The 71,872-nt window shown below is 44.2% G+C and overlaps 1 protein-coding gene across 3 annotated transcripts; it reads left to right on the forward strand.

The window, feature by feature from the left end:
* Positions 1-1,418: 1,418 nt before the first annotated feature.
* On the forward strand, positions 1,419-59,124 carry TBC1D22B (TBC1 domain family member 22B). Of its 3 annotated transcripts, XM_061632470.1 has the most exons (14): positions 1,419-1,722; positions 7,298-7,354; positions 8,499-8,571; positions 10,040-10,341; positions 12,232-12,411; positions 13,135-13,205; positions 13,881-14,009; positions 14,814-14,879; positions 23,168-23,282; positions 53,666-53,772; positions 55,276-55,351; positions 55,834-55,961; positions 56,205-56,300; positions 57,110-59,124. In XM_061632470.1, exons 2-14 carry the CDS (start codon positions 7,312-7,314, stop codon positions 57,236-57,238), a joined length of 1,515 nt encoding a protein of 504 aa, XP_061488454.1. In that variant the 5' UTR covers positions 1,419-1,722; positions 7,298-7,311; the 3' UTR covers positions 57,239-59,124. The 3 variants fall into 3 exon arrangements, with proteins under 3 accessions (XP_061488454.1, XP_061488455.1, XP_061488456.1); XM_061632471.1 differs by lacking the exon at positions 8,499-8,571 and having other exon boundaries at positions 1,420-1,722; XM_061632472.1 differs by lacking the exons at positions 1,419-1,722; positions 7,298-7,354; positions 8,499-8,571 and adding an exon at positions 9,174-9,298.
* Positions 59,125-71,872: the final 12,748 nt, after the last annotated feature.

Consider the following 71,872-nt stretch of genomic DNA (forward strand, 5'->3'; position numbering starts at 1 on the left):
GAATTATAGTCAGGGGTTGGGAATGTACATGGTGTAGATGCTCATTTTATTGTTTTTTTTTAATTTAAAATATATCTTTTATTTCCTTTTTTAAAACAAAATGTGCTTACTCCCAAGTGTTTAGCATCAGGGCAGCAGAAGCAAGCTCCCATTTTATTTTTGCAGTCATGATACTACTATGATGAGAGTTTAAAATGCAAAACTTCATGTGCTCAGAGTAATTTTTTTTTAAAAAAAAATCAGGGTTAAAAAACTGTTTAATGCTCTAACATATCAGCAACATAGAAACAGTTGTAGTGAGGGAGAAGAGAAATGTGAATTGTGTGTTTCACAACTGAAGTAACACACATGATCATCTAAAGGGAATCCCCTATAAGACCATTATACCCAGGATCTAAAATTACCTAGTTGCAGCGCTACTTCTGCGCAAACAGTAAGAGCTAACAACACATCCAACAAAAATGAGTTAGCCTACATTACAGAAGGACCTGACATAAAAGAGGGAAGTGATTTATTAGTGATCCCGCAGTGAAAATAGGGTCAGTAATATCACACAGGCTGTACAGTATTGGGATATATAAGCAGGGACAAGCCGGAGACATTCTAATTCTTTATCTGAGCAGTTAGAACAGCTTCGCCTCTTCTTATGAAACAAAGGCAGTGGCAACACCAGGAAAATATATAGAAAGAGGGGGGGGGATAGAAGGGACAAAATGCGTTTGGGAGGAGGAACTTTATTTTTCAGGCTACATGTCTGACATTAATTTTTAAAAACTGTTGGAGGAGCTATTGAGGGGAGTTTAGCCCCTCCCCCATCACCCTGGTTTACCAAGTAAAGGAAAAACATCGTAGCTAACTGTAAAACTTTCTGATCAGGTATCTGTCACTATTCAGCCTCATAAAGCTATAGGCAACAAATAGGTGCCTCGTCTCACACCCTTATCGCCTGCGCATCCATCAACCTCTTGATAGAATTTAGGCAGCCTCCGCCTCGGCGGCTGGAGACTCTGACCAACTCTACGAAGGCGGCCACCTGAGCAATGACAATGCCCGATGCCTTTGTATGTTCCAAAGCAGCCGTTTGAGTTTGTTGTTAAGCTAAACCTCAAACCTATGGGCGGAGTAAAATTCAAATCTGCTTGTATTTAAAAGCGGCCATTCAAATAAATAACCGGCAGTTTATTTATTTTTCCTGAGACAGGCGGCAACCTTAAAGTGACCCCTCCCAATGAGCGATTTAGTTTTTACCACCGGCTTTCTCCAAGTGTACAGCCAGTTTTGACAGTTAAACCGCCTCCCACTTCCACAAACTGCACGTGGTCTTCCCTATCTTCCCCGCCCTTCCCCTTTTCCGCCTCAGCATCTCTGGGTTAAATCATCCCGCCTCTCACGTTCTGCGCGGCTCCTGATTCCTCACTTTATTTCTTTTTGTGCTCACGTTTCTTTAGGAACCTGATTCTGGATTGGCCAGAGTGGGAAGCTCTCGATCAGGTAACCAATGGCTGGACTCTGCCAGCCCGAATCCAAGATGGCGGTGCTGAGGGCTGGCAAAGGGGTCCCTGGAAGGAGGAGGTGAAGCGGCCTCGGCCGGAGGCTTTGGGCCCCACCGCTCCGGCTCGTTCCCTCGCTCCCTGAGCCGGCGGGGTGTTTGGCCTCTGCCCCAGCCATGGCTGCTGAAAGCAGCAAGCAGTTTTGGAAGCGGAGCGCGAAGCTGCCGGGCAGGTGAGTGACTGAATGAGGATTGGTCTGTCTCTGGTATTGATGCCGACTAATCAGTCATTCCACACCAAGGCAGGCGCCGATTAGCGGTTCCGGTTTTAGCGGGTGATTCTCGCCGCCATTCCTTTTTGAGAGATGCGCGTGAGGGTGCATGCCTCTCTTTCTGCAGCCGATTAGCAGCCCCCATCTAGAGGGAGGAGGACAAGAGGAGCAGGACTGAAGTGGGATCTCCTGGTGCCTGTGAGGTGACGCTCGGGATTGGGGTCATGGCACGATCCCTCTCCGCTGCTACGGCTGCTGGCTCCGTTTGTCAGCAGCACCTGCAGTCTGAAGGACATTACTAGCCGGATCGGCGAGATGGGCCCTTCGCCTGGCAGGCGGTCATGGGGCAAGTACTTGCTGGGCTTCCACCTTCCTTAGCCTGCCCTGGGGGACTACTGCAATCATCGGTGCCCCCGTCATCTCCTCTCCTGGGCCATTTGTCGTAGGAGCCAGCCAAGGTTGCTCAGTGGACAGGTGCACTGGGTTGCTACTTTGCCCAGGAGCAGAACTCACTTCTTCATTAGCATAACTTAATAGGTGTACGTCTGTTATCTTACTTAGGGTAGTGCTTATTGGCACTGAACACTCCAATAAGAGTTAAATCGAAAGCCAGATCGCCAAGAGAATAAGCCATGCTTTGAAAAACAAACACCAACTAATTAGGCCTATTGTAAAAACAGCAGCTGATAACCTTTTCCTTGTTATAAGCAGAAAGTTCTCTGAAGAACTTCGGGACACAAGGCTGGCTTTGTAAACATGAAAACAGAAGCCTTCAATTCCCTGAGCCTTTTTTTTTAAGGAAGCAACGTCAGATTTCTTGGCACTCCCCACCCCAAGCTGAAGTGGGAGCTTGCTGTGCTTAAATCATAAGGTTCCCTCTTATCTGTTTGCTTTTAGAATGGTAAGGGGGGTGGGGGCATGATTTGGCCCAAATTGGGGAAAGTCAGAGGTAGGAGGTTGTGGATTTTATAAAAGCCCCCTCTTTGTTTCTTTCATAATTCAGCCATGGGATATGTGTATCCTTTTATAAAGGATAAAACTATCAGTGGAGAATAAGGCTATCAATGATGGCTATATATTGCCATCAGCATTGGAGGCAATATACCTCCTATTCCAGTTGCTTGGGAACACAAGTTCAAGAGTACATCTCGCCTTGTGCTCCCCGTCAACATCTGATTGACCACCCTGAATAGAATGCAGGACTAGATAGGAGTTTGGTCTGATCCAGTTCTTATGTACATACTATAAATTGAATTTATTTCATTTGTTAGTCGCCTAATACCAAGCAGTCTCTAGGCAACTTAAAACAGATTTTTAAAAATTACAGAAATTTAAAACAAGAATCGTAGATAAAAACTCATACAGTCAATAAAATCTAAAGCTCTTCAAAAGCCAAAGGCAGACATACCTAATAGCCAATAAAAAAAGTTTCTCTCCTCCCACCCCCAAAATAATTGTATTATTTGGGAACGCTATTGGCAAAAGTCTGTGGCTGTTGTTGGACAGGGTCCGCATGGGATGAACTACTTTCAACATAGGAGTGATGTTTCTTACTCCACCCATGTGCAGGACCATACTCTTATACTTTTAATTATATGGGAATTACTTTCCTCCCTAATATATGCTTGAAATATATATACTTGAACTCTGATAAGATTCCCCTCCTCGCTCATTAAGAATGTACTTGAGAGTGTGAGGAAACTCTACACAATTATTTGACCACCCTAAAGGAGGTTGAGAGAGAACTGTTCCCTGTTAATGTAATCAGCAGTATGTGCCCCTGAAGAAAGTGAGAGAAGCCCCAAAACATGGAGTGAAGGGGTTGGGATAAAGGCTGTATAATTCGTTTGGATGTTGCATTAGAGGTCAGGCTTTCAGGATCTAAATTTTTTTACTAGGAGACTGAGATCCACCAAAGAGAACTAAGTGCAAAAAGCATACACTTAGAATTGAAGAACTCTGAACTGAAGAGTTTGTTTGGAGTATCAAACTGAGCTGAGCTTGCATTCCTTCCACACAAAAACCCATGCCTGGTTACCCCCGCACCCCCGCTTTCTTCATTTCTGCAGTATAATGCAGGGATCATTTTGTTGTTGCCATTGTTAAACAATTGGAAGTCAGAAATCCTAGCTGATCTACTTCAGCTCACCCACAGATCTACTGGCAGATCCCAGTTTATCTTCTGCTCACCCCTGCAGTATATTGTACTCATACTCTCTAACCTCATATTGACCCTGCAGTCTCAATACAGTTCACCACTGTGAGGCCTCTGGAATGCTTAGCTGGCTTTGAATCCTGCCAGGCTGGTTAGTTCTCTGTTTCCACCTCTAATGCCCTGTAGCTCTCCTCCTGTCATACTTCACCAACTTGTGCTGGGATAGTTTGGATGTGTGGGAAAACTGCAGCTAAATGTAATATAATGTATTCTCAAGAATACAGTACATTATTTTTTTTTTCTTCTCAAGGACAAATGTTGCCTCTACAAGTGCGCTAGCACCTCACTGTCTTAGATTTCTTATCTCATTGCCACATCCTGCTTGCATGTATGTTTCTGCCTTTCTCTAAAGCATGATGTTGCTTCCATCTATAGCAAATTTAAACAGTAAAGTTGACTAAACCAGGTAAACTGGTTTTGGGAAAACAAATGATCCAACTTGAACTGCAGCCTAACCAATGAACTTAAACTTGATTCACTTATGTGTAAGTTGCCTGCCAGTCAGTAAGTTGCTGTGATATCACAAGTCAATGGAAAGGGAGTGAGGTGTGTGCATGCACTTTTGTCTTTAAATAGCCTGTAATGTATGTCTTTTCCACTTGCTGTTTCTGTGGTCTGGAGCGCATGTAGCTTCAAGGTAATCAGAATGAGGGCCAATTCCTATAGCCCCCCCCTACACATAGCTTCCCTCCAACTCACATTGTGCTGTACATGTTGTCAATGAATTATCTGAATTTACTGTTATTACAGTTTTCCATTTGTACATTTCTGCTTAGCCTGTGCTAGGAAAGTTGTGATGTGTTCACTCCGTGTGCAGTGTAATCCATGCTGAGAAGAAAAAGCATATAGCTTGCATGTAGTCCTGTGAATTGAACTCTATTAAGTCTGCAAAGAATGATGCAGGAGATATTTTGGCTGGAGTCAGAGGGCACTGGAAACGTCAAAGAGCTGCTTATCGAAATAGGAAATCTTTGTCATGTGTGTTCTCTGCACTTGCCAAGAAAGGAATTAGGAGGATGGATTGTCAACTTTGTTGTTGCTTTTCTGTGTAGTGGGTAACTTGGCTCACTTGTTGCAGCTAATTGGAATTGTTCCTTGAAATGCTTAGGCGGCTTTGTCATAAAGCATTGTTTTGTTCCTGTAAGGTGTTTTAACATATTTTGAAGTGTAGGATGTTGAATGCAGGATGCTGTCCTAGTTCAAAGAGCTAGGCTAATTAATTTCCATGACTAGTTGGGCTCTGTGATTCTGTGTGCGTGTTGATATAGTTTACATGATGTCACATTTATAAGGTTGATAGATATGCTAGTTAAATGGCACATCAGTGTATGCAACTAGTCATTGACAGAATCGGAAAACAAGGACTTCCAATCGTCATGGAACCCATGCCATTGGATCAAAGCCTTTTTCTGTCAAGATTGTGTGTTGATCGTGGTGCACCGATCTCCCCACATAAAACAAATTCACGCACAGGCGTTCTCCATAACAAAAGTCACATGGTGATTGGCAAATGGCGACGGGGGCAGGACTGTGAAATCCAGAAGCCCTTAGTCATGGTCTGGTACATCGGTGGTGGATACAGATTCAGATGGATCCATTGTTAAAGACTATATTTTGGAAGACAATCTTACTCGGTCATGAGTGATCGCCAAGAAGAAGTGGTTAGAGTGTCAGACTGGGACCTGGGAGACCAGGGCTCAAGTCCCTGCTCGGCCATGATGCTCGCTGGGTGATCATGGGCCAGTCACTGTCTCTCTCGGTCTAATCTACCTCACAGGGTTGTTGTGAGGATCAAATGGAGAGGGGGAGAAATGTTTGTAGAACGCCTTGAGCTCCTTGGAGGAAAGGTGAGATATAAATGTAATAAATTTAAAAAAATCAAATTGGCTGAATTGCAGAACTTGGTAGGTTTAGATATATTTTTAGAGTTATCTTTGGTTTTCTATACAGTGTTAAGCTACTAAAAATGGACTAAAGCAGGGATGGGGAATCTATAGTCCTCCAGCTATTGCTGGACTACAATGTGCATTATCTCTAATTGTTGCCATGGTGGGTGGGGCTGATGGGAACTGGAGTCCAACAACTGCTCTGTTCTCCACCCCTGAACTAAAGGGTGAGAGAAGAAAGAGCAGCACAGAGAGGAAAAGTTGTTTGCTGAAAGTTATATTGTATGACAGTGACAGCGTTTAATTAGAGCTAATGATGAATACAGATAAAATACAGGAAGTAATCCATCTGGATTACTGAATAGTTTGACTTGTGAAAGAAAATTAGCTACTCTACTGAAAACCATATTGATGATTCCAAAGAACTTTCCGAAGCAGATGCAAGAAATGTTAACATTTTTTCCTGATGGTTTTTCTCCACAGAATGGATGACTGGATTTTCTAAATGTTTAGGAAGCCCGTTTTGATCCCACTGGAAGAACAGCAGGGGTGTATAAAACAACCACCACTTTCTTACCAAAATGCATACATTAATTGGAGATACTACATATTCTAACCCTAAAATTCCCAGTGTTGGTGTTGTGGCTAGGGTTGGAAAAGCTGACTGCACTTAACCGCTGGGCTATTTCCAGCTAGTGTGGCAAAGTGGTTAGAGTGTTGGACTATGACCTCGGAGACCAGGGTCAAATCCCCACTCAGCCATGAAGTCCACTGGGTAACCTTGGGCTAATCACTGTGTCTTAGCCTAACCTACCTCACAGGGGTGTTGTGACAATAAAATGGAGAGGGGGAGAAACATATATGCCACCTTGAGCTCTTTGGAGAAAAGGCAAGATGTATGTGCAATAAAACTAATAATTCCTTCTTTGCACTTGCACCAGTGGCACATTAATGTTGCTGTAGTGGCACTAAGGGAAGTATCTCTTCTCCTCTTAGCTCGGTGTGATTTTGAATACTTGGAGTTATTGAAGTTGTTTGTGTGTGGCCCTTGATACATTCACTGCTGAGGCTAGAGTAAAAGGTAAAGGTGTCCCTGTGCTTATAGTGCGAGTCGTTTCCGACTCTTAGGGTGACGTCTTGCGACGTTTACTAGGCAGACTGTATATATGGGGTGGGATTGCCAGTTCCTTCCCTGGCCTTTCTTTACCCCCCAGCATATGGCGGGTACTCATTTTACCAACCACGGATGGATGGAAGGCTGAGTGGACCTCGACCCCTTTTACTGGAGATTCAACTTACTCCTTCCGTTGGAATCGAACTCTGGCCGTGAGCAGAGCTTCAGCTGCCTTACCGCCGCTTACCACTCTGCGCCACGGAGGGTCATTAGGCTAGAGTAGTTTCTCCTAAATCACCGAGTTTCTTGTTTCCCCTGCAGCATTCAACCTGTCTATGGAGCTCAACATCCTCCACTGGATCCCCGGCTTACTAAAAAGTAAGTAGTCTCCCATCTCTTCTTCAGAAGACAGACTTTTAGCATTCATCAGCACAGTGTGGCCCTTTTGCCTTGAGGGGAAGGCTTATTTGTCTGTCCATTTAGTTTGCTGTCTTTTATGGATTAACAGCCTCTAAGGCCTCAGTTTAAATTGGTGATCACAAAACCTATTGCAAAAAGAGAAGAGCTTACAGAGGGGGGAGCAGCATCAAAAAGTAAACCGGAAGGGAAATTGATTGGCTTAAATATACTGCCCCAAGTGTTTGGCTCAAACATAGCCTTTGGGCTCAAGAATTACAAACTATTTGATGTCCTGTTTGAACTAGGAGGAAGCATTTTTTATAACAGGAGAACTTGTGATCATTGCCCCAGTGGAGGATGTTTTGTTTAAATGTATTGGATGCTACTTGAACCAATTAATTCTCCACCAGGCACCAGTTTGAGGTTTACCTGTCTTTTTGCTTCTTTCACAAACCCAATCCCCCCAACTATTGGCCACTGAGTGGTGGTGGGCATATAATGACCCGCTGGCTTCACTATTAAGTCACTATAGGAAGGCATTCCCATCACAATTGTTGCCATTATATCGCAAGAGATATCCCTTACTCTCTAGAGGGGATTTCTCCAGGGAAACAAAGGAGGGCAAAAACTTGAATGCTATTATCCAGGCTATTTAGAACCATCATGGTTTATGTGTTGCTTGTTTTATATATAAGCAATGTAGCAGTCTAAAGGTTATCAATCTGATGTGTGCCTTTCCCCTGTGCTGAACATAAAATAAGAGTCGATCTCGTCATGTTTCCGTGGAGGTTATAAATACATTATTTCATAAATATGCAACTAATACTGCTTCAATTTGGTAGTATTTTTCAACTGTTGATTATCGCTATCTTATTTTTCTTTAAATCAGTGCCACTCTAGCCCAGTGAATGGGACTATTATCGGTTGGATGATAGAGGATGTATATAAAAATATAAGAGAACTTGGGAAATATTTGTCCACTATAGATTCTTCTTAGTCACTGTCAATTAAGATGGAGGGACATCTTGGGAATTGGGACCACTTCTATAACCATCTTCACTAAAACTTTTGGGAATTTGCTAGATTGATAGAGTCTGTATTTGATCTTGAATTTCTCTTTTAGGGAGTGCCACACCCACCCATTTCAGGAGGTGGAGGAGGGGTCTTTGCAATCTGCCAGTGAAGCCCTGTTCCAGGTGCTATCTCTTTCAGACATTAGATTGTTGTTAACTAGGAGTAGAGCTTATTCTGTTGTGGCCCCTGGATTCTGGAATACCCTCCCCTGTGAAGCCAGAGTGCCAGTTCTTGCCTCTGTTTGGAGAATGACTACTTACCAAACTCTTGGAAGCTGTTTTTTTTTAAGTGCTGCTGTTGCTGTTTTGTTGCTGTCCATTAGATTTCTATAGTTGTGATTTTCAAAATAATAATGTCTTTTAGATTGGTTGATTTTAGTGATCAGCTAGGTAGGTTGGTGGTATTGCACCTGAATTCATTCAAATCTCTTATGCAAATACCTTTAGTGCTGCTGATTTACTACTACTTCCCAACTTGACTAAAATCCTGTTCTCCAGATATGTTATGTTTTTAAAGCTGTAAAACTTTCATAAAGTATCTCTGTAGTATGAAGATCTCAGTGACCATTCTACCTTTGAACGCATGGCTTATAATCATCAATCTTGTTTAGATACCTGTTTGGACATATGGACTGCCTATATTAATCTATATGTTTACTTTTGGATTAATAGAATATTTTTATTGTCAGTTAGCTGATGACGTTTTTCTTTTTTCTTTTTGTTATATTTGCAAATAAAATTCGTAAGAGTGGGTTGTATCAATGCTAGTCCTACTCAGAGTAGACCCATTGAAGTTAATGAACATGACTACTCGGGTGCAAGTGACCCCCTTCAGTGAAGACAGATGCAAGTAATTGCATTAGTTTTTCTGTATTGTGTTTGTCTGGCTTGCCTCTTGAATGTGCTATCCTTGATCAGGCTTTCTGAGGTGGCACTGAGACATTTCCATTCTTGTTCTGAGTGCCACTCTTGGTCTCTTTAACCTTGTTGGAGTTCATGTGCTTTCTGTGTTTCTTCTTGGGACATGAACTTTCTCTTGGGTTCTGTGGCACAGGACCTTTTGACTCACTAAGTTGAGGATAAAGCAAATGCAGCTTATGGGAGAAGAGTGGAGCCTGATTACACCTATATTTTATATACATATTGACCTGATCACAAAGTAGTATGTTCTTGTAGTTACTTTCAAGTTGCATGCCTTTATTTTACCGTTTTTCAGGATTCCAGACATGCTCATTGAAGCTGAATCCAGTCTCCTCCTTCTTTGTTTTGCTTGCCACTCAATACTCTTGGCTGGCAGTTTTTCTTTTGGCAGGAATGTTTATCCTCACTGCCCCATGTGTCAAGACTACAAAGCTCTGGTTCAGACTTTGAACTTTGTACTTGACATAGAGTGCATAGAGGGACTTTTTCATTCCTTCTCCTTGCCATGACCAGCGGAGAAAGGAATGTATCATGGGATGGAGAAGTGGCTGCAGGGGCTTGGCCCAGAGGGGAAATGACATCAAATAAAGCAAATTATACTGTGGGCAGGGGAAGGCTAGATGCAGAGTTTGACTACACTGCAGTCACACCAGTTTCCTTTATTTTGTAGCTTCATCAAGGAACGTTCCAAGATCAATGCACTGCCCATGAAGAATAAGAAGGCCAGCAGTTTTCATGAGTTTGCCCGTGACACCAGTGATGCCTGGGACATTGGGGATGATGAAGATGAGGACTTCTCATCTTTCCAGACTTTGAACTCTAAGGTGGCCAAGGCCACAGCAGCACAGGTGCTGGAGAACCACAGCAGGCTGCGTGTGAAACCTGAGTGGCCCCAGGCAGCTCTGAGTGAAGCACCAACCAATTGTAAGGTCATCAAGTCCAATAGTGAGGCCCAGCTGTCCAGAGCACCTGGTAAGAACCCTATTGCTCTCTACATCCCTGGTTTTTTACAGTAGATGATATTGTCAAAGCTGGGTGAGTTCAACAGGTCTGCACAGGTGTCACATTTGGAGTCAAGTGCAGAATCGAACTTCCTGAGAATATTGGATTCTAGCTGAGGAATGCAGATCCCCCCCCATGACTACAAAAATAGATTTGAATATGTGTGGTTGATTCCTGTTGAAACCTCGAAAGCTGGCAAAGGCTTGAGTTAAGTGTGTTATGTAGCTCCCTGTTTTGCCTTGTTTTAGCAGGAGTAGAATAAATTATTGTAGATAATATGCAAATTCTATGGATCTGCATAGCTCTCATCCATGGTCAATGTTGACTGTAGGATGCTGGACTTGATAAATCCTTGGTCTGATCCAGGGGGATCCTCCTTTAGCTAGTGGTACTTTGCTTTCCTTAGCAAATACTATAAGTTACCTTGGTGTACTTTACAACAAACGTACATTTGCATAGTATGCACAGACCTGATATGCTTCCATGGGATAATAGCTTAGTGTCCTATCAAATCAATCTCCTTATTGGTCACAGTCCTTGCATTATCCTTTTGGGGGGCGGTGATTGGGGCAAGCTTTCTGTGAATAAGTTAATAACAAACCAGTCTGAAAGGGGGACTTTGGGTCAAACTGGAGGCTTGGGGGGGGGAAATCTCTAGAGCTTTGATTTGGAGCTTTTGAGCAGACATACAAGGCACACTCAAAATAATTTAGGTGATCCAGACTAGTCTTTTTTTTTTTTTCTTTGATGGGTCTAGTGGAGTAAGGGAAATATATTCTGCTGTTTGCCTCTGAGAAATGAGCCTCCCTGTCACAGAACCACCACCAGGTGGCATCAGAGCCCATGTCACACCTCCATTTCTCTGCTGGAACCTGGCTGGCTACTTGGCATAGGGGTATAAAAGGGATTTGGGGGATTTGGGATTGTAAAGTGCCTTTAAGGTTTTCTGCTTCCCCCTATATGTGTTGAGGTTGCTGTTCAGCATGCTAGAGAAGGAAGGGAAACATGAAAATTGGAGCAACAGGACTGAAGAGATGGTGGAAGGAGAAATGTGAGAACCTGGCCATGGTCATTGCTGGAGAACAGGCCAGATGATCTTGACCTCAATCAGTAATTGTTCAGCAAAAGTGGTTTGAGAGCCATCCATGTAAATCACTGAGTGATGTCTGCTCATGATAATATGACATTTCCTTTTCACCACCATGTTTATTAGCATGGTACAAATGATCGAGGCTCTTCTGAGTCACTATTTTCCTGTGCTGCTTCCAGTTGTAGTGAATGTCCTAACATTACATTAATTCTACACGGGGATTCCCTGTGTTCTGTACAATGTGCAAGTGAAGCAGAGTACAGGCGGGCCCCGCTTATACGGCAGGTTCCGTTCTGGACTGCCGCCGTAAAGTGGAACCCATTGAGTATAATGGGGCGCATCGCGTGAAAATGACGCAGAAGCGCAAAATTGGCTTTAAAACGGGGAATTTCCCCTAATTCAAAGCCGCCGCATTAGCGGAACGCCGGAAAGCGAAGCGCTGGTAAGCAGGGCCCTACTGTAGTTCAATATCTTGTCCAGCAGGAGAGCATGAGTTGCGCTGCTCTTTGAAGTTGTAGTTGTACATTTTAATATTGGCACGGCAGGAAAAAGTTCAACAGGGGAAACGTCTGCCCTCATTCCGTGATGGGAGAGAAAATTCACAGGTGTGGAGCCTTTCCCTGCTATGCATGTGTTTAAAGGTGTGGAGACCTTCCTGGAACCAACAGTGTTGGGTGCATGAAGAAGATAGTGGATTCTGGAAGCTCCAGAGAGTGCTTGCTGATGCCCAGTATGCTCATGGCCTGATGGACCTTTTTAAACTATTTTAGAGGATGCCTGTGTGCGCAACCCTCTCCACAAACAACAATCCCTTCCACTCCGACCCATCATTCCGCTTGTTGCTCGCATCTCTGACCAAAATGCTTCAGGGGCTCCTCCCATGACGGTGCGTGAGAAAACTCGCTTGGAAAAATTCCGGCAGCTTCTGTCTAGCCACAACACAGATCTAGGTGAGTCCGGGCAACAATCTCCTGAGGTTCTTCTAGTTTTAGGGGTACCACCAGAAGGGAGAGGAGTTTGCTCCCCATTTGGTACCTTTCTCTTGTTTAGAAATAGTTCTGTGTTGAAACCAAAGTGGAGGAATAGGATGAATGTGGCACCCATGTCATGACAGCTAGTAATGCTGTAAGCGCTGTCTAAGTTGGGAAGCCATCATGGTGCCTTCCAGATGTTGTGGAGTACAACTCCCATCAGCTGCAGACAGTGTGGCCAGTGGTCAAGGATTATGGGAGGTATTGTCCACAACTTCAGGAGGGGCCCCCATTGGTTACCCCTGGCCTAAATCATGGAGCAGTACAGCTTTGTATTGATTTAAAATATTTCTAAAAATGCCTTTCCTGGTGCTGCTTATATTATGTATTAAGAACATTTGGTTGCAATCCTACACCCCTTTATCTGCGTGTTAAGCCTCATTATAATAAATAGGACTGACTTCTGAGTAGACCAATGTAGAATTGCATTGTAAGTTACATAAATGTCTGATAAAAATACAATTAAAAACAGAAAACAGAATCATAGCCACCACTGCCATAGAAATCTGTGTATCCAGCAAAAAAAAACCCCTTTTTGTGGGCCTGGAATCTGCCAAGCAGATAGGAGTTGCTTTTCTCCCTCGTGCAGAAATGCCAGCCCAGACACCATGTGTGAATAAACTAACTGCTGTCCGTTTGCAGATGAATTGAGGAAATGCAGCTGGCCTGGGGTCCCCAGAGAGGTCCGGCCTGTGACGTGGCGACTTCTATCAGTGAGTGCCGCTTCCTCCAAACTGGGGCAACTTGTGCACATTTTCAGTCTTTAGAATTCATACAAAAGGCATAGTAGGACTCTAGGGAAACATGTCAGTTATTCAAGGCCCTGGCTGAATTCTGCAGGTTGTCTTCGGTTTAGTTGCCTGGGATTCTTAACTGGAGGGTAACGTGTCACTCCCATAATACAGGAGAACACATTTTAGAACTAGGCATAAAAACAACTGAGATTTATTTCTAAATAAACTGCTTGTACATTGTTCTAGTTATGCCTGGAAAAAGCAAGCTTAGATTCCAGAAAGCCGCCTCTGCAGAAAGTGAGGGAGGGATGTCTGGCTTCACAAAAAAATTTCTAGGCGATCTCTGCATGATTGTTGAAAGTAAGGTTGCTGGATTCAGAGCAAGACAGCTAAGAGTGCAAGGAAGACTTTTGGCAGGTGCTGCTTCTTCCTCCACTTGGAAGTGGCACTTGGATGGAAGGAAGTGCTTTGCTCAGCTTTTACTTTTTGTGCATTTCTTAGGAGACTCCAGCTTTTCTTTTACTAAATCCTGCAGTCCTGATTAGAACACTTCTCCTGCAAACTACTTTCAAGGGTGTGTGTAGAAAGAACAGATAGGTATTTTGAGCACAGCAGAGGAAAAGACTCTTGCTTTGACAGGCTTTTCTTCTACAGGGTTATCTCCCTGCCAACATGGAGCGGAGGAAGCTGACTTTGCAACGCAAACGAGAGGAGTATTTTGGTTTCATTGAGCAGTATTATGACTCCAGAAATGAGGAGCACCATCAGGATACATACCGGCAGGTACCCAGTCCCCTACTTCCTGCTGTCTGCTTTTTTCTGTCATGTAGCATCCCAGACTACTTTGGGGTTCCACGGCATGTGGCTGAGACACTCCCCTAATAGTGTCCCTCTGTGCTTTTAGCTGTAGCTCTGTCGCTTATTGTGGCAGATCCATCCTGCACAGAACAGGTGATGCCGTGCAGAATGCCTGAATGGAGTTTGCTGCCAGAAGTGAGCAGATGTTAACTGTTGACCTGACGAGAGATCCTAGAGGAAAATACTTTGAAAATTTCCTGAAATATTTGAACTTGCCCCAAAACTCTTCTGCTCTCAAAGTTTACTCCCATTCCAGATGCTCTCCCTCGTGTTCTTAACATAAGTGGTGTTGAAAGAATTATGGCTGATAGGCTACAGTGCTCCTTTATTACTGCAGGAGAAGCAAAACAGCTTGTTGGGGTTTATTTTATTATTACATTTATATCCCACCTTTTCTCCAAGGAGCTCAAGGTGGCCTACAAACATGGTTCTTTCTTCCCTAATTTTATTTTCACAACAACCCTGTGAAGTAGGTTAGGCTGAGAAATGTGACTGGCCCAAGGTCACCTAGTGAGCTTCATGGGCGAGCGGGAATTTAAACCTTGGTCTGCCAGATGCCAGTCTGACATTCTAACTGCTCCACCATACTGGCTGTCCAATATCGTTTCATCATCTCTAGTCATAGTCTTACTTTGGCTTGGGCCATAGAAATATTCTAGTGGTGCAGTTGGGCAGATGAGGTTGGCAGCCCTTAACGTTCTCTGATTTTTTTAAAAAATTCTCTTTCAGATCCATATAGACATTCCACGGACGAACCCCCTCATCCCTCTGTTCCAGCAGCCGCTAGTACAGGAGGTAAAAAGGGCCTTTTTTTAGCTTTTCTGCAGTGCAACTTACCAGCCTGTGTTGATGGCCAAGGGTGGCTTCCTGAGAATTTTTTTCGTCTATCTAGCATTTTCTCCCAGGGTCATCTGCTTTCTACTATATGCAAGGACTGTTCTGATAGAAAAGAGAGTCAGTTGATTTCAATCTGGGCAGTGGAATTACTTCCTTTTCATCCCCAAAACACAGTTGCCACCCAGTTCTTAATTGGGCATCTTGTGCAATTTCTGTGCTCAAACTAAACTCTCAGATGAAATGCAAGTTTTATTTTGCAGGAGCACACTCAGTTTGCATGCTGGATTCTCAGTACCCTTGTGGAGGCAAGATACAGACTATCAGGAAAGGACAGAACTAGATGTTAGAGATGATGTGTGGCTGATGCTGGAGGAAACAGCCCTGAATCTCATTCTCCCTCTCTTTGGTAATATCCAGTAATATAAAATGTGTGACTTAACATCGTCACATTCTTTTTCCTTATCCCTCTACACTTCACTGGCTGCTGGTTGCAGGGTGTAGAAACTCATAACATGGTGACATTTCATAAATCATGAATTACTTAGATGGTACAGGGAACAGAGGAGGAAGAAACGTAGGGCTGCTGTTTTCATCTACAGGCATGCACTTTCCATAATGTGTAATTCTGAGTTTCATTGTTGTTATACGCCTTCAAGTTGATTTTGACTTATGGCGACCCTATGAATCAGCGACCTCCAGTAGCATCTGTTATAAACCACCCTGTTCAGATCTTCTAAGTTCAGGTCTGTGTCTTCGTTTATGGAATCAATCCATCTCTTATTTGATCTTCATAAGTATCCACAATTTGAATTGGTGGCTCCTAGGAATTGAGACTACTGACTTGTTGGGCCAAGTGCCCTTATCTACACATGGCAAGAGAGCATCTCAGTCTAAAAGGCTAAAATACTATCAGTGGATGGTATTCAAACTAAATAATAGCATGAGTGCAATGGGACTTTCCCCCCTCACCTGGTACCATCTCCAAATCTTCTGTGGAACAAATTTAGGTGGTGCACGGGGGGAGGAGAGGGGGGGAACATTCCATTGCAGAAGGAGAAATCCTTGCGCTGATGGAACCAGGGATGTGGAGTCGGTACACCAGACCTTCAACTCCGACTCCTCTATTTTTCTACTGTCCGACTCTGACTCCTTCATAAATGGCAAATGTATATTAACTAGTAATAACACATCTACTGTAGTAAAATGGTAGCACAAGGCATTTCATCACCACCACGTGAATCCAGAGCTTGGAAAAGTTACTTTTTTGAACTAAACTCCCACGAGCCCAATCCCTGGTGCTGATGGGAGTTGTAGTTTAAAAAAGTAACTTTTCCAAGCTCTGGATTCACGTGGTGGTGATGAAATGCCTTGTGCTACCATTTTACTACAGTAGATGTGTTATTACTAGTTAATATACATTTGCCATTTATGAAGGAGTCGGAGTCGGTACATTGAAACCGACTCCGACTCCACCCAAAATTGCTTCCGACTCTGACTCCACGACTCCGACTCCACAGCCCTGGATGGAACCAGCAACTTAGCACTATGTCAAATTGCAACCCAGTGTGTCTGTAGCAGGGTTGTACATAAGGTTTCACAGCAACAATGTGACTCGCCTAAGACCAAACATCTTGTTAGTGGCAGAGCAAGGCATGAGCTAGAGCTTCTGGCTGAACCAGACAGAATTGCAGAAATTAACAACAAAAATGACTTTTGCAGTATAGCTCAAGATCCTTTGATTAACCTAATCCTACTGAATATTTACTGATATTTGAAGACTATGCCATTTTAGTCAAGTCTGAGTGGACTTAATCTATTCCAAACCCCTTGAGAAGAGTGGGAGGCAGGGTTTGCTAAGAGAACATAAGAACATAAGAAGAGCCTGCTGGATCAGGCCAGTGGCCCATCTAGTCCAGCATCCTGTTCTCACAGTGGCCAACCAGGTGCCTGGGGGAAGCCCGCAAGCAGGACCCGAGTGCAAGAACACTCTCCCCTCCTGAGGCTTCCGGCAACTGGTTTTCAGAAGCATGCTGCCTCTGACTAGGGTGGCACAGCACAGCCATCATGGCTAGTAGCCATTGATAGCCCTGTCCTCCATGAATTTGTCTAATCTTCTTTTAAAGCCGTCCAAGCTGGTGGCCATTACTGCATCTTGTGGGAGCAAATTCCATAGTTTAACTATGCGCTGAGTAAAGAAGTACTTCCTTTTGTCTGTCCTGAATCTTCCAACATTCAGCTTCTTTGAATGTCCACGAGTTCTAGTATTATGAGAGAGGGAGAACTTTTCTCTATCCACTTTCTTAATGCCATGCATAATTTTATACACTTCTATCATGTCTCCTCTGACCCGCCTTTTCTCTAAACTAAAAAGCCCCAAATGCTGCAACCTTTCCTCGTAAGGGAGTCGCTCCATCCCCTTGATCATTCTGGTTGCCCTCTTCTGAACCTTTTCCAACTCTATAATATCCTTTTTGAGATGAGGGGACCAGAACTGTACACAGTATTCCAAATGCGGCCGCACCATAGATTTATACAATGGCATTATGATATCGGCTGTTTTATTTTCAATACCTTTCCTAATTATCGCTAGCATGGAATTTGCCTTTTTCACAGCTGCCGCACACTGGGTCGACATTTTCATTGTGCTGTCCACTACAACCCCGAGGTCTCTCTCCTGGTCGGTCACCGCCAGTTCAGACCCCATGAGCGTATATGTGAAATTCAGATTTTTTGCTCCAATATGCATAATTCTACACTTGTTTATATTGAATTGCATTTGCCATTTTTCCGCCCATTCACTCAGTTTGGAGAGGTCTTTTTGGAGCTCTTCGCAATCCCTTTTTGTTTTAACAACCCTGAACAATTTAGTGTCATCAGCAAACTTGGCCACTTCACTGCTCACTCCTAATTCTAGGTCATTAATGAACAAGTTGAAAAGTACAGGTCCCAATACCGATCCTTGAGGGATCGAGCCAGCAGTTGACTGAATATTGGAGTTTATGAAACCTAATGCAGGGACTGTAAAACAACAGGCCTTGCTACCAGATCAATTTGATTCACATCTTCTGGTTACTGGAGCACAGAAGCACACAGTGAGTTTGATTTTTTTTTTTAAAAACCAGCCCTAACAAAGTCCTGTGTTGGTGTTGAAATTAAATTAGTAAGTCCATGACTGTTCTGAGCCCCTTATCATTGTTACTATAATATGGCTTGTTTGCTGGAGTATGACCCTCTTCTCCTTGAAGCAGACAATGGCTCACAGATTGTGGGTTAAAGCATTGTTCAGCCTAAAACCTAAACCACTTCATTGTTAATGTAGGTGGTAGTGCTGCAAAGCAAACTGTCTTGTTCAGAGTATGATTAACGAGCGCTATCTATTGTAATTGTGCTGAACACCACTGCTGACTAGTCTGCTAGACTGTAAAATGAATCTGTGCAGGCACCTGAAAGGAAAGTTTGTTAAGGAATTTATGCCCAGGTTAATGGGGATGGTGCCTATCCTTATAATAGGCTAGTACGTTTCCTGCAATTAGCACTAAATACCCTCTGGATCTTTTTTTTGAAAAGGGAAAGGCTTCAAATCTGACATTTTGCTTGCCTGCAAATTTTGCCCATTGTGGATGGAAATGTAATGAGATCCTGCCAACAGCCCACTAGTGTGCTGAAGGCAAGACTACTCATCTTTTGTGGGTGGACATGTAGAAGTTGTATGAAACCTAAGCAGTAGCTTAGATTCTTAAGGGTTTCAGCTTCTTACATGAAAAGCAGCATGTTCCTAGCCCTCTTGGTTGTGGACGTAATGTTTCAAAAACTTGCAAGCCACCACAGGTCTAACCCCTCTCCCCCCCCCCAGTATTCAGGGTGAATGGCTTGTATGTTTACTAGTTTCCCATTGCCAGTTCCTCGTTGTAGCCTCTTATGTTCTGTTGCCCATTGAACACTTGGTGGCCCTTAGACATACATCTCCTCCTCCTATTACACCTCTTTGCGTTCAGGTAGCGGGTTCTGAATAAAACATACAAAAAGAACATCTTCAGGTTGATACTGGCAAGGCTGGCCTTTCCTGTGAAAGCACAGGGTCAAGGGTTCTTGCTTTCTCCCTTTATCTGTATCTACTCAGAGTCCTTATATATTGAACGTTAGTTCACCTAAGTTACAGGTTTCAGCAGCAGTCATCAAAAAGTAGGCAGATTAGTAGGTAGAGACCCCACCCAAGGATTCTTGGGTCTTGTGAGGTACCAGAAATTTTCTAATTGGGAATCAGATTTCATACAGCAGAATATTCTTCTAATATGTGCTGTTTATTCATTTCTTGCATACTGCAACTACTCAAATGCATTCTAAATGGCCTTAGCCATAATAGCAGAAACAGAAAATAAGAGGACAAATCAGCAAGAAAGAGGTTGCTGTATATATTCATTTAACATCAAAGTATAAGACATTGAAGGTACAAACTTAATTAGGTTACCATAGATGAAAGGACTGAGTTAAACTCAGAGCCTTGTTACAGAGCCAAAGTTACAAGTATATGGAAATACATGTCAAAGTACATCTCATCTATCAGATGACATAGATGGAATCATTATTCCTGCAGACCTTCGACCCACCTTTAGCCAGATATGGGTGCTGAACCCAAAGTGGCTTGCTTTTTTTAATCAATTTTCTTACCAGAGAGGGGACATTTTCCCATGGCCTTATCAGTTGCCATCTCTGTGCCATCGCTCCGTGCTATCTGCTATAGACAGCAAGTGTGACCAGCTAACTCTTTTGTCAACAACTACTTATCTTAACCAGTCAACTTAACCAGGTATGCTCTCCTAGTGGTTCTGATGGCAATGTCCCTTTCAGACCTCCCAATAAGCGGAATGCCTTAAGTGGTGTTGGCATCTGCTAAAATGATATCAATGTTTATGATTCTCTCTAGGTATTAGGCTGTCTTCCCAGACATCTTATCTCCCTGCATTCTGTCACTAAACTTCCATAGAGACTTACTGCTTTACTGCTGGAAGGGGTGGGCAGAGAAACCCTTTTACAAAGACCTTTTGCAATCTAGCAATATGCATACTATAAAATAGACTATAAGCAATTACAGCAATAATAAGCACATTTTAAGGCTATATAGGGCTGGGCCTATTACAAGGTATGGTGTAATTTCTCTTGCAAGCGTTTTTGCAACTTTGTTGTGATTTGTTCTCTTTCTGATAATGTGTTTTCTTTGAAGAACTTGGACTTGTGTTTCTTGGCATGTGTGGCAGCTGAAGACTAAATATTTTAAATAAATGGCTAGACCTCACCTTTCTACAATTGCTCAAGGAGGCTCATGTCACATCTGAAACCAGGGGTCTGCAAATGTACTTGCTGCTGGCAAGTGCATTTTTAATTTATGCTGACTTTCAGAGAGAGGCTCAGAAAGCAGTGAGACACATTTCTGTTGTCTGGATCTCTCAGTGGTTCAGTGCAAAGTCTGGGAGAGCCTTTGCACTTCTTCAGGCTTCTGAAAAGCGTGGCAATTTTTTTCCTGACCTTGCACCCAGGTGTGTAAAACAGCAAAGTGTCTCACTGCTTTCCAGGCCTCTCTGAGGCTGGGGGAGAGCTCTCTGTTCTTCTCTGAGGCTTGGCAAGATGGGGACAATCCCACTCCAGAAGTGCAGCTGTTGTGGGCGTCGGGCTCTGAGCGTCTCCTAAGTTTATCGTGATATTGCAGAAGATCCCATCCCTTCCCATTTGGGAGAGATGAAGAGCTGTTGGAGAGCACAAAGTTTTGACTGGCCACAAAGGCCAGGCAAAATAAGCTTTCTACTTCTTAAAATGGAAACGGATCAATGCAATAAAGCTAAACTAACTCCCAAACACCAAAACAGCAGCAAGACCAGGAACTAGAGTACAGTCTCCTCTTCCTCTTGTTAAAGGCCTTTGGGAACAAACAGGCTGTACAGATCCTGTAAAAACTGGGAGAGAAGAACAACTGCAACCCCTTTGGACGATGTTCCACAGAGTCTTGGTGGCCACTGAGCAAGCGCTGCGCCTTATCTTGGTCTCTCGAATGGCAGGTACTCAGGTACACATCCTGTTTCTGTCTTGCCATCCTCATGTGAATTGCCATGGAGCCGCAGCATGTGGTTGTAGTGGCAGGGCCATTTCACATGAGGAGATCTTGAGTATATGAAAGAGGACCAAATAGGGAATGTTAAGTGGATTTTGTCATCGCAGAAGATGAGGGACCTTTGACATGATTTCACTAGGTTTAATGGCTTTGCAGAGTTACCTTGAGGAGAACAAGGCTGTGATTTTGGTAAGACTGTCTACCATGCTAGAGGAGTGGGGTAGTGTGTTGAACTAGTATCACCGGGCTATTGCCAGGTCAGACTAAGTAAGCTTCCCAACAGCACAAGGATTACTGGTAGTGCAACAGGACTTGCCCCCTCCTTTGGCCCTCCAGGTCTGTTCTAGGGGTTCTCCCAAGCCTCCGGAGCAGATCTGGAGTAGGTAAGAGGTGCGGGGTGGGAAGTCCAATTGTGCCAGCAGTTATTTTTGCACTGATGGGATGTGTTAGTTGAATACCACCCATTTTCTGCAACAGATTGGTTTGAATGATAGAAAAATGTGGTATGTTACATTTAGCAAACTCCAGGGGTGGCAGGGAGCCAACATGTTCTGACAAAGCATATTTAGCAAGCTAATCCATCTAAAAGCTTTGAAGTCTGGCACCTGAAAGCTGCTCCAGTTGCTGAGCTATGACTAAAACTGCAGTTTGAAACTGTTTCTCCATGTCACTTTTCCTTATACAAACTGGGATGAACCTGTTACAGGCCCTTACAGCTGGAGCAAAGTGTCCTGAATAGCCCATAATTTGAGTAACAGCTTGCTTGTTCCTGTTGCCTCTTTGTTCCCTGCAAGCCAGACCTCCAATGCGAGAGAGATCTTGAGGAGAATCAAATGAATGACAGCTGGCAAAGAAGCCGTGTGGCCCTCTGCCAGGCCAGTAGCAAGAACCTTTGATGGGGAGGGCTGAGGTATACCCGAGGGGGCTGTTGAGAGTTGGCATGACGTAGCAAGCACCTGAAGAAAGGTAGCTTACAATGGTTAATCTATTCAAGAATCTGAATATCTTTTGAGGCAGAGGGTGAGTGCTCGTCAATCATCCTGGTTCCCCTGCTCTCACTGGCCATAACACTGGAGTAGTTTTTATTATGTATGTTCACCATAATGAGATCCTAAGGGATGAGGGGTGCTTTATATATATAAATGAGGGAGCTTGCTCCCTTCTTGGAGGAACTCGGATGAATTGCTGCCTGTATGTTTTTCCTTCTCTTTAAAACAGGTGGGGACTTTCTTTCTTGTTAGGGCACTGAAAGTTGAAATCGCAGGGAGAGGGACAAGACGTTCCTTTCCTCCCAGTGGCTACTGTTCTTCTGGGAGAAAGGGAAGTGACACAACCTCTGGCTGACCATCTGCTACTATCTAGACATAGTGAAACTGAAGTTAGACATACCCCAAACTGCATTTCATTTCCCTTTCCGCTTTCACCCTGCCCCCCCCCCCGTATCGAAGCGGGGAAGGATCGAAGCTCAGTGGGAGAGCCTCTGCTTTGCATGCAGAAGGTCCTGGGTTCACACACACACCCCACATCACCAGATAGGGCTAGGAGAGATTCTCTGTCTGAAACCCAGGAGAGCTGCTGCCAGTCAGTTCAAACAATACTGAGCTAGACAGACCAATGATTTGATTCGGTATAAGGCAGTTTCCTGTGTCCCTGTGCCTTTCCATTGTCTACACCCGGCATCTTATGCTGGAACATGTATATCGGGGATGGCAAACCCCTCAATCCAAGTATCTGATTGGGCCTCCTCCCCTGACAATTTTTTCTGCCCCTCAAGATCTCACCAATTTGGCTGGCAGCAGCAAAGGCAAAAAGGAAGAATAAATTAGATAGTCCTGGAGTGTGCCCTGTGTGCGTGCATGATGTGCGTGTAGGATGGCCATGCCCACCACTGGTATGTGGGCCCTGGAGGGTTGTCCAAGGGTACATGTAGCCCTTAGGCCAAATACTGGTGAACTACTTTGATTCCATGCTGATTCTCTCTGTGGTGCTAAGAGCCCCAAACCTGGTTGCGTCTTTAGCCTCTGTGCATTTCTAACTCTTTATCATGCACTTTTCCCCCCCTGTGCTTGTCAGTGCCTTTCCACTTCTCTCTTTCCCTAGGCATGGCTAACTCAGGCACTTGGCTTTCATTCTTCCTCTCTAGATCTTTGAACGAATCCTGTTTATTTGGGCCATCCGACACCCAGCCAGCGGCTACGTGCAAGGGATTAATGACCTGGTCACTCCATTTTTTGTCGTGTTCCTCTCTGAATATGTTGGTAAGCAATGCTTGATGGCTGCAACGTGCTATGAACCCTTGCTTTTGAATTCTCAAATTGTCATATCAGAAATGCTTTGCTGTTGGCTGTTGTAAAAGCTAGAAGTGCATATTAATCCATTTTTCACTTCTGTCCTGGACTGGCTTTTCTCAGTAGCATTCTGTGCTTAATGGTGAAAGCAGGTATGGTTTTGAATGCATATTTAACTGTGATTGCTAGCCAGGCAAAACAGGCCATTAGTGTCTAAAACACCACAAAGAGTAATAGCTAGGGTGTGTCACATATTTAATTTCTTTGCCACCATCTTTCAATCAGATTGCATTATGCAAATTGAATTGCATATATTTCTTTGATCCAAGGCAAGCTGTTCTCATCTGTAATTTTTAGAAAGGTGTCAAAATGACACCATAGCTAAGATTATTTTTCACACATATCCTGGACAATTTAATATTGTGGCAAGTACAGATACTATCTATTTTGTCCTTATGACAGCCTTATATGGTAGACCAGTTACCATGATCTTGCTGGGGAGCAGAATGTGTTTTTGTTTGTTCTTTAAAGCAGTGTATCTCCATTGTTTTGGAGTGGGGCCTTCCTATACACCTAATCAATCTTTCAAGACCCATTGGTGAACCAACGCCATCCATGTTTTGAACCCTGCTTTCCTACTCTGCCACAAAAGACCCCAAGAACATCACATTGGTAGCTAACATTGAACAAGTTTATATTTTTCTTTTTAAATGTTAAAGATGTATGCAGTAGATATTTGAATAGAATTTAAGCATTTCAACCCCACTCCCCCTCTTTCACTCATATAATATGTGTTTGGGTCCTGTTGGTGATTGAATTGTTTTGCGGGACCCTTATTTTGTTTACAGTTGTCTCCTACAATTTAAGCATGACAAGAAGGGAAGAAGTGAGTAAGCCTGCCTCTTAATATACCTTGGGAGCAGTTTATTTAGGGTTGTCCCTGCCCCATACATGCCTAATTAGCCAGTCTGAGAAACGTCCAATTTTACAAGTGCTATGCAATGTTTGTTCCACATTTGAAAGGACTGTCTTTTAGCATCTGTCCTTTGGAATGCCATGCCTGTTGACATTAGGCAAGCGCCCTTGCTATATTGTCTGAGACACCTGCTGAAATCTTTTTTTAATTTCAGCAAGCCTACCCAGACAATTAATTTACTTACTAAAATTGCTGATTTTATCTGTATTAATTATAATTATTTTATGTATATTTTTAAAAGTTTTGTGGATTTTAGCTGTATTTTATGTACAATTATATTAAGTACACCACTTAGAAAACCTTTTCATTAAGCAGTTCATAAATCTTTCTCAACAAAATAAAAAACTTAAAAAAGGCTGTACAACAGCAACGATGGTGAGGGGGAAAAATAGAAGTTCCACTTTGTGTGACCCACCTAAAACACATGAGGGCCTACTTGTGAGTTGGGTCCCACAGTCTGAGAAGTACTTCTTTAAAGGCTTGTGGTGGGATTGGGTTGTACATCTATAGCAGCCTTTCCCAACCAGTGTGCTCCAGATGTTGTTGGACCACAATTCCCATCTTTCCTGACCATTGGCAATGCTGGCTGAGGCTGATGGGAGTTGTGGTCCAACAACATCCGGAGGCACACTGGTTGGGAAAGGCTGATCTATAGGAACAGGCTGGGTAAGAAATACTGAGGCAACTAAACCAAGCTGTACCAATACTCCTGCCACTTTTTGAGTTTGTCTATGCATGTTGCTCCCTGTTTTTTGGCTCGTGTGGTTACTTCTTGACCTGCCTCTCTTGATAGCCATCATGAACAACCTTTTACTGCACAATAAAGATTAGCCTTTTATAACCTGGAACCCCAATTTCTGCAACTTCACAGTGAGAGCAATAAATAATGTGTTTTGCATGTACTGTGCAAGTTACCTGAGCACAAATGAAACCAGATCAGGCACACACTCCAGTGAATGCTGGTAGAGATGATTATATGAGAAACATGCCTTGAATGTACTATAGGTTAAATACTCCACCCTAGGTGTCATCAGAGCAAGTTCATCAGAACATTGAATGGAACTTGATGATTGGTAAGTAAGGACAGGGGAGTTGGTAACTAGGGTGAAAGCAAGTTCTGTGTTTATTGGTACAGCTGACCATACAGCCAACCATGTTGGCTGTTAATCCTGGAAATGTGGACACTCAGAACTGCTTCAGGTTTTCATTATGTTCTTTTTTTCATGCTTGTATCAATATAAACACATATGAGAATGTTCTGTGGATGGGTGAGTCTGCTGCATATTATGAATCTCAGTATAATTCTGAATACCAGTTGCCAGAGATGATATTTTCCTCATGTCCTCCTTGCGGGCTTCACAGACGCATCCACTGTAAGAAACAGGAGGTTGGACTATATAGGGCTTTGATCTGGTCTTGTGTCAGAGAATGGAGAAAGCCTCCCTAGGATTTCAGTCAAAAGGACTTGTGAAGATGATGATCCATTTGGATTTGATTTACTCTACAACCTTAATATTTCACCCTTCAATATAAATAAATATTTTCAGGGTGACTTACAAGGTGAAAACAACGAAGTCGTCATCATCAATACAATGAACAGAAATAAAACAGCAGATAAATTAGAAGCATTAAAATGTCACATCAGAGCTTGTTTTCCCAGGCTTTCAAAAAGGTCTTTGCCTGAGGTGAAGGGCAACAAAGCCAGGCAGTAAGTGAGCCTCCCCAAGACTGGGGGGTTGGGGCAAGTTACAACTGAGAAGGCTTTCCAGCCCAGTTACCTCCTGCCTCATCTCAGAGGCAGGGACACTTGGAAGACTGCTACAGTGAATGGGCATGTTGATGTGAGCCATGTAAGGCTTCAAAGGTAAGCACCAGCACTTTGAATAGTACTCTGAAATGGTAGCTGATGGAGCTGTTTAATCACTGGCAAGCTCTGATGCTGCCAATGACTGGTCCCAGTTAGCAGCCTAGCAGCTGTATTGTGAATTAGCTGTAATTTCCAGTCTGTATTTAATGAAATATTTCTTCACTGCCTTTTGGCCTCAGTAAGGACCCCCAAGGCAGTTCACAAATATAAAATCAGTGTAAACAGGAACAAAATTAAAATGTTAAAAACCAAGAAGAACAGAGTTAAAATGCCTTCAGTGACAAAAAATACAACTGTTTTTGCTGCCTGCCTTGGATCCCTAAGGAATGAGGCCAGTCTGTCCTCCCTAGAGAAGAAATTGCCTAACTAGGATGTTGCCATAGAAAAGGGCCTGTCCGGTATTCCCATAAGCTGAACCTCTTTCAGAGGTGGAACATAGAACAGAGCCTTGGAAGATGATCTCAACGTATGGGCAGGCTCACGGGAGGAGGCAAACTTTCAATAAAGCCATTTAGGGTTTTATAGGTAAGCACCAGTACCCTGAATTGTGCCCAGCAACAAATTGGAAGCCAATGCAGTTGATAAAAAAGTGTGTGATATGGTCTGGAAAACATATCAGAGAGCAATTTGGCTGCCATATTTTGCACCAGGAGGGCTTTCTGAACACTCTACTACTTGTATTGACTCTAAAGGAGAAATATTTAGTGTCATAGGAACATAGCAGACTGCCTTATCAGTCAGACTATTGGTCCATCTAGCTCAGTATTGTCTACACTGACTGGCAGCAGCTCTCCAGGGTTTCAGGTAGGAGTCTCTCCCAGCCCTACCTGGAGATGCCGGGGATTGAACCTGGGACCTTCTGCATCCAAAGCAGATGCTCTACCACTGACCTACAGCCCTGCTCTAAGTGTCATTGGCATACTGAAGATACTTATTCCAAATCTTCTCATTCAGGGATGGGGAATTCATAACCATCCAGATGTTGTTTATTATAAATAAAAGCATTTATATACTGTCCTCTCACAAAACATATGGGGAAATGTACAGCAACATAAAAACATGTAAAAAGCAATACAAAGCAATCATTAAAATGACTGACTACTGAAAAAACATTTTAAACAGCTGCATATTTATTTATAATATTTTATAAATATTTATTTATAAAACACCAATATTTATTAATAAAAGTAAAAGTTTATGTTGTTGGATTCCCACTAGCTCCAGTCAGCATGACCAGTGCTGAGGAATGATGGGTGCTGTAGCCCAGCAACATCTGGAGGGCCGTAACTTCTCCATCCCTAATGTAGATGTTGATAAGCATGGGAGACAAGATGGAAATGTGAAGCATAAAGGCCACAGGGCCAAGCAGTATCTCCGTCCCCCCCAAGCACCAGCTCTCCATATAGCCATGGACTCGCTGGAACACTGTGCCCCTAGTGCCCAGTCTGGAGAGTCTGTCTGGTTGCTGGTGTTGAAAGCTGCCAAGAAGAATGAACAGGGTTGCATTCTCCTTGTCTCTCTCCTGATATAGATCATCGTTAGGTAACCAAAGCCATTCTGTGCCTGAGGCAGGCCTGAAACCGGATTGTGTTAATTCATTTCATTCTAATCGAAGAGTGCCTGGAGTTGTATGTACACTATCACCATTCAGACTGGTGCTCCTGAGTTCTAAATTCCAGCCTCTCAATATGGGAAATGGATCTTCCCTTCATGTACCAGGCAACAAGCATCAAACTTAAGTAGGCGCTTGTTACAGCTTGTCACTTCCATCTTTTGCTCAGAATGTTGTAGTGTGGCTCTTTCCATACTAAGGACACAAATGACGTGCATCTCTCCCCTGACGTGAAGCATCGGAACCTGGAGTTCACAGTAACAACCTTTTTTGCTACTCTTGCCCACTACAGCCCTCCTTAAATAGCTGCTTGTTATCTGTGGTTTGAACTGTTTCTGTACACGTCCATCCCCCAATGACACGGCCTGTAGCATAGATGGCTGTGTCAGCAAGCTAGCAAGGGTTCCCCGGGGAAGCATTTTGTGTGGGAAATGACTGCTTTGTTTGGAGGTAGGAGTTCTTAAGCCCTTATCTCCAAATAAACTCTTGCTTATGCATTTGTGCTGACACCTGTGCCTCTTAATATGGGATTTACTGGTTTCTCTCTTAGCAACCTTTCTCAGTGATGGATTAACCTTGGTTTGCAAGGTCACTGCTACTCATTAACCCCCCTCTGCTGGGGGTAAGTGTTGCATTCCCAGCCGATCTATATATGGAGTGTCTGCTGGTCCCATCAGATCAATGTTTTTAGCTGAAGATTGCTGAGCACTGCTTGTTTAAGCTAGTGCTGTCTGACAAGATGGCTTATGGGAATTGTCAGGGCTTCAGCTGCAGTGGGTGTTTAGTATCCTAAAGATAGAGCCAGTATAGGTTGCCACCGGTCCTAAGCTGGCAGGTGAGTGAGTGATCAGTTGGAAGAGATTTTAGGGTTGCTTTCAAGTGACATGTACAAATGGTTATCTCCAGAACAGATGGTTTCTCTCTCAGCAAAAGCAAAGTAGGCAGGCTGAGATATGTGTGATTTGGTGGGAATCAAGGGCTTGAGTTAATGGGCATTAAAATGGCAAGTAGTGATTCAGTGGAAGCAACTGTGTAAAGGGATGCACATAAGGGCAAACAAATCCTAATTTTACATATATGCTAATGGACTCCGAAGTAGCAGTGACTAACCAGGAATGAGACCTTGGGGTTGTAAAGGATGGCTCAGTGAAGATGTTGGCCCAGTGTGTAGCAGCTGTGAACACGGTGAATTCCATGCTAGGGATCATTAGGAAAGGAATTAAAAATAAAACTGGCAGTATCATAGTCATCCACACCTCAAAAAGAGTATTGTAGAGCAAGAAAAGGTACAGAAAAGGGCAACCAAAATGACCACAGGGTTGGAGTAATTACCCTATGAGAAAAGGTTACAATATTTGGGGCTTTTTAGTGTAGAGAAAAGGCGAGTAAGGGGGAACATGAGAGAGAAGTATAAAGACTATGTATGGTGTAGGAAAAGTAGACAGGGAGATGTTTTCCTCCCTCTCTTGTAATGCTAGTACCTAGGGTCATCCAATAAAGCTAAATGTTGGAAGATCCAGGACCAAAATAAAAGAAGTTCACTTCATAGCACACACAGTTAAACAATGGAATTCACTTAGAACATAAGAAGAGCCTGCTGGATCAGGCCAGTGGCCCATCTAGTCCAGCATCCTGTTCTCACAGTGGCCAACCAGGTGCCTGGGGGAAGCCCGCAAGCAGGACCCGAGTGCAAGAACACTCTCCCCTCCTGAGGCTTCCGGCAACTGGTTTTCAGAAGCATGCTGCCTCTGACTAGGGTGGCACAGCACAGCCATCATGGCTAGTAGCCATTGGTAGCCCTGTCCTCCATGAATTTGTCTAATCTTCTTTTAAAGCCATCCAAGCTGGTGGCCATTACTGCATCTTGTGGGAGCAAATTCCATAGTTTAACTATGCGCTGAGTAAAGAAGTACTTCCTTTTGTCTGTCCTGAATCTTCCAACATTCAGCTTCTTTGAATGTCCACGAGTTCTAGAATTATGAGAGAGGGAGAAGAACTTTTCTCTATCCACTTTCTCAATGCCATGCATAATTTTATACACTTCTATCATGTCTCCTCTGACCCGCCTTTTCTCTAAACTAAAAAGCCCCAAATGTTGCAACCTTTCCTCGTAAGGGAGTCGCTCCATCCCCTTGATCATTCTGGTTGCCCTCTTCTGAACCTTTTCCAACTCTATAATATCCTTTTTGAGATGAGGGGACCAGAACTGTACACAGTATTCCAAATGCGGCCGCACCATAGATTTATACAATGGCATTATGATATCGGCTGTTTTATTTTCAATACCTTTCCTAATTATCGCTAGCATGGAATTTGCCTTTTTCACAGCTGCCGCACACTGGGTCGACATTTTCATTGTGCTGTCCACTACAACCCCGAGGTCTCTCTCCTGGTCGGTCACTGCCAGTTCAGACCCCATGAGCGTATATGTGAAATTCAGATTTTTTGCTCCAATATGCATAATTTTACACTTGTTTATATTAAATTGCATTTGCCATTTTTCTGCCCATTCACTCAGTTTGGAGAGGTCTTTCTGGAGCTCTTTGCAATCCCTTTTTGTTCTAACAACCCTGAACAATTCAGTGTCATCAGCAAACTTGGACACTTCACTGCTCACTCCTAATTCTAGGTCATTAATGAACAAGTTGAAACGTACAGGTCCCAATACAGATCCTTGTGGGACTCCACTTTCTACAGCCCTTCCACAAGATGTACTTTTGGCCACTCACTTGGATGGCTTTAAAAGTAGATTAGACAAATTAATGACTTCTGTGTCCTACCTCTTCTGTTGGAGACTGTATTCCTCTGAATCCCAGTTGCTAGGAATCGCACTCAGGTTCTGTTTGTGGGCTTCCCATAGGCATTTGGTTGGCCACTGTGAGAACAGGATTCTGAGCTAGATGGGCCATTGACTTGATCGAGCAGGTCTCCTCTTACGATCATCATCAGTTTATTCCAATACCACTTCTTGACTAAGGTCCCCAAAGCAGTGAACAGATTAGTACAAAAGGTAATGTAATAAAGCTACAGTAAATACAAATAGGAAAGTACAATACAACAAATCAATAAAAATATAAAAGTGCAAAGACCCAGGCATACCGCAGATTACACTGTATACATTCATGAGTTGCATTTGTGCTCTCATGACAAACACAGCTGCCATCCACAAACCATTGTCCACACAGTAAGCTTCCCTCTGGAAGCAGCGACAGCTGGGCCAAAGTTCTTACAGTTGCTCTCCCAGGATGGTGCTAGGTGGCTTGAGCTGCTGGTTCTTCAGCAGCCTGCAGTTCTTCATATGCATGAGCAAGTGCAGTAAGTAAGGGGCAGAAGCAGTAAAGAAATCAGTCTTACGACTTTAAGTGTGTCTTAATGTGACACTCACTTAATTTAGCTGTCTGCTCATTGGAGAAGAATACAACAGGTCCAGCTTTTTTTACCCCCTCCAAAGCAACAATTCAAAGAATTGGGACTCTCTAAATGCCCCTTTAAATTACAATAAGTTAAATGTTAGTATAGTTGAGAGTTAACTGCTTTTTTTGGTGTGGGCTGTGGTCACCTGGGTCCAGATCCCATAAATTCCCTAGTTGGCTTTGAGTCTGTCTATAAAATGGGAATGATAGTGACTACATGAGAAGCAAGAATGCGTGTGAGAAGAAATATAAAACATTTTTGTCCAACAGAAATACTATAAAGATAATTTTATATAGATTCATTCCTATTTTGGACAGCTGAGGGACACTGTAGTCTTTGGAAATTACTACCTATTTTTCTTTTATGCCCTCATTGTTACTTGCAAATGGCTCTAGCTACCTAATTGTGTTTAGAAACTGGGCACTTCTAAATTACATCTGCCAGCATGCTTTCTCTCATTCTCTCTTTCTTTTTGGCACCCTGGTTGATTATACTATCTGCTGCTGGTGTACAGGGCAGGTATTAATACTTAAATGACAAGTTGATTTCCTGTACGGTTGTCTCAGTTCCTGTCCAATTGGCAAATAACCTGTGCCATCACTTTTGTGCTGAAGTGAAAGTAAAGCAAGCCAGCTATTTTGATACCCTCAGAAATGCAAAGTTCATTTTAAAAACAACATTTGGGGGAAGGGATGCTATCATAGTATAAATGAACAGTGGGTGTGTTCCGGGTAAGGCAGGGGGAAAGTACAACCTTTCTTTGGCCGCGTCCTGCATGTTTTAGTCAGTACCTGCAGGCAGAGCATGAACTGGGCTTCAATTCTAGTGTAAATTAACTCTGCTTGCTAGTTCCCACTTCAGTCTCAGGGGCTTGTTGGTTGAATCCCAGTCCAAAGAACTTTGCTCTCCTCAGCAGCCACATGCATAATGAGCCAGAGTTGTACATACTAATTCTCTCCTAACCTGGCTCCAAAGTACCCTGTGCTGTGGTGTCAATCATATCCACATTAGACTCTTCTTCATGCTAGCCTCGAGTGATTGCCACAAAGCTGTTGGCTGCCTTTCAGTTCCTGTCGGAGCCATATGTTGAATATCCAGGTTCTTTATGTGGGACCTGTCTAAGGTCCTTGCAGAACAGATGTTCGTGTTGAGCAATATGCTTGAGAGAATTTTTCAGAGCTCCTCATTTGCCAGGGCTCTTGGCTCAGGTTTTCAGTGCCGATTGTGCTCTTTGCACTGATAGCCTTTGTTGCGGGAGGGGGGAGGAAGGAAGGAGGTAGGATGGGGGTGAACTGCAGCATTTGTCTGTCATCCATAATCATCACTGTTGCTACTTTTAGATGTCCCACTGAACCATGGTGGTATTATTTATCATATACAGTAGGACCTCATCGTAACACGGGTTGGAGGACAAAGGATGCACACACATTATAGGGGTACCGTGTTATCACGGTACTCTATACAGTATTGTACTCTGTGACATTGTGGTACCCACAGTATATCCAAATACGTGGTACAGCGAGCTGCATTATAGTAAGGTTCTACTGTATAAAGCATCTAAACTTTTTAAAGTGCTGTACAGAGATTAACAGATAAAGACAGTCCTTGTCATAGTGAGGCAGCCTGGTCTTGAATGTACATACATTTGCCAGTAGCATCTTTGAAGCTGGTTTGTAAGCAACAATTTGCACTAACTGTGGTTTGCCATTATATCTGAATTTGCAAACTAATGACAAAACACATTTATGATCTGTGCTGTATTACAAGAGGCTGCTGCACCATGGAGGCAGGCATGAGCTTGCGAAGTTGAGTTCGGAGCAAGGAAAATGAAAGCAGACAAGCAGCTCTTAAATTATGATTTGCCTATTGTATGATTAAAAGTGCAACCCAGAGTGTGGGTTCTTAACTAGGGTTGGGGGCTGTAGCATAGACATATTCTTTCTTGGATTTCACTAGCTCCTTATACTGGTTTCTGGTCCATTTGTATGTTTTTTTCCAAAGATGACTCCACTAAATAAAGATGGTATATATTTAAAAAGAATATACTGACTACATTTGGACAATCATCTTAGCTTGTTAAACTGAAATAGGCACAACCTTTTTGCTCACATATGTAGTCTCTTCATTCCTCCCTTTGATGCACACAGCAATCAAAGCACAGGGAGCAATTTTGTCCAGATCAGAAAACTAAGGTTTACCAACTTCAGAACAAACCAGGATTTTAAATCAACTTCAAAGCACTGTTTAATATTCTGGCCTGTGCTGAAATTGGTAACCATAATTTCCTGGTTTGGAAGAAACGGGAAACTGATTAATTAGAGCCTTCCTGATTTAATTGTGGGTCAAACAAAGGGCTGTGTGCATGGCAAAAAGGCTTGTGTATATTTCAGCTTCATATGCTATGGGACTAGGCGGCGTACGTGATGTGTAAATCTAGCCTGATATAATTTAGCACTGGGGGAGGGGGTTAATTGGATCTTCTGAGTCTCACAGTCCACCTATGAACACCTTGAAAGAAGCAGCAATCTTTTACTAGAGGAAGGAGAGAGATTACATTGGTTGGCCTTGCATGTAATGCTAAAACCAAAATTTAGGGCTTCAATGAGCCTTGGGCTCACACACTCCCACCAATTCTGCTTTTGAACTATTTTTTTCTGAGTTTTGGGGAACTCATGATTAGTTTAAATCAGAGATGGCTAACCCATGGTCTGCAGGCCACATCTGACCTCCCCAAAGTTTTTTGTGACCCCCCCAGTTGGCCACAATCCTTACACTTTGACATACAGCCCCCAGAGGGTTGACCATCGGTCAGTGTGTGTCGGAAGGCAGAGCTGGGGTCCCAATCCCGGGGAGCTGGATGCCGGAGAGTTGGGAGAAGAGTATTCGGATGGATGGCAGAGGGAAGGAGGAGGAACTTCCCCCCTTTGGAGCGAAGACGAAACAAAGGAACTGCCAGTGATAAGGTCGCTTAGCAATGGGGAGCCTGAGCCCTCCCTGGACATTCTCACGCCTCCCCCTCTTTCAGGCTCAGAGCAAGAGGGGGAAGAGGGAGGGCTGCTCACAGCAGAAAAGCGGGGAGGCAGTTTACCATCAGCCCCTCCCCTATCCCCCATCCTGGAATCGGAAACTTCAGAAGAGGAGGGGGTGATGCTTCCCCCCTCACCGCGCACACGCAGACAGCTGAAAAGACAGGAGAGAAGGGGGGGAAGGCGGGCAGTACCTGAGGGGCAGTTAAGGAGAAGCGAAAGATTGCGCGCCCGTTTGGCCCCTTCTTAAAGAACAGGCGGGAAGAAGTCCCTTGCTCTGTCAACTTTCTCCCAATGCCGCAGGACCTGTATCCCTGTATTGCTTCATGAGAAAACACAGTCTTTGTTTGGACATTACCCTAATAAAACACGAATTAACTACAACCGCTGGTCTGGTTCCTGAGTCACATCCTGGGCCTGACAGCTTGACAGAGCCACCTAAATCACCCTCAACGCTCTCTTCACTTGACTGGGACAAGATGTCAAAGGGAGCAGCGGGGGGGACGAACCCCACTTCTGAGACGGAAGAAGTGAAACTCTTGAGGACTAAGGTAGCTGATTTGCAGATGGATGTTCAAGCCCTGCTAGCAGCAGTCAAGGCGCTGAAGACGGATAATCAAACCTTGAAGGCCACGATAGACCAGATGCAAACAGCCCCTCCAGCTGCCGTAGTAAAGGTTCCCATTGGATTGCCCCCAAAATACGCGGGTCAAAGTGATCAGTTGGCAACTTTCGCGGCTCATTGTGAGTTATATCTGGATGTCAGGCACACGGAATTTCCAGACGATGGGGCTAAAGTGGCCTTCGTGATTAGCCTCCTGGAGGGAGAAGCTGCAAAATGGGTGACTCCGTATCTCGTGAGAAAGGATACTGTCTTAAGAAGGTACAGAGGATTTATACAGGAGATGACCGAGATGTTCCAAGACCCGCAAAGAGCTGAAACAGTAGCGCGGCAACTAGGCGCTCTGAAGCAAGCTAAAGGGACTGTTTCCGAGTACACTAACGCTTTTAAAATTCTGTCCCAGGAAACTGGTTACAATGATGCCGCCCTGATGTTTATGTACCGGAGTGGATTAAATGCTGAAATCTTGGATGAGTTGGCCAGGACCTCCCCCCCCGCTGACCTACCAGGGCTCATCCGGCTATGCCTACAGATAGATCACCGGATGGAAGGAAGGCGCCTGGAAAGGAAGCAGGAGGTCCCGAGATACTCAGCCTCGGCATCCCGCAGCAAGACCCTTCCCTCTGCAGGGATGGCAGGTAATGCAACTGAGGGACAGGGAGGGGCTAGGCCAAGATTGTCAGAAGAAGAAAAGGAAAGACGACGTTGAGAACGTTTATGCTTTTATTGTTCAAAGCCGGGCCACGTGGCCAGAGACTGTGGACTGAAAGGGGGGAAAGCTGAGCCGTCGGGAAACTAGAACACCCAGTCCACGCGCAGGCCGGTGGACTGGGGGCAGCGTTGTATAAAGGCCCCCCAACGATCCAACCTCCCTCAAAGGGGGTGTTGGTCTTGCCTATTCGGATTACAACTTCCAGAGGAGTGGTGTTTAATTCCACTGCCTTAATTGACAGTGGAGCCTCCACAAATTTTATTGATGCAAAGTTAGTCAAGCGTCATGGAATTTCCCGGTGGAAACTGGACGCTCCCCTAGCTGTGGAGACTATCGATGGGAGACCCCTGAAGTCAGGAGGGGTGACACAAGCCACGGAAATCCCTGGGCACGAAGAGTTCATTTCGCTATACGTGTCAGATCTCTCGAACTTTGAGGTGATTCTGGGAATGCCCTGGCTAGCAAAGCATGAACCCAAAATAAGTTGGAAGGAGGCGGTGGTGTGGTTCACCTCACAGTATTGCCAGAACTGTCAACCTGAAGGAATCAAGAACACCTTAGCGGGGGCAGTGCAAGAGATCGAGCAAGTGACCCTGCCGCCAAAGTATGAAGAATTCAAAGATGTGTTTGATGAAAAAGAGGCAGAGACTTTACCCCCCCACTGCCCTTACGACTGTGCGATTGATCTAGTGCCAGGAGCCAGCATCCCATCAGGGAGAATCTACTCTCTCACAGAAAATGAGAGGGAGGCCCTGAAGGAATTCCTGGATAAAAACCTGAGGCGAGGATTCATACGCCCCTCACAATCCCCTGCTGGAGCGCCACTATTGTTTGTGAAAAAGAAGGGGGGAACTCAGACCCTGTAACGACTATCGCGCATTGAACCAGATCACCATCCCCAACAGCTACCCGCTGCCCCTGATCTCAGAGTTGCTGGACCGACTGCGCTCTGCAAAAATCTTCACGAAGTTGGATTTGAGAGGAGCGTACAATCTGATCAGAATGAAGGAGGGAGATGAATGGAAAACAGGATTCTTGACCGCTTACGGACAGTATGAATACCTGGTCATGCCGTTCGGGCTTTGTGGAAGTCCAGGAATTTTTCAAAAATTCATGAACGACGTGTTTAGAGACTTGTTGGACACGTATGTAATCTGTTACTTAGATGATATCCTGGTGTTCTCAAAGAACCAGGAAGACCACGACCAGCATGTGAAGACGGTGTTGAAGAGACTGACAGAAAATCACCTGTATGCTAAATTAGAGAAATGTGGATTCGACCTCAAGTCTCTAGACTTACTTGGATATCGAATCTCAGCGGAAGGCGTGGAGATGGACCCAGGGAAAGTAAGCTGCATATTGGACTGGGGCCAACCTGTCACCAAAAAGGATGTACAACCGTTTTGGGGGTTTGCCAATTATTACAGAAAGTTCATTCCAGGGTTTTCCAAATTAACAGCTCCTCTGACTGACTGTTTAAGGGGGAAGAAGAAGTTTCAATGGACAGAGAACGCCACCGAGGCCTTTGAGGAGCTGAAGAGAAGGTTTGCTACTGAGCCCATTCTGCGCTTTGCTGATCCGAACCGCCCTTTCGTAGTGGAAGCAGATGCTTCAGATTTTGCCATCGGGGGGGTCCTGCTACAATTAGACCAAGAAGGGAAGGAGCTGCACCCCTGTGCGTACTTCTCTCGGAAGTTAAAGCCTGCAGAGAAGAACTACACAGTTTGGGAGAAGGAGCTGCTGGCCATCAAGGACTCTTTTGAAAACTGGAGACAATACCTAGAGGGGGCCTCTCATCGAATTGAAGTGCGCTCCGACCACAAGAATCTTGAAAGCCTCCAAACAGCCAGAAAGCTGAACCAGAGACAGATAAGATGGTCCCAGTTCTTCACTAGGTTTAACTTCCAGATTACTTACCATGCCCAAGCCAAAAACCAGAGAGCGGATGCCTTATCCAGACAGCCACAATACAAAGAAAGTGAATCCGAGGACCAGCCTCAGTACGTAATCCCGCCAGAGAAATTAACGTTGGGAGTATGCCAGCCTTCATGGGAAGAGGAACTCAAAAAGGCACAACAAGAAGATGCAGACATGCTAAAATATCAGCAGGAGACGGGACAAGGTCAAGACTCAGAAGTAACCTTTCACTGGAGAAATGGACTGTTATGGTTCAAAACCGCCAGATATGTGCCAGAAGGGGAATTAAGGCTCAGAATCCTACGCCAGTGTCATGATTCCATCACAGCGGGACACTTTGGGATTTACAAGACCATTCAGAACGTGGCCAAGGACTTCTGGTGGCCTAAAATGCGTCGGGATATTGAGAGTTATGTAAAGTCCTGCTCTGTCTGTCTGCGGACAAAAACACAAACAGGGACACCAGCAGGACTGTTACAACCGTTGCCTGTCCCACACGAACCCTGGAAGGACCTCTCCATGGATTTTATAACTGATCTACCCAAGTCCCAAGGAATGACAGCCATCTTAGTAGTGGTGGATCTACTTACCAAAATGGCACACTTTCTTCCTTGTGCAGGGGCCTTAGAGGCTAAAGAAACGGCCAAGTTATTCATAAAAGAAGTCTACCGGCTGCATGGATTGCCAAACAGCGTAGTCTCAGACCGAGGAACTCAGTTCACAGCCAAATTTTGGAGAGCAATGTGGAAACAGTTGCAGACGGAATTAAAACTCTCCTCCGCCCATCACCCCCAGACAGATGGGCAGACGGAACGCTTGAACGCCCTTTTGGAAAGATATTTACGAAGTTATGTGTCCTATCAACAGACTGACTGGGTATCATATTTGCATTTTGCAGAGTTCGCCTACAACAATTCTCTGCACTCCAGCACTCAACAAACCCCGTTCTTCGCTAATTATGGATTCCATCCTAAAGTCTTTCCAAGCAGCTCAGAAGGAATGCTGGTACCGGCAGCTGAGAACTTCCTTAAGGAATTGCAAGCGGTGCAACAGACACTGAAACAGCAGTTAAACGAAGCCAAAACGGAGTACAAGCGAGTTGCTGACCTGCACAGGAAGGAGGCCCCCCCCTTCAACCGGGAGACCAGGTATGGCTGTCCACCCGCTTCCTCCAGATGCCGGGCAAATGTAGAAAATTACAAGACAAGAGGGTGGGTCCTTTCGAAATAGAAACTCAAATTAATCCCGTGGCGTACCGACTGAAGCTGCCTGACACGTTTAAAATACATCCTGTGTTCCATCGATCCCTCTTAACGAAAGCCGCCCCTCCCAGTGAGTTACGGCCGGAGGAACCTCCCGGACCTCCACTCCTGGTAAATGAGCAGCTTGAGTTTGAAGTTGAGGAGATCTTAGATTCCAGGATCAGACGCCACAAGCTGCAGTACTTGATTCACTGGAAAGGCTATGGGGTGGCTGACAGATCATGGGAAGATGCAGCTGATGTGCATGCTCCAGAATTGGTAAAACTTTTCCATCAACATTTTCCCCACCGTCCCAAGCCAGACAATGGGAGGGGGGCACAGCCTGGGAGGGGGTATGGTGTCGGAAGGCAGAGCTGGGGTCCCAATCCCGGGGAGCTGGATCCCGGAGAGTTGGGAGAAGAGTATTCGGATGGATGGCAGAGGGAAGGGGGAGGAACTTTCCCCCTTTGGAGCAAAGACGAAACAGAGGAACTGCCAGTGATAAGGTCGCTTAGCAACGGGGAGCCTGAGCCCTCCCTGGACATTCTCACGCCTCCCCCTCTTTCAGGCTCAGAGCAAGAGGGGGAAGAGGGAGGGCTGCTCACAGCCGAAAAGCGGGGAGGCAGTTTACCATCAGCTCCTCCCCTATCCCCCATCCTGGAATCGGAAACTTCAGAAGAGGAGGGGGTGATGCTTCCCCCCTCACCGCGCACACGCAGACAGCTGAAAAGACAGGAGAGAAGGGGGGAAAGGCGGGCAGTACCTGAGGGGCAGTTAAGGAGGAGCGAAAGATTGCGCGCCCGTTTGGCCCCTTCTTAAAGAACAGGCGGGAAGAAGTCCCTTGCTCTGTCAACTTTCTCCCAATGCCGCAGGACCTGTATCCCTGTATTGCTTCATGAGAAAACGCAGTCTTTGTTTGGACATTACCCTAATAAAACACGAATTAACTACAACCGCTGGTCTGGTTCCTGAGTCACATCCTGGGCCTGACAGCGTGGCCCTCCCCTTTAAAAAGATTAGCCACCCCAAATTAAACTCAGGTTTTCTCAGACAAGCCAAACTGTGGTTTAAAATCCTGATTTGTTAACAAAAGCATTGTTTTAAACTAACCTGAGTACCCCTAAGTTTGGATGTAATAGGGAACTCTAGTTAGTTTAAAATGAGAACATAAGAAGAGCCCCGCTGATCAGGCCAGAGGCATCTAGTTCAGCATCTGTTTTTGACAGTGGCCAACCCAACACATCTGGGAAGGAAGCCCGCAGACAGGACATGAGCGCAACAGCAGTCTCCCCACTTGTGATTCTCGGAAGCTGGTATCCAGAGTTATGCTGCCACCAACAGTGGATGTCGAAAATGGAAGTGTGGGTTTGGTGCAGGACTTGTGTCTGCTGCATCATAGTCTTCTCTTGAGTTTTCAGTTTGGCAATAGTGCAGGAGCCATTCCTGGAAAATGGTGCCTTGAAGTAGTTAGGCATGGCATCTCTAGGCTTCTTTGTGGAATCCTTACCCTGGAACTTCTGAGCTGCAAAATACTTCTGGGAAGCTGGGGCAACTAGATACTTACTAAATGTGGTGTCTAACCCACTCTAAAATATCAACTAAGTCAATAGTTTCCACCATCTATTGACTTACTAGAACCATAGGACTTGGTGGGGGAGATTCCTAACTAAGATACCAGGTCCCCCTCTGCCAGCTCCTAATAACTGCCTGCCGAACTCACCTGGAGGGTCAGCACACCCTGTTAGAGTAGCTTGATGAAGAGGCCCAAAGCAGTAACATGGGAGTGACATAGTAGGTTATAATCCCCCCAGATCAGAGTACACCAGTTGTAATTAACCATTAACAATGCAAACAAACCATAGAATTGCAGTCAAATAAACAAAATAAAATACTGGGTTTAACTCCTAGTATTTGTATAGTAGGCAGGTCAGTCTTGTGTGCTGCTGAGGATCCAAAACAAGACCATAATTCAAGCAGGAGTCAAAAATCTATCTGTCTTTCTAGCAGAGGATGTCACATGGACTCCACAGAGCATAACTAAGTTCAATTGAGTACAGTTCAGAGCTTGGAAAAGTTACTTTTTTGAACTACAACTCCCATCAGCCCCAGCCAGTGGATTGGGCTGATGGGAGTTGTAGTTCAAAAAAGTAACTTTTCCAAGCTCTGCTATTCCTAGATGGCTAGATTGTGTTTTTATAGGTCATTGTCTGAGAAACTTATGCAATGACATGACCTGATTGGACATGATGAAACAAAGGTAAACTAATGTGCTCGTTTGCGTCTAGGAAAGATGGCTAATTGGGGCATCAGGGTAAAACAAAGGTGAGATACGAGCTTTAAACTGGTCTAAAGTTTCACCTGTTTAATCCCAAACTCCCATGATAGCAAGTAAAGAAAAATCCTATGTCTAATGGAAGTGGAGGTATCATGCTTCTCACCTTACCCCATTCCCTAAACAAGCAGGTATCTGCTAAACACTTACTAATATGTCTAAGGTACCTACAATGCAATAGGCAATGAACAGTATTCATCAGTTGGATAACTGGTCAATTGCCTGCTTTGGACGGGGTCATACTCCCCCTGAAAAAGAAGGTTTGTAGTCTGGGGGTGCTCCTGGACCCATCTTTGTCACTAGAGGCCCAAGTGATCTTGGTGGCTAGGGATGCCTTTTACCAGCTTAAGCTGGTACGACACCTGTGGCTGTTTCCAGACTGGGATAGCCTGACCATTGTTGTCTATGTACTGGTAACCTCCAGGCTGGATTACTGTAATGCACTCTAAGTGGGGCTGCCCTTGAAGGGCAAGATATAAATTTAATCCTTAAATAAATAAATAATTTAGAAGAGGCCTGCCCACAGGCTAAATCTTAAGCAGTGTTAAATAGGACAAAGCAAACTAGAATGTGACCAAGATCATAGTTTGTTGTAATTAGATCAAGGGTGGCCCTTCAGATGCTGATGAGCAGTGAGGGCTAGCCACCATGGTCAATGGTCAGAGAAGATGGCAGCAGTAGTCCAGAAACATTTGGAAGGCCAGGTATTCCCCATCACTGCATTATAACCCTCAGTCAAACCCCTTCTTTGAAATGTCATACTTTGTGTTTGATACAGTTCTGACAAATTTGAAACCCCTCCATGAAAGGGATCCAGCATCTCCCAAGGAATTTGATTTAATTGCTGAGCTATCCTTAACAGTTAGGGAGATTTTTAAAAAACAACACCTAAATCACCCATGTAATTTACACTTCTTGGCCTATTCACTAGAACACTTCTGTTCCACAGTAGGGAACAATTGTTATCCCTCTTCTGAGATTCTTTAAATGCTAAACATCCAAGCCACTTTCCTTAATCTTTTCTCTACTCACAGGTTTTTTACTAAAGGCCGTAAAAGGAAAATAGCTTCATTTCTCCCCTCCCATGTTCTTTCCAGAGCCTTCTTGTGTTTTCAAGTTCTCAATGCCTCTGTTGAACTGTGATCTGTTGTGGTGAACACAGCACTCCAAATGAAGTCTTAACACTGACAAATGGAGTGAAACTGAGTTCCTGAGGTGTGGAAACTACGTTCCTGTTAATGCAGGCTGACATAGCCTTGGCCTTTTGAGCCAATGCACCATATTGTTGGCTCATGTCTCTGTTCAAGTTTTTGTTTCCAGGAAAGTAAAAAGGGCAAAGTAGTAGCAAATAAATCAGGTGATCTTACCGACTTGCATCTGGAATGTAAATACATAAAAATACTTCCTTCTGCTTCTGTTCTATATTTAAACTCTTTGTGCTTCTTACAAAATCCCTGCAAGGTGGCTCAGTAATGTTGTCCCCATATTTCTTTGTGGGGGGCATTAAGAGCAAGAGACTGGCTTACCAGAGGCCACCTAGAAAGTTTGTGGCTGGCCTGAGATTTGAACCAGGAACATCCAAAGTTCATTCTTAGTCACTGTTTTACATCAGCCCTCAGATCTTGTTCATATGAACAAGGCTTAATATTGATCCAAACTTCAATCAGAGCCAAACCTAACACTTGTGAAGAAACAAGAACATGTGCAGAATGCCTTTTCCTCACTAAATGCATAAATAAATAAATTTTATTATTTGATTTATATCCCTCCCTTCCTCCAAGCAGGAGCAAATAAATAAATTAGTCACAGCCTCTAGATTTTGTGAATTAAGGGAAAAGATTTTTGGATATGATTGGGGTGTAGAAATTAAGGGCAGTTTCATGCTTCACATTGCAGCTTTTCCAGTGTTTGTGGGAGGGAGAATGTATATAAAGTATGAAGGAATGGTGTACACATCCCCAGAACACTCTGAGATGCAGTGGATATGCACCAGAGAGCAGTGAACCTATGATTCTCTGTTGGGTGTTCATGGAATGTTTGGAGATGTGCAGCTTCACTTCCCACCTCATGTGTAACTTGTTACCATGCAAATGCCGGTAGGAGCCTGGTATACTGCAGCTGCCACATAAGAGTGCGAAGCAGCTCTAAACCTTATGGTCCTACCGCTACAGGCTTGATAATTCAGGATTATTACCCTCACTCAGCATATTAGTACATTGGATACCAGCTTTGGGTTCCCATCATAATGTGGATGCATAGCTCCATAGAGCACAGGGGACATGTGGTATGATTTACTTTTGTTTGCTGGTGTTCTGAGGGCCTTTGTCTCCACAGATGGTCAGGTCACTCTTTTACACTTCATGCCAAATGTAGTGGTATTTTGAGTGGAAGGGGAACCTTCTACACCTTGACTAGCTGAGAGATGGGACCCCAAAGCACTGGGAGTATATTATACAAACTACTGTATGGTCCCTGTCTCTTAGATTAATAGAGGAAGCTATGAGTATGCATAATCTTTCCATTAACGTCATTCCTTGGCTAATGATGCTGTGGTAAGAAAATAGCCCTTGATTTTTTTTTAGTTGTGGTCCTTCAACTGTGGTCTAATCTTACAGTTAGTAAATGTGGAAGTAAAGTTGTAATGAACTGCACCTCTTCAGACTACAGTTGGGGACTCACATGATGGAATGCTTACTCCATTAAACATCATCATACATAGCAAGCTAGCATGTTGGAGATCATATTCCTGAACATGCTAACTTTCTTTGCACATGCTAACTTTCTTTATTTTTGCATAGAGGAGCATTCCATTATCTGATAGCCCAACCTGCAGTCTGAAATGGTACAATCCAGACATAGATTTATGTCTTTGTCTGCAGTTTGCGAGAACTATGCCCGCAACTCACTTCAACCTTGGATTTGCCTGTTGCCTGTATAACCAGTTAGGAGGTTGAAGTGATATTGGCTTAGTCTTCTTTTTTGGGTGTTGGCCCGTTTTTGGGATCTCATTGCTCCACTAGTCATATTTGGGGTACCACAGGGAGTGAGCTTTCAGTTTTAAGGGGTGGCAGCGTTCTATGGGCCTCTCCTATTCTGCAAGCACCTGATGAGAGGCTTGTAAAACAGGGGTGGTTCCTGCCAAAAATCTAATATGTAGATGTGTTCGATTTGCTGCCCTGCCCTGCTGGGATTGTCAAGCCTTCTTGCTATCCAGGAGTCCTGCTCCACTATCCTTTTTTGGGTGACTGCTTTTACCATGGGGTTGTTTGAGGGCACCATTCTACAGGTCTCTTCCAATCAGTTTTTTCTATAAGGTCCGGCACAGGACATATTTTTATACAGTACAGTAGGGCCCTGCTTTTCAGCGTTCCACTAATACGGCGGCTTTCAGTTAGAGTAAGGCCCCAATCATATGGTGCTTGTTTCACTTTTACGGCGTTTTTTGGGCGTCAGGCACCATTTTATTGATGGAGTTCCATTTTTCAGTGGGTTTCGCTTTTAGGTGGGGGTCTGGAACGTAACCCGACGTATGAGTGGGGCCCTACTGTGCTATAGCCAGCATGGATTTTTCGCATTCGGCAATGTTAAATTGAAAATGGCTCCTCATGCCATTCTGATGCTTCCTATAAGCTCATTTCAAAACAAAACCTTACAAAACTTATAGTCCTGAACTCAGAAACGCTTGCTTAATAAACCTCTAAATTTACAGTGTATATAAATTATTTATTCTCCAGACTTCTTGCAAAACAATTAAATACATAATGTGCCTCCTGGTCAGTCATTTTTAATTCTCCTTACAGAGAGGCACCTTAAGGGGCTACAGTTAGCAGTTACATCCACACTGTACATTGAAATCTACATAACTGTCATGGCTTCCCCTCCATCCCAAGAATCCTGTTTGTTAAGGGTGTTAGGAAATGCACTTATTACTCTTAACCAATTACATTTTCCAGAATTCTTTGGGGGAAGCCATGACTGTTAAGTAGTGTAAGAGTGCTTTCAATGTATGGTGCACTGCTGGCACAGATCAGTTGCACACCAGCCAGCCACTCACCAACTAGTGGTCTGGGTCCAAACATTTGGCTGCAACAACAGCCAGAAGGTTTGGTCTCAATCTCAACAAGGCACTCCTAAACTGCCGTAGGGTTCTGTCCATTGAAAGACCAAAGTGCCCAAAGTTCCACCACAAAAGGAACTAAGTTCACGTTAAGTTCACCTGGAAACTATGAGAACAACTTTCAGATATTGCTCAGAGATTTTTGAATTAGTTCAGTGAATTTCGTTAATCTGAATTAGTTCATTCCAAGCACTGCTTCTGAGTAGGGCTAATATGGTTCATCTCATCTCTCTCCATGAGACAAGAAATGTTTGATGTGATTACTTCTTGATAAAGAAGTATTGCAAACTTGAAAATTACACACACCAAAATATGTGTAACTTGGGCACTTTTATATGATTTCCTCAAGAAACTTTGGTCTAGAGAAGGGTATCAGTTTACCATTTTTAAATCTCTCATTCTCTAGGACAACTGTCTTTACACATACACAGAGAGGAAACAATGAGCTGATAAGTAAAGTATATGTTGTAAACCAAGAGTGGGATACAGACAAGTGTGTGATTTGCTTGAGATCAATACATAATCATCCAGCTCTCAATAACTTCCTGTCCAGAATCCGTCTGTTAGGTTTTACTACCCTCTCCAACCCTTTCCCAAAATGATCGATTTCCTAAATACTGTTGAATGCTTTCTGTGTTAAAGATTTAAAAGTCTCCAGTTTAACTGATGAAAATAAACTTTGTAACGTAAAGTTGCCAAACTTTCTTTTGCCTTAGAATTTTGATTCAACCTGAAGCTTTTGCTAATTTTTTTTAGAGGCAGCCAATATTAGAGCAGATTTTAATGCATGGAGCTCCAAGTGAAGGGCACACTGTTTAGTTTTGTGAGACTACTTTGATTCTGGTTATGTTACTATAGTAGGCAGTGAAAAAGAAAATATTAAAAAATGGCCTTTCCTTCTAAGGATGAGTGGTAGTTTTTTAAAAAATTATACAGTACTAGATTTTATGTTACCTCCCATTTCCTGTTAACTTTCAAAACAGCCCCTATAGTGAAGTGTTGATAATATTAAAAGGCAGCCAGTTGATCAAAATCATTGCTGAATGGCAGGTAGTTGTAAGTTAAATCTCTCCACAGCAAACATACATTGGCCACTAGCCACTTTATTTTGTTGAGGTAGCAATGTTCCTTTTGAGTCTGCAAAGAGGGCCCTCTTCTCCTGCTGGGATCCAAAATTAACCAGAGCCGGAAAGACTCGAAGAGGCTGCTTCAGTAAGATTCTTCTAATGCTGCTAGGCTGGTTGCAGTGAATGATGCTTTCCTTTCAGGTTTGATTGAGGGCAGGGGGAGCAGAGGGGTCTCTTTATGAAGTGACAGTTCATCATCACTGCCGACACTAATTGCTTAGAGCTGGATTTAACTTTCAGACCTTCGATGGGTAAAAAACTGTTTAAGAGTTGTTATGCTTTTGTGAGTCTGTGGAGTCTTTTCGTGAAGCTGCAATTAGTGTTTATGACAACATGCGTTTCAGAGGCTCAGGGTGGCTGCCTGGGAGCATCTCCCATCTCTCCTTCCCTGGCTGTCATTGCCTGTTAGTCCCCTGCCGCCATCTCCATTACTCTAATGTGCCTCATAGCCACTTGTTGCTTGGCTGCCACAGCATTGGTCACTTCCTGCTGTTCTGTGATGGCTTTCCTCCTAAGCGGGGATGGTGGTGTTTGGGGGAGGCATCAATCTGAGGGTAAAGACAAAAACTTGTGGCCCTCCAACTACGGGAAGTTAATATTTGAAGCTTCAAATACTATCCCGTCACCAGTGTAGGAAAGAGAAGCCCAGTCGACTTCCGTATGTGGAATAGGCAGTAGGCACCATCATAGAATCATAGGATAATAGAGTTGGAAGAGGCCTATAAGGCCATCAAGTCCAACCCCCTACTCAATGCAGGAATCCAAATCAAAGCATTCCCAACAGATGGCATCTTGTCCTTCAGCTCAGGCAGCAAACTATCCTGGGCTGGCCTTGCCCATTGGATTGTAGGAACTGGCCACAATGGCTACAAATACTAGCCAAGTTTCACTTGGAAACGTGTGCGCGCGCATGTGTGTTTATTCACTCACGTAAATGGTGCATACACATTTACAAACAAGGGCCATTTCCCAATACCTGTTTCCATATTTATAGTTGGAATCTACATGGGAATACAGATGTCATGAAGCCACTGCATCATTATTTTTTATTTCTTTAACATTTATATACCGCTTGATTGCAATAAAATATCTAAGCTGTTTACAAAAAAAAGTAAAATGTGAATTTGCCCTGAAATGCCCATTCCAAGAAACCACTTGGCTTAGTGAATTAAACCAGACTGATTTAGGAACATTGCAGCATTGTGTGATTTATTTTACTATGCAGCCAGGTAGCAACTGAACTCACTGTGCCACAACGAAGCTGCCAAATGTGGGTTGATGTAATGCTTTAGATACAAGGGCCCACCTTGAAGAATCACAGCACCCAAGGCAGCTCCAGTCCTTGGCTGATGCAAGCTTCTTTAAGAGCCATATACTGTGATTAGCCCTTTTGCCTGGGACCAAACTGTGTTTATGCAGGAGATTCATGATGGGATCACCCAGTGCTTTTATTTTTACTTCAAAGCAGCCATAGGGTTGCTTTTTTTTTTACATTGATCAGAGTGGTGAGACTGCAAGAAAGAATGTTGAGCCCTTTCCTTTGGCACTGTTTTCCTATTGCCCTCCTCCCCGAGAAGTGGCTGGTTTGGGGGGGAGGAGGAGTGACAGAAGTAACTATTTTTCACCCTAAAAAGGCAAACAGTCACTGGGACTGGTTTAGATTAGGAAAACTGCACAGGAGGACAAAGTTAAACACTCCTTCCTCCAACACTAGTGCTTTGATCAAATTTAAGATTCCTCTGCAGTTACTTTTAAGTAAAAATAAAATGGGAGATCTTATAATGGATCTGCTGCCTAGTGTAGTTTGGCCCTTATAGAGTGTGCAGTTTCTAGGTCTGCAGAAACAGAACACTTCAGCCACTGAAACATACTTTCTCAAAACCTTTCGTCCAAATGCATTTTTCTAGATTAAAATACAGCCGTCTTAGATTAGAGGGTAACCAGTAATAAGAAGGAGGACAGCTTATTTAAAGGGATAACTGAATGTATGTTTTCCTGTAAAGATTTCATTTTTTATAAAGGAGGTTAAACCGGTTGGAAACCAACAGGCTCCCATGGGGCCATGACCTCTAATGGGAGGGATAAGAGCCCAAAGCAGATTTCCACCAATTCTTCCCTGAATTCAGCTTGCAGTTTGGTGCCTGCCTATCTGCATCCCAAAGCAGCTGCCCTTCCTGGGCTCAGAGCCCTCAATCCCTTGAACCAGAGAACTAGGCCAGGTGCTCAGCAGTAGCTCTTAACACTGTGGGAGGTTTGAATGGCTTGTCCTTGGCTTTGTAAACAGAATCATGGGGGACGCGGAGCCTCCTGTTCAATGCTGGCAGCCAAAGCATCTGTTAGGAGGGACATTCTGTGATATCCATTAGCAAGGCGGCCACCACTGAGACGCAGAGAGCGGCCAGATTTCTATTCTTTTGCTGCCTTTTAATGGATTTGTCAATTGCATCCTGGCACAGGAGGAAGACTTGCGCAGATGGATGGAACAGGGGGGGGGGAGCAAGAGGTCTTGAATAACAAGAGACAGTCACTTTCTGACTTGAATCCTGCCCTTTAAAGTGGGAGTCTGGAATTCTTTTCTTTTTTAAACTGTCACTTAAAAATGTATTGCTGTTTCACTATATATGTGGTTTCCTTATATTGGGGGGGGGGGTTGGAGGCACTGTAAAATTTGGTTTGGACTACCACTGGTCCACATTTTTCTTCCAGTCTTGAACTGGAAGATTGGGATTCAGAACATGGAAGGGAAAGGAACTGTGGAGAAGCCGAGAACTAGACTCTACTCCTCTAGATAATATCTGCTTCTTGCTAGAAAAATAATGCTGGGAAAAACAGAAGGGAGTAGAAAAAGAGGAAGACCAAACAAGAGTTGGATTGATTCCATAAAGGAAGCCACAGACCTGAACTTACAAGCTCTGAACAGGGTGGTTCATGACAGATGCTCTTGGAGGTTGCTGATTCATAGGGTTGCCATAAGTCGTAATCGACTTGAAGGCACATAACAACAAAAACCATAACATGAAAAGGGTTTATCTAGAAAGAGCAATCATTTGGGAGTGGGAAAGAGGATTATAGCTGCCTTATTCATCTCTAAAGGAAGACCTGTGTACTCCAAAATTATTTCTGGAACTCTTGGTCTATGTACAGATCTTTGTCATAGTTTTAACACATGCAGCATTTTTCAGGTAGTTCCAGACACTTAGGTAACCTCTGTGAGTTCTCATGAGCCTTTAAAAAGAATCATGAGAAGAGACTTCATGCCTTTAGGAGGAACTGACCATAACATTTCAAATTTTTCTAACCATGATTCTTCAAGACTCAGACTGACCCGGTGTTATGAATTCCATAGTACAATCCTGGAATATGTGAAGTAATAGTAAAGAGAGCCTCTGAGAACATGCAGAGTGTCTTCCCCCTAACACAGAGTAAGAAAACCCAACCCATCTGAGATTTAGGAAGGTCAGATGGTGGGATCTGTAGACAAGTCTAAGGCTTAGCACCTCTGCCCATTATTTAAAATAAAAGCTCAGATTCTCAGGATACCATGACTGATATTTGAAGCTTATACACCAATGTCAGTCTGACCCTTGGCCCGTACTGCCCCCATCATCAGCCCATGTTTGTCTGGTCCAAGTGCTGGTGCAAAAAAAAAGGAAGGCCATATTGTGTGTGCCTTAGTATGATCTTGCCACAGGTAGGACTGGGTGTGTTCTGCCAGTCACAGCATCTGGACTTGCAGTGTGTGTGTTGTGGGAGGCATTTCAATATCATAGACCACCACATCCCTAGATAATGGAGGTAGAAAGACTGGTGCAGCTCAACAACTTAACAGATGTGTTCAAACAAACAGAAATACAGGCAAATTCCAAGTCAGGCTGGACCAGGTTAACTCCCCCAACTTTTGCTTTCCCCGCTTTCCCCATGGGCACTTGGCCATTTGGGGCATTCTGCTGCCATCGTTGCTGTCTCACCCAGTCAGTTGCAATGGCCTCTGTCTGCTCAGCCTGTGGCTTTGTCCTTGCAGTCAGCTGGGCACAGCCTCAGCACTTTGGAGCCAGGCATCTCACCCCCCCCCACCTCTGTTTTCCCTCCCTGCGCTTGCTCTCCCTCAGCTTTTTCCTTTTCAGAGGCTCCTCCTTTTTCAGCTCCTCCCTTTATATGTTGTATCCACTGTCTCCACCCACCTTATAACTGACACTCAGCTTTTAACTCTTTCTTAGCTTCTTTACTGGCCTGTGACTGTGTCCACAGCAGCTCCTTTTCCCTTGCCTCAAGTTTCCATTTCAGATCATGCTCTGCCTCCAGACCCCGCCTCTGGGCGGCTCTCTCAGCTGACACTTCATATATGCTTTAAACAAAAAAAGAAGAGGGAAGAAAGAAAAATATTCAGTGCAAACACCTGCTGAATTTTGCTACCTATATAACCATGCAAATTTGCAGTTTTTTGTTTGTTTTGCATAATGTGTTTAGCTTCTGGTAGTCATGGGACTAGAAATTATGCATGACATTCAAAACCTAAACAGTGGCAATCCTGGTCACCTTCTCCTCTAGCTTCTGAGATTTGACCAGGCTCTTTCAAGCCTATCTTTGCAATTATGAGGGTCAGAAACTTTAAAGAAAAAAAAACCCAATTAATTATGAAGTTCTCAGGATGCTATGCATCCCATGCTGAATTGTATATTTTCTCTTCATGATTTAGGCTGCAATCCAATTCTTACATGGAAGTAAGTCCCATTGAACCCAATGGAGCTTACTTCTGAGTAGATTGGATTGAGTAGGTGTATTGGATTGCAGCCTTAGTGTGGATCTGCACATAGCCATGGTCATAGCTCACAGACACACACAGGAAGGGCAGCAAACCCACAACGAGGCAGTTTGAGGAGAGCTGTCTGGCATGAATCTATTCATGCACCTGTAGGTTTGAGAAAGAGAAAAACGTGGCACAGGAAGATTAGGAGAGCATAAGCATCAGGCTTGTCAGAGGCAGAAATGACGGTGGTACAGAGCTGTCCTCCCAACAGCAGTGTTGCTTCTACTTCCCTAGCAGGTGAGGTTGTGGCAGTGCACCAGCAAAGCCAGTTTGGTGTGCCTGGACAGCCCTGGCCTTGCCGTCACCCTGTCCCACATTGCTCCCACATTGGCCAGGTAAGCAGCAGTGATGCTCCTACGTTTAGCAGTAACCATCCCCCTCTGTCTGTGGCAGAAGCAGAGATGGAAAGCAGGGCTGCTGTATTGCTCTGCTGAGAGACCAGCTCCTTTTGGCTCCTCCTGTCCCTGAACTGTTTCCAACCCAGCTAGTCATTACAAGATCTCTCTAACTTTAAGCACTAATGCCTGAGTTTGCTTCTTTTTTTCTTTTCCTCTTTCCGCCTCCTCCCTTTTTCCTTTTGTGTCATCTGTTATGTCTTTTAGATTGCAAGCCTACAGGCAGGAACTATCTTTATTATTATTTATTTATTTATTGCACTTGTATACCGCCCCATAACCAAAGCTCTCTGGGTGGTTTACAGCAATCAAAAACATTAAAACAAATATACAGTTTAAAACACATATTTTAAAAACAATTTAAAACACAATTTTGAAATTTAAAACAATATAAAACAATTTAAAACACATGCTAAAATGCCTGGGAGAAGAGGAAAGTCTTGACCTAGCGCCGAAAAGATAACAGTGTTGGCGCCAGGCACACCTCGTCAGGGAGATCATTCCATAATTTGGGGGCCACCACTGAGAAAGCCCTCTCCCTTGTTGCCACCCTCCGAGCTTCCCTTGGAGTAGGCACCCGGAGGAGGGCCTTTGATCTTGAACGTAGTGTATGGGTGGGTTCGTATCGGGAGAGGCGCTCCATCAGGTATTGTGGTCCCAAGCCGTGTAAGGCTTTATAGGTCAAAACCAGCACCTTGAATTGAGCTCGGAAACATACAGGCAGCCAATGCAAGCGGGCCAGAATCGGTTTTATATGTTCAGACCGTCTGGTCCCTGTTACCAATCTGGCCGCTGCATTTTGCACAAGCTGCAGTTTCTGAACCGTCTTCAAAGGCAGCCCCATGTAGAGTGCATTGCAGTAATCTAATTTGGAGGTTACCAGAGCATGGACAACTGAAGCCAGGTTATCCCTGTCCAGATAGGGACGTAGTTGGGCCACCAACCAAAGTTGGTAGAAGGCACTCCGTGCCACCGAGGCTACCTGAGCCTCAAGTGACAGAGATGGTTCCAGGAGAACCCCCAAGCTGTGAACCTGCTCCTTCAGAGGGAGTGTGACCCCATCCAGGACAGGTTGGACATCCACCATCTGGTCAGAAGAACCACCCACTAGCAGCATCTCAGTCTTGTCTGGATTGAGCCTCAGTTTATTAGCCCTCATCCAGTCCATTGTCGCAGCCAGACACCGGTTCAGCACATTGACAGCCTCACCTGAAGAGGATGAAAAGGAGAAATAGAGCTGCATGTCATCAGCGTACTGATGGCAATGCACTCCAAAGCTCCGGATGACTGCACCCAACGGTTTCATGTAGATGTTGAACAGCATGGGGGACAGAACTGACCCCTGTGGAACCCCATACTGGAGAGTCCAGGGTGCCGAGCAATGTTCCCCAAGCACCACCTTCTGGAGGCTACCTGCCAAGTAGGAGCGGAACCACCGCAATGCAGTCCCTCCCACTCCCAACTCAGCCAGTCTTCCCAGAAGGATACCATGGTCGATGGTATCGAAAGCCACTGAGAGATCAAGGAGAATCAACAGAGTCACACTCCCCCTGTCTCTCTCCCGACAAAAGTCATCATACAGGGCGACCAAGGCTGTTTCCTTGCCAAAACCAGGCCTGAAACCCGACTGAAATGGATCCAGATAATCGGTCTCATCCAAGAGTGGAGCTGGCCTCCCACCACTTGTTCCAGGACATTGCCCAGGAATGAAATATTTGCTACCAGCATATAGTTATTAAGATTTTCTGGGTCCAGGGAGTGTCTCTTCAGGAGTGGTCTCACTACTGCCTCTTTCAGGCAGCCAGGGAGCACCCCCTCTCGCAGAGAGGCATTAATCCCTTCCCTGGCCCAGCCGGCTGTTCCATCCCTGCCAGCTTTTATTAGTCAAGAAGGGCAAGAATCAAGCACAGAAGTGGTTGCACGAACCTGACCAAGCACCTTGTCAACATCCTCAAGCTCACCAACTGAAACTCATCCAAGAAATCGGGACAAGGCTGTGCTCTGGATACCCCGCTTCATTCACCTGCTATAACACTGGAGTCTAAGTCCAGTCTTGTTTTTTTCAAGACCGTCTGTAAGCCACTCTGAGCTTTTTCAGCTGAAGAGTGGAGCAAAGATGCTTTAAATAAATAAGTAAAATCCCTAGCCCTTCCTCTCTCCTAAATGTCTGTTGCCTTTTGTCTTTCAGAAGAGGATGTGGAGAACTTTGACGTAACAAACCTGTCTCAGGATGTGATGCGGAGCATTGAAGCAGACAGCTTTTGGTGTATGAGCAAACTGCTAGATGGGATCCAGGTAGGAGCTTCCCCTCCTGAGCTGCCTCTCAGGCTTCTACATCTCCTCTTACTTTTGATAACTCAGTCCTTGCAGTTCCCATGATCCCAGTTATATTTCCAGCTCCCACACTTCAGGGGCACCCAGACAATCCTTTCAAAGGGTGCTCTTTGGCCTTGCCCACTGAACCAAGGTTATGTGCAGGACTGTATGTGCTCCAAGCTTGAAAAAAAAAGCAACCCCAAAATTCTCTGTCCAGGCAACCCAAATTCTGCACCAAAAAAGCTAAATTCTATCTATTATGCAAGTTTAGTGTTACATCTGAACCAAGCCCCTGTGTAAGCCACCATGGATGAGCTGGATATGAAGACTTAACAGAAAAGGTGGAATCAAAACTAGGGCTTACTTAGACGCCAGGAGCCTTGCTTTCCAACTTTCCCATATGTTCTCAGCCTTTTAAACCAGGGGTGGGGAACTATTTCCAGGCCAAAGGCCACACTCCCTTCTGGGCAACCTTCCAGGGGCCAGTAGGGGATAGGGCCAGAAGCAAAAGTGGGCAGAGCAATTAATGAGACTATTACCTTGGTACAGTAAAATAGTTTCTACACACACCCGCCCATCCCTCTCTAGCCACCATCCAGGCAAACAAGAAGCATTATTGGGAGTTCAAGGGCAGATCCAGGCCGGCCAGATTCTCAAGGAGGGTGCACAGCAGGGCTGGTGACAGGTGTGGCCTCTGAAAGGGCTGGAGGGCCCCTTTTGGCCCCAGGACCTGAGGCTTCCCATCCTTGTTTTAAACCTTCCTTTCTCCCTTGGACTACTCAGCAGTGCCCAAGATGCTTCCCTTTGTTTCTCCTTTATTTACTTTGAGGATCAGCCTTTCCAATCAGCCGCCCATTAAAGGTGCCTGCATCCTTTGCCTATTTATGGATTTGTTGAAATGTTGCTCTGTGAGCCCTACATCACTTTCCACAAGCTCTCCCAAATTTTGGCAAAGGTTTCTCCTTCGTGTGATTGGAGGCCACATGCATCATGGCATATTGGGCACATTTCCACCTCAAAATGGCTTTCTTGTAACTGTCAGGGATACTTGGTTTTGTAGCTGAGGAGGAATCGTACCCATAGAAAGCCCTTCTGCACTTGAATGGAGATTTCCAAAGCAGACTTGGCCCCCAAATAAAATGAGCCCTCTTTATCCTTGCTTTAATCACACTGCATTTCTTAAACAAATTCCTGGGGAATTTGGCTTATTGCTACAAAGTGGCTTGTTGCCATTTCTCTAGAGGAAAATGGTTGTTACCCCCAACTCTTGTCGTTCTCCTTTACTAGCCATTGCTACTAAAGGCTCCGCAAGGGCTTAGTGGCAGAGCATGTTGCATTTATAAAGGTACAGGTTCCGTCTCTGCCATGTCTTGCAGCCCCCAGAAGTTGTTTCCACAATGGGCAATAGTAGGCTAATGGAAACCGTGTGGCTGTATTTGCTGGACGTGCTCCCCTTAAACTGACAATGTGTTTGTGCTGCAGGACAATTACACGTTTGCACAGCCAGGGATCCAAAAGAAAGTCAAAGCACTGGAGGAACTTGTCAGTCGTATTGATGGTAGGTGAGATTCAAGCTCCCAAAGGGGAAGTTGAGCTTGCCAAGGCCTTAGTCGTTCGTGTCTCCCACTGAGTTGCAATGTCTGTGGGTTCATGTTGAGAGAAAGAAATTGAGCGTTGAGAAAGCTTCTTTGAGCCAGGTAGCTGTGCCAGGTGGCAGTCAGACCAAGAGGCTGAATCTGTTAGCTTTAATGCCATTAAGGAATGTTCAAAATGGGACACTGCTGGGAAAAGGGAGTGGCTGAGAGGCCATGAGCAGATAGGTACGCAAGAGAGGGTGTGATTCATCAGAAAAAGGCATCCAAGTGTCTAAACTGCTTGCGGGAGCTGTTCACTGTGGGCTTATTTTGGGTGGGTGGGTGGGAGTTGGTTGGACAGAAGAGAGACGGGCTGAAAGTGGAGCTTCGTTGTGATATAGCTTATGAGCTATGACAGTGGGGCACCCTCCCTCTTCAGCAGTGTAAATGGAATGTGCTGTTTCAGAGCAGGTACACAATCACTTTAGGACGTATGAAGTGGAATACCTGCAGTTTGCCTTCCGCTGGATGAACAATTTACTGATGAGGGAGCTTCCTCTTCGCTGCACCATTCGCCTTTGGGACACTTATCAGGTATGGGAGTTTTGGATGTTTGCCTTGATACAAATGCTCAGTATTTTGCTGTTGAAGGGATTCTCCCAGCAAAAGTGTTATATGTGAAGAGCCAGTACAGACCAGCTTTCATAGGCCAGCAGACTCATGTGAAGACCTACAAGAGCTGTGTCACGTGCACACAGCCCCATGAAATGTGGGAGCAGTAAGAACTAAGACTTGCTAATTCATTCTTTCTAACCCCAACTGTTGTCTTTTTTTCAGTCTGAGCCAGAGGGATTCTCTCATTTCCACCTATATGTCTGTGCTGCATTCTTGATTAAGTGGCGAAAAGAGATCTTGGATGAAGAGGACTTTCAGGTAAATCTGCAGAAGGCAGCTATATAGTTACAGAAGAATGTAGCATAATTATCCTGCTTGAGGATTTATCTATCTAGAGTAAGAGAACAGACTGCAGCATGTAAAAAAATGTAATGTAATGTTTTATTTCTAGGCCGCCTTTCGGCCAAATACGCCCCCAAGGTGGCTTACACACAAATAAAAATACAGACACAAAATACTGATAAAAACAATACAATTTACAAAAAAAAAAAATCAAACTAACAAAGTCCTAACATCTCTAAAAAAAACAGGAGCAGCAAACCAAAAGCATTCCTCTTCCTGGTAAAGGGCAGTCCCCAGAAAAATGTCACTAAGAGCAGGGGTGGGGGGCAAGGCAGGTGGAAATGCTTGCCCTTTGATGGTCCCAGCACAGTCTCATCCCTGCAGCAGCATGAACAGCAATATCTTGGGCATGAAATGACCCTCCCCAGAAAACCAGGCTTTTTTTTTTAAAAAAAAACTGTTTTTCCTGATGGGAGATCTAATAAGTTTGGTGTGTCACTTGTCATGGGAAGAGCCAAATATTCTGCATTTGGATATTTAAAATACATTACATTTTTCCCACCTGTTGTCAGGATCACTGTTGAACAGTTTCCCCCTAAGTGGTGAAAATTGGTTACCTGCAAATCATATATAATTGAAACGACTGCACAGGTTAAGGTTTCTGCCTTAGCTATAGCGATCTGTACATGTAAAATCGCAAAAAGAACAAAAGGGGATTTGCTTGTTTAAAGCAAGAGCTACGTCTTGCTGCTCTCTCTGAACCCAGGTTTCTTTCTTCATTTCAGGGCCTTCTAATGTTGCTGCAAAACCTGCCCACGATACACTGGGGCAATGAAGAGATTGGACTCCTCCTTGCTGAAGCCTACAGACTCAAGTACATGTTTGCAGATGCCCCCAATCACTACCGCCGATAGGGGCCAAGTTTCTGCCTCTGCTGCCTGTCATGCTGGCCCAATCCCAATCACTGTGGCGATGCATCACCCGAGTCCTCGGAGCGACTGCCCAGGAGCCACTCTGCTGTAAAAAGCTCACATCGGACTTCTGTCTTAACTTTTGCGTGTGCCTGCCTACTGCTCCGTGTGTGGATGTGCCACTCAAACAACCATTCGCATCCTGTGCTGTGATGGTGACCTGAGCTGGGGGCGGGGCAGGGGCTGTAAGAATAAACTGAGCCTCTGAATGCCTTCCAAGCTTCAGTGTGGGCCACCTAAGCCTTGCAGCCTCTTGTTAACCTGCCTGAGCACAGACACACTCATGCACTCCCAGCTGGGCCTATATTTCTTTTGTTCTCCAGATGCTGTTCAATCAAACACCCCAATGAAGATGCCTTACAAAGAGTCCTGCCCAGGGGATGGTAGTGCCGTTGGACACAAGAAGCTCTCAGGGCTTAGCTTCACTCCATGTGTCTGAAGAAATGCAGCATTTCAAAGGTTAACCAGACGCATCCCCCACTCTTGTGCAGCATGTCTCTCTGCGCAGAGTGATGCATACGTGTTCAGAGGCTGTCTTGTCCACGCACCATTTGGAATGACACAAGTGAACAAGATAGGACTCCTTTGATGGATTGATTGGATTGATTGAGCTACAGTGTGCATTGAATTGGAGAGCGTAGGGGTGGGGAGCTGTTTTTTTTTAAAAAAATACTCCTTTCCTTGACAATGACACTCCTCCAAGGCATTATGTGTATATTGTGTTCTTGTGTATATTGGTAAAAGATGTACAATATAAGTCTTCTGTTTGTAGCAGATATGATTTTATATTTATAATGTGTCCCAAGCGTGTAAAGGCTGCTTAGGTTACAAATAACAGTGGGCCTCCTGCCTCCCCTGGTCATCAGGGTTTCAAAGCTGTCAGCGCATCCCCACTAGCACATCCCCCCCCCCAGATATGCACATTTTCATTTCTGTCTGGAAAACCTGACTCCAAAGTGAAGTGGCATTGCATGACCTCTGGTGCCAAGGAGGTTAAGGGTTTGAAGAGGGAGGCACTTGTTGCTGGAACGGACACATTGGACTTGGCAGGAGTTGTCCTGAAGGGTGCCTGCCCTGTCTATCAGCCCTCCAGCATGCCCTTTGAAAGAGCACTGCAGTCCTCTGCCTTCCTCAAGCAGTGCAGCAGTGGCTGGGACTATTGTGTGTTGCTGTAGTAAGTCTCCCTAGACAGGCAGTGGGCCCTACTTGTATCTCCTGGCTTTCTTCCTCCCAGCCCGAATTAGAACCTCTAGTCCTTTGTTAGGACAGTGGGAAAGCGGGGGGGGGGGAGAGCATCTTGCTTCAAAGCTTCTGAAGAGACAGGAGGAGGTGAGTTCTATCCCAAGCTCCCTTCCTCCCTCCCCCCCCCATTGTATCAATGTGATTTTCAGTGGATAATGTTTTTAATTGAAGAGTTTATTCCAGCCAGCAGGCGCAGTCTCATTAGTGCCAAGCCTTGACCTCTCAGGGCAGATTGTTCCCTTGGGCCAAGTCCCTCAGCCTTCGTTGGGCTGACCTTGCTACGCATCTCATCAGGCTTCAGACTGCACCCACCTTTTGTTTTTTCCTCTTGGGGCCGAAAAAGAAAAGGGGTTCAGTGGGTCCCCCCCCCTCCAGTGATAGTATCAGGGGAGATTGGAGGCACAAGAAGGCGAGGGCCTTTCTGCTGTTCAAACACTAAGCAGCCTCTCTCGAGTTGCTTTGCTAACCTGGAGTTGTTTTCTCAGGCATTCTGACTTGATTTTCTTTTGTGTGTGTGTGCCTTTTGTTGTTTCCTCCTGAGACAGCGACCTGGTGGGTCATTTAGTTTAACATGACTAATTAAAAAGAAAAACCACCCCTTGTTGCTGATTTTATTCTTGGTGGGCTGCATGGGCTTATGGCTGTGTACACACCATACATATAAAGCACACTGAAGGCACATCCCCCCCAAAGAATCCTGGGAACTGTAAAGGATGCTGGGAATTGTAGCTTTGTGAGGGGTAAACTGCATTTTCCAAGATTCTTTGGTAGGGGTGGAGGGAATGCAGTAAATGTATGGTGTGTATGTAGTCTGTAAATGAGTGATGTTTTCCTAAACTAGTCTTACATTCCGGTGCACTCCTACCATAGCTGACTTTAATCCCACAGTGATTTCTTTTTTAGAAGTTCCAGCCTTGTTCTGTCTCTGTTCCTGAAGCAGGAATCTCCCACCCTATGCTCCACCAATGTTTTTTTCCTTTTTTAGAATTCTCACTTGTGAATAAAACCTGTGCTGGGGATCAGGTCACCTCAAAAGCAGAGCCTGGATGGGGCATCATTAACTTCATGAAAGTTCTCTAGCCTGGTGACAAGCAGGTGGAAATGGGGAGAGAGCGACAATACAAACTGCCTTTCCTTACTGATGCCTTGCCAGAGTCATTTGCATAGCTCCTTTGGCAGCCCAAGGGAAGTCTGGTTTCTCTCCCTGTGCATTAGGTCAGCACAGATTATGCCCATGAGGTGGGTACTCCATACTGCCTGATACCTGCCTGAGCCAATCTGCTTTGTCTTGTCAACCAATCCTGGCCCCTAGCCTAGTTTTCAATAATGTGCAACAGCAAAAGGCCGAGTGGCTCTTCAGGCAGGTCTGAGAAATTAATGCAGCACATAAAAGCGTTTTCATTAAAGACAGTTCTGGGGCACTGACAGCCTGGCTATGGCATCATTCTACAGGATCTCCAAAAGGCCTCTGATGAAAGGGATGTATCACTAATAAGTTGCCTGTTAATGGTAACCATTGCAGCTTATAATGGTCCGTTTGGCCATGGATTTCATTGCTCAGACCTGCTGTTCTACTTGATCTCATTTGTGGTCAGAGTTGACACAAAGTATGATCTAGCCAACCAAGACTTAAGAACATTGTTGAACATATGAAACGGGGAAGCCATTGTTACTCTGTGGTAAATCCTTATGATTTATCCCCGTTTAAAAACAAAACAAAAAGCATTAGTGCTCCCAATGGTTGTTTTGAATTTGTTGCGAGGGGTTCACAGCTGGAATTGGACATCCTTCCATTTTTCATGCAGACTGGGCTGGGCACACAGCAGGTCACTCAAACTTTTCTCTCCCCCACCCTAAGTTAATTACTATTAAAATAAAAAGTTCACTGAAGTGGAACAAACGTAATTACTTTTTGGGAGCCTAATTATCTGCATTTATTGCCAGTGCTTTGTTGTAATTGATTGCTAATGGTCTGCTTCACTCTGGAATTATCTAATTAATACCCCCATGGAAAAAATCAGACTTCACTGTGAAATGGCTTTTTTCAGCTGTCCTGATTGCAATTGTTGCTGTTCTGGTGCCTCTGTTGGCTTTTCTTTGTGTATAACTGGATGCATCCTTGGAGTGTTCTCAGTTTTTAGGCTTGGTTGCCTTTGTCAGCCTAATAGCAGTGCATTCTATTTTCTTCTGCAAAACAGATCTTTCTCACTGCTGGGGACAAATCCCGAGGATGCACTTGACCACACTGGCACATTTTCAGCCCATTTCATTCTATATCTGTTTCGTCTGTCTGCTCTTATCTTTGTTCTCCCAAATTGCATTGTGTAGCGATAGTTGCCTGCTCTCTCCTTTTAGCCTGTCACCATTTTGTTCCACCTTTAAAGTTTGTCTCCCAAAGCAAAGGAAATAGATAAGCTTATGCTGTGTTGGGGCACCTAGTGAGCTTGATCTAATCTGTGACCTCCCCCAGGCTCCATCAGTTTACCAACTATGCCTACTTCACATGTTTATATATAGAACCTGATTTCTCATCACTCAATATGCAGATGAATGTGTGAACTGATGACATTGTATTTGAACAATGATACCAATCTTCAGTTTGCAGCAACTGGTCAGCGTGGGCTCATTCATCTTTTCAGGTCTTCACTTGATGCTGCAGTCATCAAGTGATAGCTGTGCATGTGGGAACAAGGCTTGTCAGGTGCTGATAAATCCCTTGCTCCTGAATTGCTCTTAAACCATTTATAATAAATGTTGGGGTGTTTTTTTCTCTTTCATCTTCCTTCAGAGACACCCAGTCTGGAAAATAGTTAAGATGTTGGTTTCCTTCCAGAAACATCCAGTCTTGAGAAAAATCACTACAGTAGGGCCCCGCTTATACGGTGGTTTAGGGACCAGGCCCCCGCTGTAAAGTGGAAATCGGCGTAAAGGGGAACCATATAATGGGGCTGTCGCGCGAAAATGCCGCAAAATCGGCTTTAAAAGGGGGAATTTCCCGCCGCTGCATTAGCTGAACACCAGAATGCCAAGCGCCGGTAAGCGGGGCCCTACTGTATGTAACTTGAGGAAGACCACTGTGTGACTTGAGAGCTCACTCACTGCGTTGTGAACTCTGATTGATCCTAATAAAAACTTTTAGGACTTTCCTTTTGAGTGTTCAAAGTAAGCGCCCCTCACACATTGAGGGACACCGTTGGGTTTCACCAGGCAGCCATGCGTTTCCCCACCGCCCATCAGCTGCGCATTTGATGAGTGTGAGAGAGGGCCCTACTAACATATGCACATAGAGCTCTTTCATTCAAGGGAGATTTTCAGAACCAATCAGGCCAATGCAGGTGTGGTCAATGGTGTGTGTGGCCCTTCATGGCTTCTTTTAGTGAGTGAGGGGGTTCATCTGAACTCCCCCCCCTTTATCGTTACTGATTAGATGTTTGCCACTGATTTCCTTTAGCATGGAGAAGTGCAATATAAAGAAAGGATTATTTGTACAAGCTCAGTGTCAGATAATGAGGAAGCGAGACATGTTTTAGAGAACAGAAAGCAATCTTAATTGTGTATTCTGAGAATGAAAATAGGAACAAAGATAACCTAGCAATTTAAATTGAGTCACTGCAGAGGAAAGAAGCATAAAGAAGGTTATGTATTACTAGGAAGGATCATCAAATCAAATGGTTTGACAACTCTACAGAGAGGAAAAGGGATTGTGTCGTGTAGTTGAATTGTGAGGTGCATAGATTTGACAGGTTCCTGTCTATCTGTTGTAACACCTAATTTATCCTGTCCCTATGTGGTATGCACAAGAGTGAGTTGAAATTTCCCTAGGGATCATCTCACTGTTTTAATGCCTCTTAGGTAATACAAGCAGATTTGGGGCTAATTCATATGATGTGAGTAATGTATGGTGAATGCAAGTTGAGTAGATTTGTGGAGAGTTCAGCATATGATGATTGCTCCAGTACAGAAATCTACACCTAGCTCAAAACTGAGCCCTCGTTTGCCTGCAGCAGACAGTCATCCTATACTTTCTCAGATACTTTCTCATAATACCATTTTTTTGAGAGACAAGAGAGAAACAGAAGTCTTCAATTTACAAGATGCTCACACATCTAAAGAACACAGTAAGGTACAAAACATGTTGTAACCTTTTTTGTTTTATAATACATTTATTTGTGGGTCTCTAGGTTCACAAGGAAGCTACTGAACAGTATGCCCAGGAAGCCTCCAGGTGACTGTCACCACCAGCAGTTCAGATTCCAGGTGACAGTAGCAGCTAGCAGTTCTGACAATTGCTGGAGCTAGCTGCAGAAAGCTCCCTTCAACACCATTTTCCTGTCCCGTTCTGACAAAATGCAGATAAGGTAGTAAACTTCTGTCTGGACTTGAGACTGCAGGTGTGTGGGAACGCTACTCCATGAAAAAAAAAAGTCATACATAGAAAACTAGCATGTCAAGGAGAAGGCTGGGCTAGAATTCATGGCTGGAGCCCCATGGTGGAAAAAACCATTGCAGGGACAATGGAGTGGAGAGATGGAAAGTGGGGAAAGGGGTAAGCTCCCCCTTCCTTTTACCACTTCTCTCTGAATTCTCTTCTCCCAAAGCAACTTCAATGGCATCAGGGTTCTCCTACACATAATTGCACATAATGTGTAGCTAGCCTCTCAGGCTCATTTGTAAATTGGCCCTGGGTTTAAAGATCACACAGCCACATCAGCATGTGACAACTTCTTCACAAATCCATTCAACAAAACTGCTCAGTGTGCCAATCTGGTCTTGTGCATTAGCTGTCATTCTGCTTACTGCCAAGGAGAACAAAAACTACAGCCTGCTAGGAGATGGAACAAATTTCCCCCACTAAATCAATTTGCCCCTACTCATTTCTCTCCCAAATGGCTTTCAACAGATACAACATGGCCAATAATGGAGATTTTACTGCCATCTCATTGGATTTGCATAGCCACTGATTGTCATAGAGAAACACATTATGTAATGCAAGCTATAAAACAAAATAAAAATGGAACATCAGTTTAAAATTCTGTTGAACAAAATAAGGCAGATAAGAAATCATATTCTCCTTCAGCTTAGATAAATATAGATAATAATCCCAAATAGCAGTTGTATACCAGTTAATGGGACTTGATAGAATGTCATATATGTCCAACTTTAGTTTTAATCTCCATTGCCCAGGGGTAAGGTGAGCTGTTCTCTTTACTTGCTGTCAGGCGATGGTCCTGACTTGGATCTCTCTGACTTTGGCCAGTGGGAGGTGAACTTTAGATGAAAGGCTGGTCCTGGGCTTGAGAAACAGGGAAATGAGTTATCCTATATATTAATAGCAAACTCATTCTCCAAATATGGATATGTATACAATCCAAAACAGAACTATCCATGCACAAGAGGATATTGTATTGGCAGGGCTGGAGGAACTCCAAAGTTTGCAAAATTACAACGAAGCTTTAGAAAATGCAAAGGGAGAGGAAATTTCCAAATCAGTTCTAGAAGGACAGTATGCTCAGTGGCCAAGGAATGCTGTCTGATTTTGTGCAGAATGGAAAACCAAGGGAAATGGCAAATTGAGTATCCTAGAAGACAGACATAGCTGATTGGCTAGAACCAGAACTTGGAAAAGTTACTTTTTTTATACTACAACTCCCATCAGCCCCAGCCAGCATGGCCACTGGATTGGGCTGATGGGAGTTGTAGTTCAAAAAAAGTAACTTTTCCAAGCTCTGGCTAGAACTCAACAGGAGCACTCCACACTGCAACATTTTGTTTTAGGTACTACTTGTTACATTTATATTCCAGCCTTCCTCCAAGGAGCTCAGGGCAGTGTGCATAGTTCTTTCCCCTCTCCTTTATCTTCAGAATAAATCTGTGAGATGCGCAAGGCTGAGAGTGAGTGGCCCAGGGTCACCCAGTGAGTTTCATGGCTGGCATAGCAATCCAAACCTCCCATTAGGGGTGTGTTGAGTGAGGGGAGATGCCCCTCCACTCAGCTCTGCTAGCTGAGCCAGCCTCCCACATAGTGGGCGGGCAGTATCTCCCCTTTGGAGGCCAGCAAAAAGCCCCTAAACAGTATCCCAAGGGGAGGCACCAAGATGGCCCAGGATCCACTGAATCCTGAGCCAGTCTTACTGCCATCACATGATGGCATTGGACCTAATTGCTGCACCAGCAATCGGGCCCAATCACCTCCCCCCCCAAAAAACAAAAAACCCTGCTGCTGCCATGAATGGCTGGTCTGTGGATGTGGCAGTCATCAGGCTTTGAAATCTGGTCTCCCCAGTCGAACACTGTAAACATGTACTGGCGCTATTGCTTTGCTTTTCTGTGCTCTTCTTATAAATTGCACTCTTTAACAGTTTTTTTATTTTTAATCTCATCCAACAAACAAATTTTTCTATTCAAAAGTAAAGAGACATCATAGTGACTTACATGGCCAGGCAGGCCATTCACAGACAGATTGATGGGAATTTGTCCTGAATGCTGGCCCTGAGATGCTGTTTTGTTCCTACTAGTTGGTGACCTGCTGCAGTGCGTTGCTTAAATAAGAACATAAGAAGAGCCTGCTGGATCAGGCCAGTGGCCCATCTAGTCCAGCATCCTGTTCTCACAGTGGCCAACCAGGTGCCTGGGGAAAGCCCGCAAGCAGGACCCGAGTGCAAGAACACTCTCCCCTCCTGAGGCTTCCAGCAACTGGTTTTCAGAAGCATGCTGCCTCTGACTAGGGTGGCACAGCACAGCCATCATGGCTAGTAGCCATTGATAGCCCTGTCCTCCATGAATTTGTCTAATCTTCTTTTAAAGCTGTCCAAGCTGGTGGCCATTACTGCATCTTGTGGGAGCAAATTCCATAGTTTAACTATGCGCTGAGTAAAGAAGTACTTCCTTTTGTCTGTCCTGAATCTTCCAACATTCAGCTTCTTTGAATGTCCACGAGTTCTAGTATTATGAGAGAGGGAGAAGAACTTTTCTCTATCCACTTTCTCAATGCCATGCATAATTTTATACACTTCTATCATGTCTCCTCTGACCCGCCTTTTCTCTAAACTAAAAAGCCCCAAATGCTGCAACCTTTCCTCGTAAGGGAGTCGCTCCATCCCCTTGATCATTCTGGTTGCCCTCTTCTGAACCTTTTCCAACTCTTGTCCTACTGAACTGGCTAAAATGTCTGTCTGAAACATGGGCACTTTCAGATGACCTGTTTATTGAGCATTCATCCCAATTGAATCTGAAAAGACAGAGGTGTTATGTGTCCAGAGTTCTTGTGTCCAGGCGGTGGGAAGACAGTCTGTTCTGGACGGGGTTGCTCTTTCCTTGAAGGAGGAGGTCCACAGCCTGTTGGTAGTCCTTGATCCAACACTGTTGCTGGAAGTTCAGGTGGCCTCAGTAGCTAGGAGTGCCTTTTCCAGATCCGACTGGTTTATCAGCTTTGGCCCCTTTTGGACAGAGAAGAGTTGGCCACAGTGCTCGATGCTTGATGACCTGGTAACTTCCAGGCTGGATTATTGCAATATGCTCTACATGGGGCTACCCTTGAAGACGACTCAGAAACTTCAACTCGTCCAAACTGCAGCAGCCAGATTACTGGCAGGGGTTCTCTTTAGACCTCATATAACCCATTTTAAAACAGCTGCATTGGGTTGTCAATTCATTTCTGGGTCTAATTCAAGGTGCTCATGTTAGTGTTTAAAGCCCCAAATGACTTAGGTCCCAAATATCTGAAAGACTGCCTCCTTCCCTACAGAAGCACTGGAGATCAGCAGAGGGGGCCCTTTTGGTACTCCCACCATCCTTGGAAACTTGTGGAGGTGGCCCAGGAGAGGGCATTCTCTGTAGCAGCCCCTAAGCTGTGGAACTCCCCACTGAGGTGCATCTGGCACCTTCATTGTACAACTTTTGGCAAATGCTGAAGACGCACCTTTTTACCCTGGCCTTTGACACCTGAGATGTATATTTTTAGGACCCAACCTATTTTCTATGATTTTGTTTAGATTGTTTTTAGCTGTCTTAATTATGTATATTAAAATTGTTGTGACTTGCCCTGGGACCTCTGGATGAAGGACAGGTAGTAGTAGTAGTAGTAGTAGTAGTAGTAGTAGTAGTAGTAGTAACAACAACAACAACAACAACAACAATAATAATAAAGAATTGGTTTGCACAAAGCTTGCATGGAGGTTATACAACATCTGCTGTTTACTGAGCATCCCTCCTGATTTGTTTGCATGGAGGCTACCTGATTCTACACTTTCTAGTGCATTTGCCGGCCACTTTCTAAACTGCAAAAAAGTCCTTTTTAAAAAAAGAAAAGAAAAGTGGATTTGTTTCATTAGGGCAACAGAATGCTTTAAACCACTTTAATTGTGCAAAAATGCATTTTCCAGTATGTGTTTGAATCCCTCCCACAAAATAGTGAGGCTGGAGAGGACCAAGGAATGGAGGCTCCTCTGCCTTTAGGGAAAGCAGCAGCAGTAATAAAACCAGGAATGGGAGTTTGGGGGGCTGTCTTTGGAATTGGTTGGAGAAGATGGCATGGCTATGTTGTAGGGGAAGGAGGGGAGAGGCTCCAAGGCCCATACAGAAACCCCAATGTAATGCAAGCCTTGCAAGAACAGATAGTGGGTGGTTCATTAGAAAAAGGAGAAAACAACAGTGACAGCTGCGTAAAGAAGCTTCTTCACAGACATAATCTCACTTGGAAAGTTGCATATGTTAACGTCATCCCCACATGGTTTGTTCCCTGCCACTTTCCTCTGCCCCATATCTCCCAGCTCAGGCTGGAAGGTAACAAACTATGATCCCCGGCTCAGCTCAGTCCAAACCAGGGATTCAGTGTTTTTCCACTCCATCAAACTGCAATCCGTTGCCAACATTTGTTCTTAGGGTTCTGATCTGCTGAAGTGGAGTCTGGTTCTAAGTTACAGTTTCATGGATAGCATGAAAATCATACGGCTTAAGTAATGTGGGAACTAGCTCCACTAGAGTGAAGTCAGCTTCACTAGCTTTCAGTCTGTTTGCAAGCTCAGTTCAAAGGGCTCGTGCTCTTACCTATAAAGCCCTCTATATGGCTTCGGACCCAGGTATCTTGAATCCTTGGTCTCAAATCAACCTTCCCATATAGTACCCTGAGATTGCCTGTTCATGCCCTTATCTGAGTTCTTCTGCCTTCAGAGAAGAGGTGGCTGGTATATGGAGAGAGGGCATTTTTGATGGTGGCAACCTATCTGTGGAATTCTCTCACCAGATAAGTTTGCCTGGTATCCGTATTGCTGTCCATTAGGTGCCAGGCACAGGCATTGTGTTTTAATTCTCCCAGGCCTTTTAAAACTTCTAAAACATTTCAAGGTGAACACTTTTGATCTCTTGTGTTAGTTTCACTGCAGCTTTTAATTACTAATGTTGATTGGTATTCTAAATGGTTGCTCTTTTTATTGCTGTTTTCACTGTAAATTTAAACCACCTTTGCATTTTTGTGATGCTGGGCAGTACAGGACTCCTTAAAAGAGAGAGGTTTTCACATGAACAGTGGTAAATAATTCCACTCCACTTGCCATTATAATTGTAGAGCTTTGTTTGTAGACTCTTTCATTGGATGAGTTACTGTCACAAGACAACATTTCTTTGGTGCTTTGGATGCGTCTGTCTGCATCCCAGAGCTTGGAAAAGTTACTTTTTTGAACTACAGCTCCCATCAGCCTAATCCAGTGGCCATGTTGCCTAGGGCTGATGGGAGTTGTAGTTCAAAAAGGTAACTTTTCCAAGCTCTGCTGCATCCTTAGAAGACAAAGCCTTGTCGGTATAATTAAGAAAGCTGAAGAAGTATTATTGTAATGTTTAGACTGGGAGTCTGAGCCACCCCTGTTGAAGGCAGTTGACATGGCTGCTAGTGAGAACTAGTGAACTTACATTGGGGCTGAAAGGGTCTTTTAAACAAGGAGAAAATGCTGCAGCCGTTCCCACCAACCACAACTAGGATAGGAAGTTTCTGCAGAATGCCACAAAACCCTATAATGCAATAAAATGGGTTAGTCTTAAAGATGCCCCAATACTTTCTGTTTGTTTGTTTTTCCGCTGCCACAACACAGCTGCCCCTCTGGAAATTGTTCCAACAGTTGGCTTAGTCACCCACTGGCAAACCAGCTCGATTATAAAAAGTGACCTTTACCAAATTGCTTTTCATCACTTACTTTGCAGCTTTTTCCTTCCCGGGATACAAGATGTATCAGGAGGACCTAAATTATGCTTTCACATGAGACTGCTGGACAAACCTGTTGATGGGTTTTCTTCCAGTGTTGGGCTGGCTAAGTCTTTCTTTAAGTATTTGTTTGCATTTCTACACCACCCCATCACAGGCTCTTAGGGTAGGTGTTGTATCTCTTGAGATATATTGGAGGGACACACAATTCCCCTGTTTTTCATACAGCATAATGAGCAATGAATTCCCCCCCCCAAACTCATATGTGACTGCTTTCCCTTGCTGATATATACCCCTGACAGCAATACCCTGCATATGAAAAGGCAAAAGCTTTGCCAGTGCTTGAAACAGAAGAGAAATGCAACCCCCAAATTATTTAGTTAATTAGTTCTTATATTTTTAACCCACTCTTTCTCCGAGGAGCTCAGGGTTATCCTCACAACCACCCTGTGAGGTATGTTGGGCTAAAAGTGGCCCCAGATCATACCATGAGCTTCATGGTTGAGTGGGGCTTTGAACCTAGATGTTGGTGAGAGAGGCTGGCAGTAGAAATGTCCAAGTAGTGGACAAAGAACTGCATTGCCAGCCTGGGGAGGGGAAGCAGTTCATAGGGGAGTTGAAGATCAAAACATGACCATATAGCTTGTAATGGGACAGTCCAGATAACGGTTTAAAAATGCATATACAGTATTGTGATGAAATCATTTACATAAGCTTATAATGGGTTAGCTTGTAGCTTAGTAGTACATAGAGGGAATAAGTCCTCTTTCTAAACAGGGTTTCTTCAACCCTCCCTTCCAGACAAAGCATTGTTTTCATATAAAGCAGAGTATGGTACAAGATAAAATGTCTGGGCAGACAGCCAGTGTGTTATGTTGACTGTCAATATGAATACATGGAGTGCTTCCGGGAGGCAGCAAATGCTGTTTCCAGTGGGCAGCAAATGCTGTTTCCAGGAGGCAGCATATGCTGCCTCTAGTGGGCAGCATAATCGATAAAGCCATGGGAACATGCCTTCCCTTTGAAAAGAAAGTGTATAAAAAGCCAGGTTTTAGAGCACTTAGGACCCCCTCAGCTCTGTTGGAGTGGTGGGTCAAAGAAAACAGGAGGAACCATCCGTCAATTCCATCCATGACATCTGATGGGTGATGTATCATGACATGTATTTTCATATACTTTGTAATTTTGGCTCTGTGATATGACTTAGAATTTAACTCAGTCCTTCAACTATTGTAACTCGTTTTAATTAAGGCGTGCCTTCAGAGTCTTTTACTTTGATGTTAAATTGATATCCAACAACTTCCTTCATGCTGATATGTATCCCTATTTTCCTGTTTCTATAGTAATGGCTAAGGCCTCCTCGAATGCATTTTATTAATGGTAGCATGCAAGATATGAATAAATGGCATATATTATAAAGACTGTTCAGCTGTCTGAAGTGTGACTCCCAAACAGAAAATTTCTGGTACCTCCCAAGACTCAAGAATTCTTGAGTGAGGTCTCCTCTATTCTCCGCCTACACTAGACTGCTGTTGATAACCTGTGAGCTTAGGTGGACTAACATTCGACATACAAGGACTCTATCTAGACACGGAGGAAGGCAGAAAGCAAGAACCGTCATCCCTATGCATTCACTGGCAAGGGGGCTAGTCTTGCTGATATCAAGCTGAACTGTATATTGGATTATGTGCAAGGTGGTGGCTATAGACTAGTGTTCTTCAATGACGGGTTCCCATATGTTATTGGACTCCATCCCCCATCATCCCCAGCCAGTTTAGCCAATGGTCAGTGGGATGATGAGAGTTGTAGTCCAGCAACTTTTTGGGACCCAAGGTTGAAGAACACTAGTATATATGATGAAAGAACAATCCCAAATTCATTATTTATTATATGTTTATCCTGATCGTCCTCCAAGGAGCTCAGCAAAACATACATATTTTATCCTTACAAAATATCCTGTTAGGCTATAGCTTTGTGAGTAATAGTCCAAGGTCAACCAGTGAGCTGTATGGCTGAAGAGGGAATTAAACCATGGTCTGAGTTTAACATTCCAGTCACTATTGCTAGATTTGCAACAGCCGTGATGATGCATTTACCTTTTATTATCCTGTGTAACATGTCCTGTTTTCTTCAGCTAAGGGGAAACTGCTGGTGTTCTTTGTTCATTCCAGAACACAAGAGGTGCTGTGGATATTGCCTTAAAACAAAAGTGCTCAAGACATTAGAAAAAATGTGCAGGTCCTCTTCTCCTTTAGCAGCAATCTCACTCTAAAGTGGTTGCAAGGGTGAACATTTTTGCCCCCTTTTGCTGTGCCTTCCCTAAAAATAATTAAAAGTGTGATGCTTTTTGCAGTTGCAAAATGTCATAAAGTCCCCCTCTCTCTTTTAGTTCTGCCATATTGTTAGCACAAACAGCCCTTATTATCTGCGCTGAGGGCTACAGAACGTGTGATTTCCAGCCACATTTGAACCCTAGCACCTCTCTCTTCATAGATTCTACTGTGGAAAGGGATATGTGCATGTGTATTAAGGGAGCAGAATATGAACATAAAGCATTTGAAGATTACACATGGGCTGTTGTACACAAAGGTTGAGAAATGCAACATGAATTTTGGACCAATAAGCACATAACCCAGGATCACTTAATATGATGTCAAGTACCTTGAGAAGCTCAGTGTAAATATATTTAACAAGTATCTGGAAAAGTGTGAACCTGCTATTAGTTACAGGCAGAGTTGAGAGCAATGGACTGGTACTTTATGTCTCCAGGATCTATTTCACTGGCTGCAGCATAGATAACTTCCAGACAGACTGTTTACTGAGCAATCATTCTGATTTGTTTGCAGGGAGATTGTTGACTATTTAATGAGTATTCATTCTGCTCTGTTTGCAGAGAGGTTAGATGAGGTTGTCCCAAAGCAAGTATTATTCCACTGCCCTTCACTTCCCTTACTGCAAAAGTCATCTTTTGCAGAAGCCTTCCCAATCAACTATAACTGCACAACCTGTCAGCGTGTATGCTGAAAACTTTCCCACTTTTCTCTATTTCTCTCCTCCCGCATTTCCCCCCCAAACTATTTGGAAGGTCATTTTATGGTCTTGGGTGCTCCCTTTCATTTTATTTGTAGTAAAGAATTAATTGA

The sequence above is a fragment of the Rhineura floridana genome, chromosome 6 (assembly GCF_030035675.1).
Source record: "Rhineura floridana isolate rRhiFlo1 chromosome 6, rRhiFlo1.hap2, whole genome shotgun sequence".
NCBI classification, from domain to species: domain Eukaryota; kingdom Metazoa; phylum Chordata; class Lepidosauria; order Squamata; family Rhineuridae; genus Rhineura; species Rhineura floridana.

Coding starts and splice junctions, on each gene's coding strand:
- TBC1D22B (XM_061632470.1), top strand. CDS start 7,312: ATGGAGCTCAACATCCTCCACTGGATCCCCGGCTTACTAAAAA. Junction 12,412..13,134: donor TAGCCACAACACAGATCTAG/GTGAGTCCGGGC, acceptor GTCCGTTTGCAG/ATGAATTGAGGAAATGCAGC. Junction 53,773..55,275: donor AACTGCTAGATGGGATCCAG/GTAGGAGCTTCC, acceptor TTTGTGCTGCAG/GACAATTACACGTTTGCACA.